The sequence below is a fragment of the Cyprinodon tularosa genome, unplaced genomic scaffold, assembly GCF_016077235.1.
Source record: "Cyprinodon tularosa strain WSP-4 unplaced genomic scaffold, ASM1607723v1 ctg127, whole genome shotgun sequence".
NCBI lineage: Eukaryota > Metazoa > Chordata > Actinopteri > Cyprinodontiformes > Cyprinodontidae > Cyprinodon > Cyprinodon tularosa.
In genome coordinates, this window is record NW_024038081.1 from 1,483,621 (window position 1) to 1,555,709 (window position 72,089).

Genomic DNA, 72,089 nt, shown 5'->3' on the forward strand with positions numbered 1-72,089 from the left:
ATAATTGCAATGATTTTGTTTTTTTCTTCTTTATGCATCTTATTTGTAGCCTAAGTACTTTACTTTTCCCTACTAAATGTTTTTGTTTTATACATAGTTATACTTCTTGGGATTTTTTATTTTTTTTTTACTGCTTTAAGGCTTAAAAATCTGCGCTTTCTATATGAGTCTTGTGTTTTTTCTATCTACTTGTTTTAGCCGTCATTCCCATTTCCACACTCTGGAATAGTAAAGAAATGTATCTTAATGTGTTTGCTTTAATATGTACGAACAGTTAAAACTAAAGCCAACCTTTACATCCCAGGGTTCTGGCCTGTGCTTGGGTTTATTTTCAGTTTCTTTGTTTTTTTGTGTCTTTGTAGTTCTGCCAGTGTTGAGTTCTTTAGTTCTTGTGTTGCTCGATCTCCACAGTTCACAAAGCCTCATGTGAACATGTCACCACCTACTGGTGGAGTGTAGAACTACAGTTAGTATAATCTGATTTTTTGCAATTGTTTTTCTTGTTTTTAACCCATATAAGTTCCTTTGAAATTGTTAATGATTGGTTTTCATATAAGTTTTTATTTGTAAAATATCTTAGAATAGAAAAAGTAATTTTTTTCTGCCATTTTAGTTAAATAAGCTCAAGCAGACAGTGAAAGTGCTTGGGCAAATTGGGCATCGATGAACAAAATGAAAGGTGTTAGTCATTTTATTCAAACCTAATAGTTTTTCCAGAGTTTTTGGTTTTAATCTGGTTGGAAGTTATGTGTTCAACCAATATGTTGGTCCAACCAACCAACTAAACTTTGGCAGTATTTTTACCCAATCTATATTTGTACTGGGGCAAACCAATACAAATTAGTCACATTAGCCAAAAAAAAAAAAAAAAACTTTCAGAAGTCTGATTTGGGTCTTGAACCATCAAGTTGAAGTACATCTCTTACAGCTGACACGACTAGCAAGACGACAATGGATTTGAAAGAAATATTATTTAAAACTTACAAAATACATTTGTAACCAGTGGCTCACACAGATTTTGATCATTACATGTTTAATCTAACCAAACTAGTTTTAACAAACTGGATCGGTTGTTTTTACAACCAATCTATTCTTAGAATCTATCCAAACTCTATCCAACAGGCAGCAACTGTCCTACAAACTCCTGTGTCTTGACTGAATACTGAGGCTGTTTAAATACCTGTTGAAGATCCAGGTGAGCTGAACCACTTCCTGAAGCGGTCACATGGTATTTTTTTCCTTTGGATTTTTGCCTGAGATAACTTATTAAATCTTCAGGACTCACTTCTGCCTCCTGATCTCTGCATTTGTGTCCTCAAAAACCTTCACTTAACCCTTGGCTTAAGAAGTTGCCAATATTTTGAAGAGTGTATCTGAGTTTTCCCCAAACAATTTATTTGGTATAATATACAGACATGGTGACTTTCTTACTACATTTGACAAGCATTCATATCGCTATAGGTTTCATGTCCAGCATGTGTTTATTATTGTGATCATGGCAAAGGGAAAGTGGTTGTATACGACAGCGTGTCAGTCACATGTACCCCTGTCCCACTGGCCAAAATAAAACCCAACTGCTAAAATTCAACTGCTTCCACAAGTACCAAGGCCTGGGTGGCCCTAAATTTTTTGAAACTCAATGAAGACGAGACAGAGGTAATGATCTTTGACAGATTCACTGCTGATTCCTTGACCAGTCTTGGCTTCTTGGCTCAGTACATTAAGCCGGTTATTTCTAACTTAGGGGTTAAGATGGATGCTGGTCTTAAGATGCAAGCACACATTGGAGCCGTTATAAAGTCCAGCTTTTTCCACTTAAGGCAGCTAGCCAAAGTAAAACCCATTCTATCAAAACAACATTTTGAAACAGTGATCCATGCATTTGTGACCACACGGCTGGATTACTGCAACTCACTTTATACAGGGGTCAGTGACTTGTATATTTCCCAACTTGAGAGGGTTCAAAATGCTGCTGCACGTCTTTTAACAGGTACATGAAAATTCCACCACATTTCCCCTGTTTTAGCTTCCTTACACTGGCTGCCAGTATATTTGAGGATTGATTTTAAAATTCTTTTATTTGTTTTTAAAACTCTTAATGGCCTTGCCCCTCCTTATCTAACTGAGCTGTTACATTCTTATACACCCTCCCGTTCCCTCAGGTCAGCTGATCAGTTGCTTCTGAGGGTCCCAAAGACAAAATGCAAGCTCAGAGGGGACCGTGCTTTTTCTGTGGCAGCTCCTAAGCTGTGGAATGATCTGCCTCTGAGCAGAAGACAGGCCTCTTCTCTTGCTGTTTTTAAGTCCCTTCTTAAGACTCATCTTTTTTCCTTTGCTTTTGGCACAATTTGAGAGGTTTTACTTTGTTTTATTATGTTTGTATACTAATATGTATTTTACACCCGTTTTTTTTTTCTATTTTATAATTTTATTGTATTTTATGATTGTGTACAGCACTTTGGTCCTGTCCGGTGCATAAAGTGCTTCATAAATAAAGTTGGTATGGTATGGTATGGTACCAGCTGAGTTGAAAAGGAGGTGCCTGGGATTTAGAACAGGCCCAAAGAAATGAAAAAGACGAAATTAAAACTCATGTTAAAAGAACTCCAAGTCCTAGCGAGGACCCAGTCAGAATACGATAATTTGTGTTTTACTGAAACGTGGCTTCAGGAACATATCTCAGAATCCAGTGTCTCTCTCTCCCAGGCTTTCAGGCCATATGCCCAGATAGAGAATTGGACTGAGACAGAGAATTTTCTAGAGGACTGGAAAGTTATGGGAGGTGTGTTGGCAGTAATTGTGAACAACATGTTGATGTTATTCACCACACATATATATGGGATGTCACTGCAGCCTATATATTGAACTGTTGGCAGATGGTTTTTTGGCCATATTATTTGCCCAGAGAGTTTACCAGTGTTCTGCTGGTAATCAATTACATTTCACCTTCTGCCTCGGCCGACACTGAATGGGACCTAATCAGTTCCATTGTTTATTAAGATCTGTATGTTCGATCACATGGCAGTAGCACAAACAACAGAAAGTGTTTCTTTTGTAAGAAGTGTATAATTAATTTATTTATTTTTTTGTGTATGTTAAAGTTCAGTCATCGACTGTCTCCATGGCATGAAGATTTTTACAGTAAACTCTCATTCTTTATGAAATAATCACTGCATTGATTCTTTAAAAAAAATATCAGAGTTTAGACAAAATACACAGAAGGTGCTGGAAACATCTATCTGAGAAATGTAGAGAAAAGGCATTATCTTAACAATAATTGTTTGCTGAAATCTTTCACAGTTAGTTAGTTAGTTAGTTAGTTAGTTAGGATTCTTTAACCAGGTTTATTAACATGCTTACCTTTTTGTCTAGACCAGGGGTCGGCAACCCCAACTGCTCAAAGAGCCATATTGGACCAAAAAAAACAAAAAATAAATCTGTCTTAAATATATAATAAGAATTCATGACTAAATGTTTATCCTCGAGCAAATGTCACATAGCAGCATGAGGTGAGAGACGAGCAGTCAACGCTCTCACTGCGCTGCTTCACCGCGCGCCGCTTCACCGCCCGCCGCTTAACTGCCCTTCACCACGCGATTTTGTTGCATTGATGAAATTATAGAAACAGGATCAAGGAATCTTTCTATGGTGGACGTGTTTCTGTTGGGAGGAGTTGATTGAGTCATGAGGAACCAAGCAGGAACTGACACCCATCAGAGCAGAGCTCTCTAACCCTGAAATCCCCCATCCCAGCGTTCCTTGGTGTGATTTATATTTTTAGGATTTGGGGAAAAAATGGAAGAAAGTTCCCATCCCTGCATCAGAGCTCTACCTGTTCCATCTGTGGACGGTTTTCCATCTTAGCAACCAAACTAGCACCAGTGGTGGAGTTTGGAGATGTAATTCACTTCTTAAATCTACATTTGCTCTCCTCTAATTTATCCAGAAGTTCTGCAATCACCATTTTTCTCTCCCTCCCAGCTTGGTTGGCTGCATATTTAGCTTGCCTTCCCTGGAAATGCCTTTCCAAATTTTTATTTTTATTTTTTGCCAAGCAAAAATGCAGGCAATCGTTCCGCATTGATAATGAAAGAAAATGATTCGCTCCATCCTTTGAATCCTCTTTTCTCATCAGCTTTCTTCCTTTTTTCCCATTTGGGATCCATGGTCCGAGACACTTCAGCAGTCTGGCACTGCGCAGCGCTGGTTGCAAGTTATGACCACTGATCTCTATGGCTATGACGCAAATTATTGTTTACATTTATTTATTATACAAATGTTTACAGCATTGGAAAACATAATTATTTTTTGTTTGACCTCCTGCACACCATATTAAAACAAAAGAAAAAAAAATTCGATTTCCAGAAATTTTTGAAAAAGCTCCAGGGAGCCGCAAGTGGAACGCTAAAGAGCCGCATGCGGCTCCGGAGCCGCGGGTTGCCGACCCCTGGCCTAGACAGTTGGGCCAGCTGTTAAAACCCAGGTTGTCTTCACCCCTCGTAAATGTTTATAATTCAGGTACATTTATTAAACAATAACCATACGGAAAATATTTGTCTCTGTCTTTTAAAATTGTTAACTCAAAGGTAGTTAATTAAACTTTTAGACACAATCAGTCACTGTTATAAAATAATCAGAAAACCACACTTAAAGTAATGGGCACTTTCATTAAACCTAATAATTCCTGTCAAAGTATCATTATGTTTAATAAACTATGCAGAGACCACAAGCACTGGAATAAACACAGAATACATGAAAGAGTCATTAAACATAAAAGGCGTTCAAATCAGTCCTTGAGATATTCAGTACATTCAATTAGCTGTTGCAATGCTATTTGGGATTGCCCATCAGATTAGCAGTATGGATGACAACCAGCAAAAACAGATGTGTAACAGTAATACTTGGTAATCATTCAAATCAACCAACTTTTACTCAATCCAATAATGAACAATCACTGATGAGCACAATGCATTTCATCGGCCAGCACTGAAATGTGTTTGGAAATGAAAGGTGGGGTGTGAATGCCAGGCTTTTGTTGTCAAGGCAACTAACTAACAACCAGGCCATAAACACGTTATGCAAGTCAGCATAGGCGGATCTACTGGGGTGGCTTCGGGTGGCAAATGCCACCCTAAATGACAGCCTTGCCACCCCTGCTGCCACCCCAGTTGGCTGTAGGGGTGGCGAGGCTTATAAATTATAGATAATTTGAGAATTACAACCGCTAATTTCCAATGTCAGACTGCATTGAATGCAGCAAGAGATGACGTGAGAGCGACTGAGAGTGATTAGTTTTGAAAATCGAATGGGGCAAAGCGAGGGAGCCAGGGGTCATGGGGAGAGGAGACACGGGATGAAACAGAGAAAAACTCTAATGTAATAACTATCTATCGAGAAATTAAATCATAATGAAATCACAATGTTGCTAGCATAGCTGCAATGCTGATTTTAAGATGATAAAAATCAGGTTGCAGAACGTTATTTCTCTAACTATGATGTTAGTTAGGCCTGACGTCTCAGCCTCATAAAGACATATTTGCGGTCAACTATGACAGAAAAGAGACGATCAAGTTTGGTTGAACTCAAATCAAAACGCACAAAGGCTTTGAATCTAAATACATTTGTGGAAAAAAGCGTTTTGCTGAGCAACATGGAAATCGCTGCATTCAGCTGTTATAGTCATGTCATCTTTATGTTATGCTCTCTGGTGAACCTTTACACATTTTGTTTTGGCACCTGAGAAAATCTGATATTTCCTTTAATAAAACCAAAAGTGTTAAAAGTTAAAAATGTGATACTGGTGTAAATTCTGCTTAATATGAAGCAGTCTTGTTGTTTATTTATTTATTTTTTTGTATATACAGAATGAAACTATCCAGAAATGAACTGTATGAACCTACTCACTAAATGTTTTGTACTTTTCAGACTGGAAACAAAATGTATTTTTATGTTGCTTCTTTTCAGATTAGTGGAGATTTTGATGTAAAATACAGTACCTGCCTTTTTTTTGATTTGTTGATACAGCAGCTCTATCTACAGCAGTCCATAGATCTCTGATGGGTAACTTTTTCTTTCTATAGTTTCTTCTTGTGCAAATGCTGCAAAGCTGCCTCTCTGACAGTCAATCTCACACATCTGCCACTCAGCACCTGTCCCTTACCTTAATACCTTTCCTGTCATAATGCCCCTCTAGAAGTAGTGTTATCATTCTTCTATCTCCCACTAGGTGAGATCACATTGTACGATGTATTTCTAATATGAACTCTTCCACATGAAACACTTACTCTACATACTATTCTCACCAAACTGATAACTGGGATTAAATTCAGTGTAAACAAATGCCATATGTTGCCACCCCTCAAAAATTCCTGCCCCCCTCGCCACCCGACAGATATTTTTCTAGATCTGCCCCTGCCCAGGGGGCTGTGTAGGCTAATATATTAGAGGTTAGAGCAGTGCGCTTGTGCTCTGAGGTTGCAAGTATCCGGTTTGATCCCAACAGCCTGCATTCTGTGCTGTGCTACAAGTGCTACAAGTTTGGTGACACTGCAATGATCTAAAATTTAATTATTGGCTTTTTTATGCTTATAATAACAATGAAAAATCAAAAAAAAAAAAATGTAATAGCCAATAATTACAATATAGATAATTGTAGTTCCACAAAACGTGTAGCACACATAGATAACCTCATCTAGTTCATACTACAACTCTTACTTTTGGAAAATGTGCTAAACTCTATTTTTTCTGATTTTTCACTGTTATTATAAGCATATAAAAGCCAATAATTACTTATGACTTGGATTTATTTCGTCATTTTTTATACGCAAGTATAAACAAAAAGAAATTTCATTTAGATCAGCTCTAGAGAATTTCATTTTTTAAAGTGCAGCTTTGAAAACAACAATACATAAAAAAAATAGTAATGCAAACATATGACTGTATATTTACAGTTCTAACATTCTTTTTTTTTTCTTACTTTGGGAAGATAGGCCAAACTGTATTTTTGGAGATTTTGTCTTTGTTATTATAAGCATATAATAGCCAATAATTACACTATAGATTATTGTAGTGCCACAAAACTTGTAGCACACATAGATAACCTCATCTAGTTCAGACTACAACTCTTACTTTTGGAATATGTGCTAAACTCTATTTTTTGAGATTTCTTAATTGTTTTTATAATTAAGCCAGGTGCACAATCTCTGCAACTGGAAGGACTCTCCTTGGGTTTGTAGTGCTTTTCCTTTGGTGAAATAAATGTTACTGCTATACTGAAATCCAGTGTTGGGACTAATGCGTTACTGTAACGGCGGTATTTTTTTCACTAACTAGTACGCTAACGCGTTAGTTTTTTAGTTCAGTGACTCCGTTAACATTACTACATGATGCGTTACTGCGTTATTTTATAGTGTCGGGATCAGCTGGAGACTTAAAAGCTGCAGTGCAGTATTGTCTTCCTGTGTTAGAGAGAGGGAGACAGGAAGGAAACATGCTGAGGGCGTGTTTGTGTTTACCAACACTAGTCATTATGGCAGCTGCTGCAGAGCCCAAGAGTTTCTTCACTTGGAGATATTCTCATGAATTTGCTTTTGTCGAGAAAAAAGAAAGGAACATTTTGGTTAAATATAATTTGTGCCTTGGATCTGTTTAAACACCTACAAAAGCAACATGCTACGACGAAGCTAGAAGCTACCGGTGTCGTGCCAAGGTAGTTATCCCTGGGAAAATTTGTATCCCCTCGTCGGGAGCGCGCACGGAGTAGGAAGAACAACCCGACTTAACTCCGCCTCAATTCCAACGTGCAGAACTTGAAATATGAAAGGTTTTACGTGTATGAAAGTTAAGCTTTACTGTTTTATTCTTTACTTCACATGTTATAGCAGAATATCGCCAGTGATATTGATCTAAAACTAATAATAAAACACAAACGTTTGCTTGAAAGCTGGTCGCTGACAGCAGTGTCTACTCCTCCCTCTGAAAGCAAACAGATCCTTGTTCTTTTCCATACGTTCCTTAAAAAAATCTCTCATTGTTTCACAGTGTCCAAATGTTCTCATCCCATTGCAAACTGTTGTAAACCAGATACTTGTAATAAAAATGAAATAGAAAATGCAGTGCACGAGTAATCATTAAAGACTATATGCAGAAGGAAAATAATTTTTTCCTGGTTGAAATTTAGTACTTAAATCTATATTTGTGTTTTATATTAACTTACAATTTATCTATGTTGTCCTATCCTTAATAAACAGTTTGTGTTCTAACATCAGCCGGTTTATTTCATGAAATAAAACCTGATGTAATCTGTTCCCCCTGTCTAAATCAGACAAAAAAAGTCCCAGCTTTTTCATTTTTGGCTTATACGCATCTTTTATGATGACAATTTATTGCTGAAACTTTGGATGTGATGGACCTTTATTTCTTAAAGTTATAAGGGGGGAACAAATTATAGCAGGCCACCTGCTATAATCTGTTCCCCCTGTCTAAATCAGGCAAAAAAGGTCCCAGCTTTTTCATTTTTGGCTTATAAGCATCTTTTATGATGACAATTTATTCCTGAAACTTTGGAGTTGATTGACCTTTGTTTCTTAAAGTTACAAGTGTCATGATGGGTAAACGGAGGCAAGCCCAAGATGCAGAACACACACGGAGGAGGCTGGAGACTGTGGGTTAGCAGAGTTCATGAAAGGCTAAGCATCTAGCTTCAGGCTTAGCAGGGCAGTACTAGATTTGAGCTTCTAGCTCACAGCAGAGATCAACAGGGGTTTAGCACAAAGGGATCTTCTGGCTGAGCTTCCAGCTCTTAGCAGGGAACAACGGGGAAAATCCACATATGATTCTTCAAGCTGATTCCACGTAGGTACCTCCCGGGAAACTCCACATAGAAGTCTTAGGTTAAATCCACGTAGGAATCTTCGGGTTGGCTCACCAGGGCAGATAGCAGGTTAAGCTCACCTAGAGCTTCTGGCTAGAGACAGGTTTCCTGTGATGCAGCTCTCCCAGAGCTGCAGGCCAGAGGCAGGTTACCAGTGAGGCAGCTCTTCCAGGGTTTCACGAGGAGACAGGAGGTTAGCTCATCCAGAGCTTCACGAGGAGACAGGAGGTTAAGCTCATCCAGAGCTTCACGAGGAGACAGGAGGTTAGCTCATCCAGAGCTTTACGAGGAGACAGGAGGTTAGCTCATCCAGAGCTTCACGAGGAGACAGGAGGTTAGCTCTTCCAGAGCTTCACGAGGAGACAGGAGGTTAAGCTCATCCAGAGCTTCACGAGGAGACAGGAGGTTAGCTCTTCCAGGGTTTCACGAGGAGACAGGAGGTTAGCTCATCCAGAGCTTTACGAGGAGACAGGAGGTTAAGCTCATCCAGAGCTTCACGAGGAGACAGGAGGTTAGCTCATCCAGAGCTTCACGAGGAGACGGGAGGTTAGCTCATCCAGAGCTTCACGAGGAGACAGGAGGTTAGCTCATCCAGAGCTTCACGAGGAGACAGGAGGTTAAGCTCAACCAGAGCTTCACGAGGAGACAGGAGGTTAAGCTCATCCAGAGCTTCACGAGGAGACAGGAGGTTAAGCTCATCCAGAGCTTCACGAGGAGACAGGAGGTTAGCTCATCCAGGGCTTCACGAGGAGACAGGAGGTTAGCTCTTCCAGAGCTTCACGAGGAGACAGGAGGTTAGCTCTTCCAGAGCTTCACGAGGAGACAGGAGGTTAGCTCTTCCAGGGTTTCACGAGGAGACAGGAGGTTAAGCTCATCCAGAGCTTCACGAGGAGACAGGAGGTTAGCTCTTCCAGGGTTTCACGAGGAGACAAGAGGTTAGCTCATCCAGGGTTTCACGAGGAGACAGGAGGTTAGCTCATCCAGAGCTTCACGAGGAGACAGGAGGTTAGCTCTTCCAGAGCTTCACGAGGAGACAGGAGGTTAGCTCTTCCAGAGCTTCACGAGGAGACAGGAGGTTAGCTCTTCCAGGGTTTCACGAGGAGACAGGAGGTTAAGCTCATCCAGAGCTTCACGAGGAGACAGGAGGTTAGCTCTTCCAGGGTTTCACGAGGAGACAAGAGGTTAGCTCATCCAGGGTTTCACGAGGAGACAGGAGGTTAGCTCATCCAGAGCTTCACCAGGAGACAGGAGGTTAAGCTCATCCAGAGCTTCACGAGGAGACAGGAGGTTAGCTCTTCCAGAGCTTCACGAGGAGACAGGAGGTTAGCTCTTCCAGAGCTTCACGAGGAGACAGGAGGTTAAGCTCATCCAGAGCTTCACGAGGAGACAGGAGGTTAGCTCTTCCAGGGTTTCACGAGGAGACAGGAGGTTAGCTCATCCAGAGCTTCACGAGGAGACAGGAGGTTAGCTCTTCCAGGGTTTCACGAGGAGACAGGAGGTTAGCTCATCCAGAGCTTCACGAGGAGACAGGAGGTTAAGCTCATCCAGAGCTTCACGAGGAGACAGGAGGTTAAGCTCATCCAGAGCTTCACGAGGAGACAGGAGGTTAGCTCATCCAGGGCTTCACGAGGAGACAGGAGGTTAAGCTCATCCAGAGCTTCACGAGGAGACAGGAGGTTAGCTCTTCCAGGGTTTCACGAGGAGACAGGAGGTTAGCTCATCCAGGGCTTCACGAGGAGACAGGAGGTTAAGCTCATCCAGAGCTTCACAAGGAGACAGGAGGTTAGCTCTTCCAGGGTTTCACGAGGAGACAAGAGGTTAGCTCATCCAGGGTTTCACGAGGAGACAGGAGGTTAGCTCATCCAGAGCTTCACCAGGAGACAGGAGGTTAAGCTCATCCAGAGCTTCACGAGGAGACAGGAGGTTAGCTCTTCCAGAGCTTCACGAGGAGACAGGAGGTTAAGCTCATCCAGAGCTTCACGAGGAGACAGGAGGTTAGCTCTTCCAGGGTTTCACGAGGAGACAGGAGGTTAGCTCTTCCAGAGCTTCACGAGGAGACAGGAGGTTAAGCTCATCCAGAGCTTCACGAGGAGACAGGAGGTTAGCTCTTCCAGGGTTTCACGAGGAGACAGGAGGTTAGCTCATCCAGAGCTTCACGAGGAGACAGGAGGTTAGCTCTTCCAGGGTTTCACGAGGAGACAGGAGGTTAGCTCATCCAGAGCTTCACAAGGAGACAGGAGGTTAAGCTCATCCAGAGCTTCACGAGGAGACAGGAGGTTAGCTCTTCCAGAGCTTCACGAGGAGACAGGAGGTTAGCTCATCCAGAGCTTCACGAGGAGACAGGAGGTTAGCTCATCCAGAGCTTCACAAGGAGACAGGAGGTTAGCTCTTCCAGAGCTTCACGAGGAGACAGGAGGTTAGCTCATCCAGAGCTTCACGAGGAGACAGGAGGTTAAGCTCATCCAGAGCTTCACGAGGAGACAGGAGGTTAAGCTCATCCAGAGCTTCACGAGGAGACAGGAGGTTAAGCTCATCCAGAGCTTCACGAGGAGACAGGAGGTTAGCTCTTCCAGGGTTTCACGAGGAGACAGGAGGTTAGCTCATCCAGAGCTTTACGAGGAGACAGGAGGTTAGCTCTTCCAGGGTTTCACGAGGAGACAGGAGGTTAGCTCATCCAGAGCTTCACGAGGAGACAGGAGGTTAAGCTCATCCAGAGCGTCACGAAGAGACAGGATTCCTGTGAGGCAGAAACAGGGAAGAGTTAGAATCTGATCTCACACTAGAAATAACCAAGATTCTTCCAGTAACAGAGGCTCAGGTTGCTAACCAACTAAGGTCTACACTGCGGCGTTGAGGCAAGATCTGAAGTCAGCTTATAAAGGAGAGGTCTTCTGATGGGAGGATTAGCAACAGGTGTGCAGGAAGGTTCCAGCTCCAGAAGACCCACGGCGCACTCTGCTGGAGACAGAGGGTAGTCTCCAGATCCCCACAGAAACTCAACCCTAAGGGAAAAACACAGAGCAGAAGAGGATCCTCAGCGCCCTCTGGAGGGCAAGCCTGAGGATCCTAACAACAAGGGGGGAACAAATTATAGCAGGCCACCTGCTGTAAAGGGCAATTTTGCAGGCAACTACCTACTATGTAGCATTGTCAGTTTGTTCTGCCCTGAAATAAATTGGCACTTTGAAACATATCTTTGTTGCTTGTATATAGAATTGCTTAGCAGAGTGTCATGATGCAAAGTTCTTCAACAGATGGTATTATTCTCCAGTGCAATAACATTTCTGAAATGAAGGCTATAAGGGCATAATGTGAACCTTTAAAAAAAAAAAGTAGCTAAATAGTTACTTTTCACAGTAACACATTACCTTATGGTGTAAGTAACTGAGTTAGTAACTAAGTTACTTTTTAAATGAAGTAACTAGTAACAGAAACTAGTTACTGCTTTTCAGTAACTAGCACAACACTGTTGAAATCATACTGTTTATCATTCTCTAAGCTGAAATGTTGAATGACGTGAAAAGGCGAGACAAGACAAAATACAATTATACTCTAAGTCGGAGGTTTTCAACAGGGGGTCCGACACCCCCAGGGGGTCCGCAGAGGTACTGCATGGGGGTCACGAAAGTTTGGGCTGATTAGACTTTTTTTTATATACCCCCCTGCAATTTTTTCCACTAATTGAAATGTCTTAAAATGGCTTTAAATACTTATGAACATGAATTCACCGTAGTAAGCCTCCAGATAAATGGAGGCAGAAGATGTCTTTCAGTCATCAATGCACACAGAAAGCCTTTAGCTATGCAGCTCCTTGTGCGTGGAATTTTTTACAAAGAAACTGGAAATTGAGGTTTTATCTTTAAATTCTTTTAAGTTTAAAGTACAAGAATTTGAAGCAGCCTCAATGATATGTAATTGTTTTCCTTGATATGTTTTTTTTTTTGTTTTTTTTTTATGTACCTGTCAGTTATTTTAATGTATCTATGTTGGTTTTGTAACTTTGCTGCCTCTTGGCTGGGACTCCCTTGAAAAAGAGGTTTTTAATCCCAATGGGATTTTTTTTCCTGGGTAAAAAAAATAATAATAATAAATAAATATATATATATATATATATATATATATATATATATATATATATATATATATATATATATATATATATATATATATATATCTCCATCTCGCCATCAGTTTGAGGGTCCTTGGCCTGGAAAACGTTGAAGATCCTTGCTCTAAGTTGTTCTTTCTTTCACATAGTGAGCTTTGCAATATAAATGAGTCTGTTGGTGAATTAACAATATAAATAGGCTCTGCCTTGCCTTGTTGGAAAATCATGGCTATGACCTGTTCTCAGCTCAGGAACTAGGACCCGTATGATATCAGGTTGTTCAATAGGTTTGCCTAAATAAAAGACTAAGATATGACTTATCAAGATATTCCTGCAAAAAGGTCTGATGTTGCAGGGGCAGGTAATGAAAGGTGCTTGGGGCATGCTCTGGTTCTGATGCCAGTTTGTTTCAGCCTCTTTCCAGTCTCATGTAGAAGGGCTGGTCATATCACAGGTTATTAGCATTACAATAAGGACAGTTAGCAAGGTAGAGTGAATACACAAACTTGAAGACGGGAGGGGGGCTTGCAGGAAAACTGGAATTCTCCAGGATTTCTAGTGCTAATGCATTTCGCCCATGGCTGGAGAAACGGACAGTAAAAACCTGACGTTATTCTTCCCCATAACACGCTTTGCATGTGTAGCGGCAGGGATGCGACAACTGTAATATAAATTATTTTACTGCGATTGGATCTGCTCTATATATATATATATATATATATATATATATATATATATATATATATATATATATATATATATATATATATATATATATGTATATATATATATATATATATATATATATATATATATATATATATATATATATATATATATATATATATATATACATATATATTCCTTCTGAGGAAGGTGGAGGATCTGGTGCAAACATGGGTTAAACTTGTGTGGTTTAAGGTAGTTTTCTGCCACTATAGTGTCTAAAAAGATTTACGAGTAGCTTCAAGGGTGAAACACACACATTCTAGATAGCATTGAAAACAGGAAATCCAACATTGCTGGTTCACAACCTACTGACTGAAAAAAAGAAGAATCTGTTTCCTACCTTGCTAAACCTTTTCCACATTTAAAGATACAATAACAAGGTGCTCGTTATTAGGTCAAAGTGGTGTATTTTTAGGGGGAAGACAGTTGGTTGTACTGTTAACTTTTGTGCCACAGGCTGAAAATTTCAGAAGGCCCTGTTTTACATGATGCTGTAACCCAAAGATGTGGTGTAGTGGGTAGCACTGCTGCCTTGCAGCAAGAAGCTTCTGCGTTCGATTCCTGGCCTGGGGTCTTCCTGAGCATGCCTGGGTTCTCTCTGGGTACTCCGACTTCCTCCCACAGTTCAAAAACATGACTGTTGTGTTGATTGTTTTCTCCAAATTCTCCTTAGGTGTGAGTGTGGATGGTTGTTTGTCTCTGTGTTGCCCTGCGATGGACTGGAGACCTGTCCAAAACCTCCTAGCAGAGATACAAAGTAGGTCTGGCACTTCTTCCCACCTCTTTGCCTCTGAAAACAGAGACCTCCACCCTATCTGAAGGTGCAGGGGTGCAATATCTTCATTTATTGCTCCATGGTAAAAATCACTAGAAAAAACAGTTTGTCATACATTTATCATAAGCAAAGGGGAGCAGGAAGAAAATCAAATCATGTTTTGTCTGCCCCAGTTGAAAAACTGAATAACCTTTGCAAAGCTGATTACAGTAGAAACAAAGCAATGAAATAACAAACTTTTTTTTCTTTTTTTTTATGTGCATATTAAAAGCTGTTGCCTTTATTTAGGCCAGAAAACACATTCAGCCTGGAGGCCTGTGTTTGTCTAATAGCCTCTGTAGGGAGGAAATCTTCTGTTGGCCTGCAGGCCTCTGGTCGGATGGTGGTTTCCATGTGTGGGGGGGCCTTGGTTCATGTACAGCCCTGCGTCTCCATGGTGGCTTGTATGCAGATGATGGCCAGCATTTATGTAGACGCTTGGGTTTGGGTTGAAGCCTCCGTTTGGATTCTGTCTCCTGTTTTCATGGTGGGGGCCTCTAACTGTGGAATCACATCTGTTTCTTTGGGGCCTGTTTTGCATGGGTGCCTCTTTTTGACTGGAAGCTTCAGTTTTCATGGACTCCTCTGTTTGTGAGGAAGCTTCATGATGTTCTTTTTTCAAAGGAAGTTTCAACTCTGCGGTCAACTGTGAGACTTGATTCTTCAGAGAGTTGATCAGTTCCTCCTGTTCCTTGAGTCTGGAGTCATTTTCAGTTTTAGTCTTCAGCTGTTCCTCATATTTGAGCCTCAGCTCTCGTTCTTCAACAAAAGCCTCTGCCAGCCTCCCTTCTCTACTGGCGTTTTTCTCAGCCTGCCTCTTCAGGAAGGCGAGCTCATGCAGGACACTGACGCACACTGTAACTGTGGGAATGCGTGGTAACTTTGACGCACCTGTAGGCTGGGTTACAGTGAATGTTTCCTGCTTCTTCTCTTTCTCTTCACTTTTGAGTCTCATGCTACGTTCACGTTCTAAACTTTTTTCCAGTTCTGCGATTTGTTCCTTCTGAGCTTTGCAGTCAACCTGAAACTCGATTCTTTGTTCTCTCTCCTCATGCAGATCACAAGTCCTCTCGTGCAGCTCTGTTTTTAGAGCAGTAACCTGCTGAGTGAGGTCGTTGATGTGTTTGAGAGCCTCTTCGATGCACATCGAGGGAGGTATCATCGTAACCACTGATGCATGGCGTGGCATCCTGTTGCTTTGATAGAACTTGGGGCGGTCAACATCAGTTTTTCTGTTGGCCCCGGTGTGCCATGGCTTTCTCTTGTTTTTATCTGGTTTGGAAGACACATAATGAACTGGGTTATCAAAATGTGGCCAATCTGCATGTTTGTATTGACCAACAAAATGCTTACCATGATGGTGTGAGTACGGTGCCTCAGAAGAAAGACCCGCACTGGGGTGAGTCTTTGGTTCTTCTAACCACGGAGATGGCTGACATGCTTGCTGGACCTCATCTGAGTTAAGAGACGTAGATTCAGCAGCGAGAGATGAATTCAGCTGAACCTCCATTAAGGGGGGATCCTCAATTGTACCAGAAGAAACGGTTTCCCCTTGGATCTCTGGACCATCTTCTGGTTTGCCGAGATGCAGCTCGCTGGTGACAGAGCTGTCATCTTCAGCTGGGAAAATAATGGCATCATAGTCGACCTGGATGGGGAGGTCCACCATGTCTTCCCATGAAAGTTTAGCTGGAGAGGTTTCATTTCCAAAAACAATCTGTTTTTGCTCCATGGCTAACTTTCTATCAATCAGAATATCGACCTAAAAGGCGTGTGATATCTGAGAACGATGTCTGGCTAGTTTCACTAAGATTCGAACGTGCTTCTCAAAAGCGATCTGTCTCGATGAAGGTCTGGAACAGATAAGAACACTGGGCTCAGATCCCTTCCAAAGTCTGTGATGTCATCAGCAGTCTCTTTGTGACATCACAAGCCAGGTGTTATCAAACATTCTAATCCCAACTGCTGAACACGGAATGCATTTTTTAAAATAGTTTAAAAAATGCTGTTTTTTAAACAATAACTTTCTTCTTTGTTCAATTTGGGTTATTCCTGGTTTTCTTTTACTGATCAGATAAAAAGTTATTCAAAGAAAAATATATGCTTTGAAATGTAATTGTCCCTAAATATTTTTTAAGATTTCTCATAGTTTTGTATTTCAGTTTTACAATCAAATACAGACATTTATAAACAGTATTTAACTAAAGTATTACTGTCTTCAAAGACCTCATTACCTACCTTATACCACCCAAGAAGATTCAACACCTTCTGGTAGCGATGTTGCTAGGCAACATAAGGTGGGTCAGGTATAGTTTCCGTACTACATTTACTACAACAGTAGCTTGCTAAGCCCAAAAGCTGTGAGCTTTTTGAATTTGGGTGAGACTGAGGCCAGTTTGTAATGATTCCTGAAGCAACCTGCACCAGAGTCCAAATGGAAGTGGATCAGACCATTTCAGCAAGTTAGACTCCATCCAGTTATTTGGTCTGGACCAGATTTTGCTGGGCTTAAATCAGACCTGCACAAAAGATCAGAACCAAGAGGAGGAAACAAACTCTGGTGGATTTAGCTAAATAGGGCTTATTCGTGCTTTTTATAAAGCTATGTGCCACAGAAAATGCTTTAGAAGAAATCAGCTGATTATAACAGACTATTTCCCTTCCTACCCACCAATAAAGAACATAGTCAACAACAACAAAAACAAACAGACCATAAATAGATTTATGGAGGAAGAAGACAGAAGAGATCTTACAACGGATTCAGAGGATAGCTATAATTTTTTCTATCTTGTTTGAGAAAATACTCAAGCATCATGTCAAACATAGAGGATTTTTTTAAAATAACAATGCCCATAACAGAACATTCTAGAATAAGTACGGAAACATCTTTTTAATATGTAATCCCTCAGGTTATCCTAAAAGATTCAAAAAATATAATAAAAATACATAGAATTGCAGGTTCTTTTCTTTTTAGAATTATAACTGAAAGTTTATTTATTTCAATAACTCAATTCAATAATGCTCACTTTAGTGCAGCTCAGTCCATAGATCTCTGATGGGGAACTTTTTCTTTCTATAGTTTCTTCTTGTGCAAATGCTGCAAAGCTGCCTCTCTGACAGTCAATCTCACACATCTGCCACTCAGCACCTGTGTCTTACCTTAATACCTTTCCTGTCATAAGGCCCCTCTAGAAGTAGTGTTATCATTCTTCTATCTCCTATTAAGTGAGATCACATTGTACGATGTATTTCTAATATGAACTGTTTCACATGAAACACTTACTGTACCTACTATTCTCACCAAACTGTGATAGCTGTGATTAAATTCAGTGTAAACAAATGCCATATGTTGCCACCCCTCAAATTTCCTGCCTCCCTCTCGCCACCCCATAAATATTTTTCTAGATCCGCCCTGCAAGTCAGGGCTAACTCTTTCAGCTACGGTGTTAACTCAGAGACCAGAGATCACAAAATGTCAGACCGGGTCCGGTGAAAAGAGCCTTTCACACTCCATATACTTACTTTTAAAGGACAGCAGTCCTGGATGTGATGTCAGAGGGGTGGCTGTGTTAAGAGAATATGTAACTTAATCCCTAACAATGAATTTTTAATCCCATCCACAACAAGATGATTTAATGTACAGCATAATCTAGATGTGTGTGTGTGTGTGTGTTTATATATATATATATATATATATATATATATATATATATATATATATATATATATATATATATATATATATATATATATATATTATATATATATATATATGTACATATATACACATATATATATATACACATATATATGTATATATATATATATATATATATATATATATATATATATATATATATATATATATATATATAATATATATATATATATATATATACATATATATGTATATATATATGTGTATATATACATATATATGTATATATATACACTATATTGCCAAAAGTATTTGCTCACCCATCCAAATTATTGGAATCAGGTGTTCCAATCACTTCCATGGCCACAGGTGTATAAATTCAAGCACCTAGGCATGCAGACTGTTTTTACAAACATTTGTGAAAGAATGGGTCGCTCTCAGGAGCTCAGTGAATTCCAGCGTGGAACTGTGATAGGATGCCACCTGTGCAACAAATCCAGTCGTGAAATTTCCTCGCTCCTAAATATTCCACAGTCAACTGTCAGCTGTATTATAAGAAAATGGAAGTGTTTGGGAACGACAGCAACTCAGCCACGAAGTGGTAGGCCACGTAAACTGACGGAGCGGGGTCAGCGGATGCTGACGCGCATAGTGCGAAGAGGTCGCCAACTTTCTGCAGAGTCAATCACTACAGACCTCCAAACTTCATGTGGCCTTCAGATTAGCTCAAGAACAGTGCGCAGAGAGCTTCATGGAATGGGTTTCCATGGTCGAGCAGCTGCATCCAAGCCATACATCACCAAGTGCAATGCAAAGCGTCGGATGCGGTGGTGTAAAGCACGCCGCCACTGGACTCTAGAGCAGTGGAGACGCGTTCTCTGGAGTGACGAATCGCGCTTCTCCATCTGGCAATCTGATGGACGGGTCTGGGTTTGGCGGTTGCCAGGAGAACGGTACTTGTCTGACTGCATTGTGCCAAGTGTAAAGTTTGGTGGAGGGGGGATTATGGTGTGGGGTTGTTTTTCAGGAGCTGGGCTTGGCCCCTTAGTTCCAGTGAAAGGAACTCTGAATGCTTCAGCATACCAAGACATTTTGGACAATTCCATGCTCCCAACTTTGTGGGAACAGTTTGGAGCTGGCCCCTTCCTCTTCCAACATGACTGTGCACCAGTGCACAAAGCAAGGTCCATAAAGACATGGATGACAGAGTCTGGTGTGGATGAACTTGACTGGCCTGCACAGAGTCCTGACCTCAACCCGATAGAACACCTTTGGGATGAATTAGAGCGGAGACTGAGAGCCAGGCCTTCTCGTCCAACATCAGTGTGCGACCTCACAAATGCGCTTCTGGAAGAATGGTCAAAAATTCCCATAAACACACTCCTAAACCTTGTGGACAGCCTTCCCAGAAGAGTTGAAGCTGTTCTAGCTGCAAAGGGTGGACCGACGTCATATTGAACCCTATGGATTAGGAACGGGATGTCACTTAAGCTCATATGTGAGTCAAGGCAGGTGAGCAAATACTTTTGGCAATATAGTGTATATATATATATATATATATATATATATATATATATATATATATATATATATATACATATATATGTATATATATATTTGTATATATACATATATATGTATATATATATATATATATATATATATATATATATATATATATATATATATATATATATATATATATATATATATATATATATATATATATATATATATATATATAAAAGAAAGAACATCCAGTGTGCGGCATTTCTGTGGGCGGAAATGCCTTGTTGATGCCAGAGGTCAGAGGAGAATGGCCAGACTGGTTGGAGCTGATAGAAGGGCAACAGTGACTCAAATAACCAACCGTTACAACCAAGGTGGGCAGAAGAGCATCTCTGAACGCACAGTACGTGGAACTTTGAGGCAGATGGGCTACAGCAGCAGAAGACCACACCGGGTGCCACTCCTTTCAGCTAAGAACAGGAAACTGAGGCTACAATTTGCACAAGCTCATGGAAATTGGACAATAGAAGATTGGAAAAACGTTGCCTGGTCTGATGAGTCTCGATTTCTGCTGCGACATTCGGATGGTAGGGTCAGAATTTGACGTCTACAACATGAAAGCATGGATCCATCCTGCCTTGTATCAACGGTTCAGGCTGGTGGTGGTGGTGTCATGGTGTGGGGAATATTTTCTTGGCACTCTTTGGGCCCCTTGGTACCAATTGAGCATCGTTGCAACGCCACAGCCTACCTGAGTATTGTTGCTGACCATGTCCGTCCCTTTATGACCACAATGTACCCAACTTCTAATGGCTACTTTCAGCAGGATAATGCGCCATGTCATAAAGCTGGAATCATCTCAGACTGGTTTCTTGAACATGACAATGAGTTCACTGTACTCAAATGGCCTCCACAGTCACCAGATCTCAATCCAATAGAGCATCTTTGGGATGTGGTTGAACGGGAGATTCGCATCATGGATGTGCAGCCGAAAAATCTGTGGCAACTGTGTGATGCCATCATGTCAATATGGACCAAACTCCCTGAGGAATGCTTCCAGCACCTTGTTGAATCTATGCCACCAAGAATTGAGGCAGTTCTGAAGGCAAGGGTTAGGGTTACATGAATGTTGTGTTGATTGTTTTCTCTAAAATCTCCTTAGGTGTGTGTGTGGATGGTTGTTTGTCTCTGTGTTGCCCTGCGATGGACTGGAGATAGACACCAGCACCCCTCACCATCCTGCTTGTAATATGCGTGACGGAAAATGGATGGATGTGCTCAACTTTACGTAAAAAAGAAAGGGGTATGTTTCCAAATAAATTTTAAAGAAGTTTCGGTGTGTTAACACTGAGCCCACACTGATTAATGCAGGGAAACCAAGGACCTAGTGGTGGACTTTCACAGAAGCAGATCCACCCCACTGCCACCGTTGAACATCCAGGGAACGTACATTGAGATAGTGGACTCTTAGAAGTACCTAGGTGTTCACCTGAATAAGAGCACCAGACTGGCCTTACAACACTGAGCCTTTCTTCAATAAAAGTCAGAGCAGACTCTCCCTGCTCTGGAGACTGAGGTATTTTGGAGTGCAGGGGGCGCTCTTAAACACCTTCTCTATGGAGCTGTCTGTTGGAGCAGTGGCTTATCTGTAGCTGAAAGAAAGTGGCTGGATCAGCTGATCAGGAAGGCCAGCTCTGTGATTGGATGCCTTCTGGACTCAGTGCAGGAGGTGGGAAACAAAAGGATCCTAACTAAATTAATATCTGTTGGATAATGTTTCCCCCCCATGCATGAAGCTGGTGCTGAACTGGAGATCTCCTTCAGTGACAGACTGCTGCACCTTAAATGCACCACGGAGTGTTATCACAGATCCTTCCTCCCAGCAGCTGGAAGACTCTAGAACCACCACTGTTCCCAACAACCTCAAGAAACTTAATTCATGTTGATTTTCTCATAGTTTCTGTCTTAGTTAAATAACATACTGCTGTCATTTCATTTTTTTTTTTTGCACACCTCTGGTGTTTCTTCTCTTTTTCACATATTCATTACTGTAAAAATAACCAAAACTGTTATTATTTATTCTTCAGATAGAGTATCAGAAAAACTGTACAATACAGTGTTTGTTTTATTAACTTATCTCTCAATTTTACACTTTTCTGAGGTGCACACTGTGTGACTTCTGCTGCTGTGGAAAAGTAGTACTTGGTAGCCTAATCATTCAAATCAACCATCATGGAAAATAAAGTGATTTTCTATTTTATTCTATCATTTCTCGTCTTCCCTCAGTTCCAGACCCGGGCCAAATACGTCATACCCCCTGCTCTATGCCCTCCAATCTCTTCTGATGTTAGCTTCCAGAGCTAGCCCAGGCCAACCGTTGCCTATCCTTTGCTCCAGCACCATCTGCTTAGCTTACCTTTATATTTGCAATTGTCCTCTTTTGATCTCCTGATGTTAGCTCCAGAGCTGGGCATAGCCAGAGGCCCATATTTTGTTCTGAGCCTCTCTTTGCCGGGCTTGCCGTAATCTTCTATTACTCCTTTTTAAGTTCCCAAACTCCTATTTGCCTTATTTATGGGTGATGTTTGCTCGGTGTAGATGGCATTATGCCACTTGCCATAGTATGAGACTGTGTTGAGGTAGAACCGGTACAATGTGATGATGCGGTAGAGCTTGTTTGCAATTCGTATTTTATGTATTTTATTTGTGCCCCTTTATCTTTTCAAATGGTTCACCAAATCTGGGACCATAGGCTCCAACTTATTCTTCTAACTTATAGAGAACTGTCTGTTTGTAATAATCAGATTTTGGACAAAGCCTTTAGGTCCACTTAGCTTTTGTTCATTCTAAGAGTGATATTTGCTGGCCTGCAGGGATTTCAAAACAATTTTCTAGCAAGTGTCGTGAGGGGCACTTGCTAGCACTTGCTCTTAGAGTTAGCAAAGAAAACCTGCTTGTGTCACATGCAACTCTGCTGATTAGTTTCTTTCTTTCCATTCTGTCATTTTGCGTCTGGCTCGCTTGTTTTTTGAACATCCTGTTTGTTTTGGTTCACTAATTTCTTTTCTCATTTTAGACTACTTCACTTCCTGGGATTCCCCTTTAATCAGCCTTCCTCATACTGCTCACCTGTGTCTTGTTGCTAATTGCCTCACCTATTTAAACCTCGTCCTCTGCAGCCTTCTTTGCCAGTTCATCTTTGTCACTTGTGTCGAACGTCGCAGCATTTATTCTACCTTGCCTAGCAGTTAAGCTAGTTGCTTTTCTTGTTTTCTTTGGCCAGTCTTGTTTTTTGAGATTTGTACCAATTGCTCCTCTCATTGTGCAGCAGCACATTAAATTACTTTTTGCCTTCATTTCCCTGAGTTTAGTTGTGCATTTGAGTCCTCTTTGGTTGCCTTTGACAGCTTGGATATATGGAGCTAGCCATAATATGGTTATTGGTTGACCAATAGCCACAATTAATTGGCTTGACGTGTCATGTTTTATATGACTAAACATGACAAAGGAGACGCAAACTGCTGGCTATTAAATAATAAGGCTGTTCTGTGCAAAACCTTTGGATAAATGTTTACTTCTTATTTTTGGTGTTGTTATTCATTAATTAATATTTTTATCTTTGTGATGGTGACAAATTCCAGCAGGATAAAGGTTTGCTTTACTGTAGACCAGTTTAAAATCTCTTTTGCTGTTATACTTCTTTATAAATGTTGGAGGCAGGTTTATTTACGTTATTTCTTTTGGTTCTTCCAATAGTATCTATTGCTAAACAGCACCAAAGTAAATTTGATATTTAAACTAAATCACAAGGATTACAGCAATATCAATGACTCCATACTATGAATTAGGCTTGCCTCATAGCACATTTTCACTAGTTTGAATTTGAACCTCTTAATATCCACCACCTCATATCGGTGTTTTTATGTCACGTTTTTTTTCAGCATCAAATATCACGTTCATATCAAAGTGAAACCCAGCATATTATACCTCTTTAAAATTAGGCAATCCTAAGGGAAATGACCGTCAACTGAAATGTAAGCCAATCATATACTACATAAACTGATAACTAACAACTCGTCATAAACTTAGAATTCATAATTTTCAGATCCCACCTTGTTTTTCTGGCAATCTGGAACACACCCAACATTGACAAAACAGGCTCATTTTGTCTCCAGCACTCCACAGAAAAGTAATATCCAGTTGTATTTCACCAAAAATGAACTCAAATTTTGTATTAATCCACCAAAGGTAATTTTTCCCCCAAAAATTGTAAAAACCTAAGGATGAAAACATATTATCCATCACCGTAATGATACTTGTCCACCATTTGAGATCATCTATGTTGCATGGATGTATTCCCCTACCTATTTACTATATCCATAGTATATCCACAATACTATGGAAAATCCCTCCATTTTTCCAGGAGTCATGTAGATTTGTTCAGCTAGTGCTCCACAATATAGGGATCCGTCAACCTTTATTTCATACATTTTGTTAGCCAATAAGATTTGCAATGATATATTCAAAGTGAATGAATTTTACTCTGTTATATTATTGCAACAAACACCTTAGCATGTCAATGATGTTGATCTGACACTATAAATGGATAATGAATGATTTATATGGTTATATATTTCTGAATATGAACTGGACATGTTTATCTTATGAATAGGATCTGTTTGTCTTCAAAAGTGTCTTGAAGTGATATTTGTATTGAATTGTTATTCATTTTAAAAGCAGTTTAATCATTTACTTTTGATTTTGAGCTAATTCATTGGCATTTTCAACTCATGTCGAATGAACAAAGCTTGGGCATAATAAATTTGATGTTCGGGAGCAATGAGTGTTTATATCTGTTATTGATGAATAACTATAGTTCTAGCTAAAGCCTTCTTTAGCAGTGCTTCAAGTCCAGGTAGAATTCTGTGGGGCTCATTTTCTCATAAAGTTTTTTTTGCTGTTTGGTAAAGATATGATCCAATTCCCAACTTGAAATTGGATCACAAACATGTGACTGCTAAATACCTTTCAATCTCCCTGTCCAATTTTTAACTATTGTAGTTAATATAATTCACACCCAATGAATGGTTAAGTCGAGATAAAAAAAAAATTTATTTATATATATATATATATATATATAGAGAGAGAGAGCGAGAGATCTTTTTATTTATGTTTTTTTAAGAACAATATTAACAGGTCGCTGATATATGCTGCTGAAACTATTTGGGCTGATTCTTGGAGCCCTTGCCCTGCATTTAACTGAGAAGATTTACACAATCTCTTTGTTTGGCATTCAATCCTAGCTAGTCAAGCCACTTCAAGTAAAGGCATTCCTCCTTCTAAATACACTGTAGACCATTTTAACAACTCAGATGTCTCACTATTTTATCTTCAGAAGATAAACTGTTTCAGACAAAAATCTGCTTCAGACGAGTATTTCCAAACCTAAATGTTCTCACAAAAACGTTTTCAAGGATTTGAGATTAGTTTTAATGCTTTTTTATCAGAGGGCAATGTATATATTGAAAACTGACAGGCAGCTCATAAGATAGAGAGTGCAGGGATGATACGCGAGAATGGTTGTGAGCCAGATTCATCATCCAATCATCTACTGACGTTGCAAGTGCCTGCTCTTTGCCATGGCCTAAGCTACCATACCTTTCCTGAGAGCTATTTGTTGTGTGTATGTGTGTGTTTACTGAGGTGTGATTTCTTGCATGTTTGAGGGAGCCCGGGGCTCATTGCACTTTGTGACTCAGGCTCCGCGCCCCTGTTAGCAGGGTTTTCTGAGACATGTCGGCCTAACGGGGGCTGAGCAGAGCGCAGCCCAACTGTGTGTGCAAATAATTTTGCTAAATATACAGTGTGTAGGCATGTATGTGTGTACAGAAAGTAACATTCAAACCTAATACTTGATGCACGGTTCAGTAGGGTGGTGTGCCACGTCATCAATTGACTTCTCTATACTAAATGTTTACTGCTGCACTGCAGTATTTTAGCATTCAAACACAAGGTTTTAGGTATGGTTAGGAACAGAGTATTTACATTTTCCACAGTTTTCAACAAAATTTGATTGTGTCTTATTGAGATTCTAAAACATTTCATAGGGTAGCAAATCATCAATCACAATCATATTGATACCTTGATATCCCAAAATAAAACATTTAATAAAATATATTATATAATGGTTGTAAATCTATGAAGGTAATATGGCACTTTCTTTTATTGTTACACAATAATATTGGAAAACAAAATCTACCTTTCAACTATTTTTCTCATTATTTTCCCAAAGTTGTTTTGCAACTGGTGCTTTTGTCCAATAAGAATTATGACCAAAAAAACCCTCTTTTCAGATGGTGATAGTTGAAATGTTGATGTGAAAACTGTGCCTACATATGCTTGGTAGTTCAGGGGAGTCATATTGTATTTAAAAAGACTGAGATTGTATAATAAAGAGAAGGGAGCAGAGTTTGATAAGACATTGGACTCTCTTTTTGGAGGGTAGAGTACCCAAATATTGCAAGTGTTATCATTGGGTACAACTCAAGTAAGAGTAGCACCTTTATCTATTTTTTAATATGAGTAAAAGTAAATAATAGCCATCCAAGACACTACTTAAGTAAGAGAAAAGGAGTTTATTAATAAATGGGCTGAGTAAAGTAATTAAGCAATTTACTGGCAAGTCAAGATTAGAAAATCTAATTAATTGGTTCAAAAAAGACATGAAGTTTAAGGGAAAATTCAATCTGCACATCCTGTGATGTCCCTTGTTGAGCACTGTCTCCGAAGCCAATTATCTTTAGAACAAACGAATGTTGATTTACAGCATCAAAGTCTTCTGCCAGGTCCGAGCACCAAAGAAGTCTTTTAATTTATGTTTTTATCTGCTTATATCTCCTTGAACCCCAGTCGGTCTCTGCAGATGGTCGCTTTCACTGAGCCTGGTTCTGCTGGAGGATGTTTCCTTTTAAAAGGGACCTCCTCTCCTCTGTCGCTACATGCATTCTCAGTCAAGGGATTGCATAGTCTCCGTGAGTCAGAAAAGTAATTGCATACTCTATACCTCGAATCATACACTAACATTGGTCTTTGACCTTCACTGAATTTCTGTGTGGAGTTTAGAGACTCACCTGAATTGACTAGATGCACAAAAATGGGATTACATTGATCTGGATTGAATTAAATTGATCTCAGATAATTAAGTAAAAATTCTTGGTGTTATTTTTGATCAGGACCTATCATTTAAATCCCATATCAAAGAGGTTTCTAGAATTTCCTTCTTTCATCCGTGGAATATTGCAAAAATAAGAAGTTTCCTGTTCAGGGGTGATGCTGAGAAACTTCTGTCTCCTTGAACCCCAGTCGGCCTCAGCAGATGGCCCCTCACACTGGGCCTGGTTCTGCTGGAGGTTTCTTCCTGTTAAAAGGGAGTTTTCCCTCTCCACTGTCGCTACAAGCATGCTTAGTGTGAAGGATTGCCTTTGATTCAATAAGTTGACGCAACTTTGACTTTGAATTAATGTGACTGGATGATCTGGTGAACTGTAAAGTGCCTTCAGATGACATGTGTTGTGAATTGGTGCTATATAAATGAATTAAATTTTTTTTATTTTTTTATCAAGCACCAACCTATCGGATAATTCCATTGTTGCAGCAAGTCATAACCACATGGGGAATGATTTTTCTTATATGGAAGAGTAGGATGTTGCTGTAGCAAACAGAAAGAGGTGGAAACTGACCACATGGTAGACACATACCATATTTAGATGCTATATCCTATTCCAGCTGCACTTTTTTAATGATTAGTGTTGTTTTTTAAATTTACAAAGCTACATTTGTTACCGTTTTTTTTTCAAGTGTTTTTAAATATATGTTTTATTAGACAAAGCTTTGTTTTAATCAAAGGCAGCAAAATGTTAATGAATTCAGGAATGCTATTCAGAGGTTTGCGGGGAGCATTTAAAGAAGCTGTTTCACTTACGCCCTTAAAAGGATTGTTAAATCATTCATCATTAGTCCTCCTCACATGGCTTCCAGAGTTGATCTCTACCCCACTCTACACTCTGCCTGGCATCAAACTCCCGGGTTAGCCTCCAGAGCTAGACCCAGCCACCTACCGCCTCTGCCTAGCTCTGGTGACATCTGCCAGGCATCAGGCTCAGATCTACTGATAAATTCTGGTAGAGAATACAACAGAACAAGATGGTTTGCTGACCGCACCACAACTGGAGCAAAGAGAGCTGACAACAGGAGATTTAGCAAAGTCCTGCTCCTTTAGTGATTAACTTATAACAAAATTCTCGCCCATGTTGTATACATTTTTGTGGTTAGCTGAAAATATTAGCTTATCCAACTGGTTTCAAATCATAGGTTGTTAAAAAATGCGTGTAAAAAATGCGTATTAAATCACATCAAATGGGTCTCTAAAGTCCACACACAAATGCAATGAGGTACAAAGACCGATAGTAGTTTATAAATCAAGATTCAATTGTGTATGCATCCAAAATTGTTTTGTGAATTATTTCTTGTGAATGTATACATTTCCTGTGCTTGTTTGGATCATTATGTGTTGAACTTGTCCTGTCAATGTGTGGATCACATATGTGAGTTAGTAAATATTTAGGCTCTTCTAGCTCCATAGACTGTCCTGACCGATTCTGTTATTCATCTGTGTACATTTTGATTATTACACATGGTATCATCAAAAATTGAATTTAGAAATTAGCAATGCTTTCTCTAAATTATTGTCCTCCATCCAGTTAATAGTATTAACGATAATTGATGTTGGGGAATATTGCTTTGGACGTTTTTCCTCGAAAAAACAGATCAGTGCGCATGCGCAGCCAGACAGACGAAAAAAGCAGATCCGCGGACGAACGTAAAACTGGGAAAAACAGTGTAATAATTACTTCTTGATGTCTCTCACTAGGTTGCTTGCTGTTTTGTATCTTAGGGTTAGGGTCAGGGTTAGGGCTAATTGTATGTTAAATTCTTTGTTATTGAATGGTGCGTAAGATGCGCAAGGATAAATTTCTTGAAATTTCCAGAATGCTTGAAATAGCTTTATTTTTCCTGTGTGAAAAGTCACAGATCTCAGTGTCCCATCGTGCATAGTGCCCTGCTGAACTGGGTGAGACGGGAAATCCGTAGCTAAACGCTGGATCTGCGGGGAGAGCGGGACGCCCTTACTTCATAGCCGTAAGTAACCTTCCTCGATTTTAAAAGCCCATCAATTTCCTCTGCTGTAGCATCAGACTGATCTAAAATTCTTTAGAGAACGAACCCAGAGTGAGACGGAGCGGCGCAGAGCTGAGGCCGATAATCTAGCTTACGTCACTAAATTGGTGGGGATACCTGGATTTTAACAGCCAATCCAGGAACCATCCAGAGGTGAAAGACACAAACTCTAGTAAGTAAGCAAATTAGAGCTACAATTATTCAACTAAGAACACTAAATTGATTTCACCTCCGATTTTGAAAAAGGTTAAATAATTAACTAAAACTCCAGCTCTACTTAATCATTTATTCAATATCTGCAGGATATCATTTTGCATAACATGTACTAGTGAAAACAGTCAAATTATGTTCTATAAAATACCTGTATCTATTACAGCAAAAGGAATTCAGACTTTACCATCCACCATTTTAGATAGAGATAGTAACAGATTTAAAGCTATAAACTTGTTTTAAAACTAGTTTTTGTATCATATGGTTTACCAAACCTTTAACTGTAGTTAAGACGGTGAATTTTTCCAGGATTCGTTCTCCTCATTCTGGAAAAAAAATCTGTCAAAACCTATTTTGCCTAAGTGTAAAAAGAAAGGTATTTCCACTTAAGCTAAGTTCTTGATGTAATATCTATCTGTCTGTCTATCTATATTCATCAGCTTGAAAAACATATTTATACCAACTGACAGATGTGCCTTCAGGATAATGTTGCCTCTAACACAGCAATACACCAAAGTTAGAAAAGTGCTTCACAAAACATGCAATCACAGGGAAAGTTGGGGAAAACCCTACAGCCTTGGAAAGTTACCAATGGATTTCCTCCTTGTTGTCCCCACTTCAACCCTAGAATTTCTGTCATGTTATCAAGTCCAAAGTAATTGAAAACGTGGAAAGCATGCTGAGATGTGAATGAGAAGGAAAGGGAAACCAAAGATGGGATGGAAGGGTTAAAGTTGGTGGGGGAAAAATGTTACAATGAGATGGTGATTTAGAGAAAATTGGGAAGCAAGAGTACATAGACAAGAGAAACAGAGGGAAAGGATAGAAAAAGGAGACAAGGAAACGGAAATGAGATTGGACAGGAGATGGGAGGAGTGAGGAAAGGGAGGAAGAAGGTAAGTTGCTGAAAATAATTTGAGAATAAAGAATAAAACACAAAAAGGAAGGAGGGTTGAAGGAGCAGGAAAACACTTAACTAGGAAAAATGAAGATGAAATAACAGAACCATAAGATGGTGGAAAGGAAAAAAAGTAAGTGAAGAAAGCAGGAACACAACTAGTGGAGGACAGAGGAAACATGATCAACGTGAATAAACAAAGATGAAGCAAGAGAACAAAAGCAGATCCAGCAATGGAATTGGAAATAACAATGGTAAGGAAAGAAAAAAGTAATGAGAGAAACATGATTAACAAGGTATATTTATGCATTTTGGTCCATCAAAAGGATTATGTGGTTGCCTTGGTTCATTCAGTCTGTGTGACAAGAAAACTACAGATAACAGCTGCGGGTTTGTCAGCACATGCGCCAACAAGCTACCATATCTGCCATCTTTACTAAACCACTAATTCAGGGGCAGGAGACAGGGTGCCTATATCGTCTTTAAGCAGGCTTAGTGATCTGACCACTGAGGCCTGGGTAATTATCTCCCAAATAAACTGATTTTCTCCTCCTGCCATGACTCAGGACGAAGAAGAGAAAAGGTTATAAGGGAAAAAAGAACCTAAGGCAGACAGAGAAAGCATTTACCTTGTTAAATATCTTGTAAAATCTCTCGTTAAATTTAGTTGAAGTTAAATTTCCTTATTTCACATAAAAAGATTTAAAAAAATATAGTTTTGTGAAGAACTAAAGGTATATTTTAAGATCAGCTATGGTAAGATGTTGAACATCATCTCTCTGTTATTTCCTAGTCTCTTGTTTAAATACACCTGGTCTACATATACATGTACAGGCGTCCATGTATGCGCATGTGAACAACAAAGTAAGGGCTTAAAAGGGTAGCATAGGAGAAAAATGGCAGACAGTGCATTCAGCAGACCAAAATGGTCACTGAAAGATACTTCGGAATCATTAATGCTACAGAAAATAAAACAAACAATAATGTTTGACAAGGAAGTTGTCAGATAATGAAAGGGACAAAGCAAGGGTTAACATTGACCTCAGGTTTCCAAACTGAGAGCGCCTTGAGAGTAGAAGCAGCTCCAGCTTCACACGAAGGTAGCTTCTCTACTAAGTCAAATGTTTGCTTTTCTTGGTGTACAGTATTGTGTTTCCCAACCCTCCACCTTTTTTTGGCTGAGTAATGCCTCACTACAACTTGCTGAACTATATTATCCCACGAGTACATCATCAAGCTGTCCAAACTTGGAGAGTGCAAACACCATAATTCTCAGCATTAATTTCCGATCTCTACACCAGGGGGCGCAGCAGTGCAAAAGCTGAGCATTGTAAAGATGCAGCTCTGGATGAGGTTCACTATCAATCACATGGTGAAGTTTGCAGACAATACGGGCCTCATCAGAGACAACAACGAAAAGGACTACAGACTCACTGTGTGGTGTGGAGGCTGCAGCACCTCAGACTGGAAGAACGTGAGAAGAGTGGTGAGAACAGCAGAGAGGATCATAGGGGCTCCTCTTCCCTCCATTAAGATTTAATTCAGTTTATTTATATAGCACTGATTCATAACACGTCATCTCAAGGTACTTTGCAGAGACAATTCAACCAGATAATACAGTCAAACTGATTCAAAGTTTTCTATCTAAGGAAAACCAGTTAATTGCATCGACTCATTGACTCGAAGGCAATCCCTCACACTAAGCATGCTTACAGTGACAGTCGAGAGGAAAAACTGTCTTTTAACAGAGAGACACCTCCAGCAGAACCAGACTCAGTGTGAGCGGCCATCTGCCAAGACCGACTGGGGTTCAAGGAGACAGAGGCAGATATACAGAAAGAAGTGGAGATACAAAAGGCAACTGTCAATCAGCTCCACAGGCGGCCCCGTCCTAGAAACGCACAGCCATGCAGATGAGCCAGCTGCCATGTCCGAGGATGAAGGAGAGCACATCCAGCCAGTCAAAGTCAGGGAAACAGGACTACACTGAAAAATAAGCAAAGCTCCAACCTCTGGAAACAAAGGTGTTGATGGCAGCAGCAAAGCTGATATTTCTCTCCAAATCAATCAAAGTCACAGCCAAACAGGAACAGACCAGATGAAGCTACTATGAGAAACAGCAGAGAGAGCAGAACGTTAGAGATTGAACTAACAGATTCTGCAGAGTGGGAGAATAGAGAGAGAATGAAGCAGAATGATGAAATGGGGGTCCCTATGTCCTCCAGCAGTCTAAGCCTATAGCAGCATAACTATAGAGATAGCTCAGGATAACCTGAGCCACCCTAACTATAAGCTTTATCAAAAAGGAAAGTTTTAAGCCTAGCCTTAAAAGTAGACAGGGTGTCTGCCTCACGGACTAAAACTGGTAGTTGGTTCCACAGGAGAGGAGCCTGATAACTAAAAGATCTGCCTCCCATTCTACTTTTAGAAATTCTAGGAACCACTAGTAAACCTGCAGATTGAGAGCGAAGTGCTCTGTTAGGAACATAAGGAACAATCAGATCTCTGATATCAGATGGAGCTTGGCCATTTAAGGCTTTATATGTGAGAAGGAGGATTTTAAATTCTATTCTGGTTTTAACAGGAAGCCAATGAAGAGAAGCCAGGATAGGCGAGATATGATCTCTCTTTTTAATTTTCATTAGAACTCTGGCTGCAGCATTTTGGATCAGCTGAAGGCTTTTAACTACAGTTTGTGGACTTCCTGATAGTAAAGAATTACAATAGTCCAGCCTTGAAGTAACAAATGCATGGACTAGTTTCTCAGCATCACCCTTAGAAAGGATATTTTAATTCTTGCAATATTGATGAACGAAAGAAAAATCTAGAAACCTCTTTATTATGTGATTTAAATGACAGGTCCTGATCAAAAATAACACCAAGATTTTTTACTTTATTATCTGAAATCAGTTTAATCCCATCCAAATGAAGTGACTGACTAATCAGCTTCTTTTTCAGAGACTCTGGTCCAAAGACTATAACTTCTGTTTTGTCTGCATTCAGAAGCAGAAAGTTAAGAGTCATTCAGGTTTGTATGTCTTCAAGACATGCCTGTAATCTATGTAATGGGTTAGCTTCATCTGGATTTATAGACAGATATAGCTGGGTATCATCAGCATAACAGTGAAAATTAATCCCATGCTGTCTAATAATTCTACCAATTGGGAGCATGTATAAAGTAAAGAGAATTGGTCCTAGCACCGATCCCTGTGGTACTCCACAGGTAACCCTGGAGCATGAGGAAGATTTGCTATTAACTTAAAAAAAACTGAAATCAATCAGATAGATAAGATTTAAACCAGTCTAGTGCTGTTCCTTTAATTCCAACAAAATATTCAAGTCTTTCTAAAAGAATATTATGGTCAACTGTATCAAATGCAGCACTGAGATCCAACAGGACGAGCACAGATACAAGTCCATTATCTGAGGCCATGAGAATATCATTAGTGACTTTCACCAGAGCCGTTTCAGTGCTATGATGAGCTCTAAAGCCAGACTGAAACAAAAGGTTCATTATGGTGTAAGTGATCGCACGCTTTTTTGGCAACTACTTTCACAAGAATTTTAGATACGAAAGGAAGATTGGATATAGGTCTATAATTGACCAAATCGTCTGGGTCAAGAGACGTCTCTTTGGTATATATGCCTGTAACAGAGATAGATTAATCACATCTAAAATGGATGAAGAGATCAAAGGGAATACCTCCTTAAATAACCTGGTTGGAACTGGACTTAACATACAAGTCGAAGGCTTAGATGAAGACAATAGTTTTGGGAACTCTGAAAGCTCAACTGGATCAAGACAGTTTAAACCCAGGTCAGATTCCACAGCCACCCAAAGTGATCCTTCCAGAGACAAACAAATCATTGTTAGAGAAATGCTAATTATCTTATTTTTAATAAAATAATTCTTATTTATGAGATCAGACAGGTGAACTGTTAAAAAAACTCAAAATCAATTCACAGACACTGCATCACACTGATAACACCAACCCAGAATACTCCATATTTACAACATATATATTTGTCTTGAAATGCTCTGAACTTCCATAACAATGCGTTTTTGCACCATGTTTTTTTTCTCCCACACTGTTTACATTTGAAGACTGCAGTACTTAATGGAATAAAAATGTTAATGTCACTGCTAAGCTGCTGCTTATTTACTGTTTGAAAACTGTACAAAATGGAATTACATTTTGTATACTGTACACTCTGTGTATACAAAATGACAAAAAAAGTTCTCTAAGTTTTATCCCACCGTCCAAATACTTCATATTTGCCCTAACTTGCTATAAAACTTTTCTGTCAAATATATTTCATATGTCTACCTGGACAGCAGCCAGTTTAAGTGACTGCAACATTACCTACTTATGAATCAGTCACAATAAATAAACACCCTCTAAAAGATTACTTTGAATCAAAACTAGACTTTAACACTGATCTATTTAAATAATAAAAAATTATTAGACATGATCATTTAGATTATTTATTATTTATAATAAGAATAACCTAAATGGTTACAGGGGTCAGCTCTAGGGACTTCCCAATTACTTGACTTCAGGTCTAAAAAACACGTTGATATTAAAGGCACACTGTGTAACGTTTTCGCCACTAGGGGTGCTAGACCTATAACTGCACATATTGTGCTTCTACAAAGCATCTGTCATGGTTCCTTGTTTTTTGACCCACATCCAGAACACACCAAGGAGACAGGTAGGGCGAATGGACTGTGAGGCACACTGCAACACATAGCAAGAACAAATGGAAGTACGCATGAGATGAGAATGAAAGCAATAAAAGGCTTATCATGTGAGACATGAACGATCCAATGGGGGGAGTGAGCGGGGCTGCTAAGATCTGTAAGTAAGAAATGTAGGATCTTGCAGTGGCGAAGGTGGCAGCCAATCTACTGGGGTATGCCAAGGGACAGTCAGCTGGGCATGGTTTTGATCGAGCGCTGGCATGGCGGTTTGAATCATTGAGAGGCTGTGGAGCAGACCAGAGGCTGATCGGCTCGGCAGAGATCTGTGACTCGCGGAAGGTGCTCCCAAATGGGTTTCGGAGCCGAACAACAATGCATGGCTAAAAGGAGAAAACAAAGATTGCGCTGGCACAGAAACCATCACAGCACCCTGAAAACATTGAAAATAATAACAAAGATATATGACTGTATACTGGGAGCAAAGTGTTACTTACCAGTCTAATAATAGAGTTGAGAAAAGACAATCAGTTTTAAATCCAGCCTCTTTCAGCCTGCGCCAACAAATAAAGTCCTCTCCACGATCGACTTTTGGCCGACGACGGTCCATCATCTCCCAACTTATATAGTCAGTATTTCAAGAGGGGAGCCCCACTTGTAACATTGATAGTGCCAAGTTCTTTACGGATATTGGCCTGAGGAATCGTTAAAAATAACTCATAAGTGTCAACTCTTCCGAGTCCGAGGCGCGCCTTTAGCAGACAGAACCACATGGAGTGCATTTTGTTTCTTCATCGTCACTAAACATTGTAAAAAATATGGAGGCTCTGGAGTGATTCATATTTCTGCTTTAGCAAGGCTTCACCCACTCTGGCAATACTTGTCTTGCAAATAACAGCTAGACTCCACTTAAGAATAGACACTAGCATTCCCCAATGGACAATTGTAACATTAAAACACTGAAAGAAGTGTGAATGGAACAAATTTCAAACTAACAAACCACTAATTAATCAAAAGTCAATTATTGTTTACATTCTTAGTGTGAGTGTATTTACTTATTAGAGTCTGTATGTGTTTTCTGACCCTGCCAGAATTAAAGAAAAATTTTCCTTTTTGATTTAGAGCTTATTTGACAAATAAACAAGCCATTTTTGCTGAGAACACCTGAAGGAAATGTATGATTTCCCCACAGATAGCCATCCGCCACTCTTGCCATGTGTTTCTTCCATGCTGAGAACTAAAGCAGAAGAGTATGTTCAAGGCCAAGTTTAATCACATTTGGAAGAGATGTGGAGGGGTGGCAAGGAAATAGCCAAATAAAACCGAATGTGCATCATTTCTATTAAAGCTTAATACACTATATTGCCAAAAGTATTTGCTCACCCATCCAAATTATTGGAATCAGGTGTTCCAATCACTTCCATGGCCACAGGTGTATAAATTCAAGCACCTAGGCATGCAGACTGTTTTTACAAACATTTGTGAAAGAATGGGTCGCTCTCAGGAGCTCAGTGAATTCCAGCGTGGAACTGTGATAGGATGCCACCTGTGCAACAAATCCAGTCGTGAAATTTCCTCGCTCCTAAATATTCCACAGTCAACTGTCAGCTGTATTATAAGAAAATGGAAGTGTTTGGGAATGACAGCAACTCAGCCACGAAGTGGTAGGCCACGTAAACTGACGGAGCGGGGTCAGCGGATGCTGACGCGCATAGTGCGAAGAGGTCGCCAACTTTCTGCAGAGTCAATCACTACAGACCTCCAAACTTCATGTGGCCTTCAGATTAGCTCAAGAACAGTGCGCAGAGAGCTTCATGGAATGGGTTTCCATGGTCGAGCAGCTGCATCCAAGCCATACATCACCAAGTGCAATGCAAAGCGTCGGATGCGGTGGTGTAAAGCACGCCGCCACTGGACTCTAGAGCAGTGGAGACGCGTTCTCTGGAGTGACGAATCGCGCTTCTCCATCTGGCAATCTGATGGACGGGTCTGGGTTTGGCGGTTGCCAGGAGAACGGTACTTGTCTGACTGCATTGTGCCAAGTGTAAAGTTTGGTGGAGGGGGGATTATGGTGTGGGGTTGTTTTTCAGGAGCTGGGCTTGGCCCCTTAGTTCCAGTGAAAGGAACTCTGAATGCTTCAGCATACCAAGACATTTTGGACAATTCCATGCTCCCAACTTTTTGGGAACAGTTTGGAGCTGGCCCCTTCCTCTTCCAACATGACTGTGCACCAGTGCACAAAGCAAGGTCCATAAAGACATGGATGACAGAGTCTGGTGTGGATGAACTTGACTGGCCTGCACAGAGTCCTGACCTCAACCCGATAGAACACCTTTGGGATGAATTAGAGCGGAGACTGAGAGCCAGGCCTTCTCGTCCAACATCAGTGTGCGACCTCACAAATGCGCTTCTGGAAGAATGGTCAAAAATTCCCATAAACACACTCCTAAACCTTGTGGACAGCCGTCCCAGAAGAGTTGAAGCTGTTCTAGCTGCAAAGGGTGGACCGACGTCATATTGAACCCTATGGATTAGGAACGGGATGTCACTTAAGCTCATATGTGAGTCAAGGCAGGTGAGCAAATACTTTTGGCAATATAGTGTAGCCTTGGCGAAGGACACTCTGAGTGCTCATCAAGTACATCTAACTGACACTGTTTTTCTTCTGAAAAGCAGATCCTGTGTTGATTCTAATCTGACAAGATGTTTCCTAAAGCAGTGAAAAGTTTTCTTTGCAATAAAGAGAAACAAATAAAGCTGCAGCTTTAAGATGGTCTCCAAGTAGCATTTTCCTTTAAGCATTTCCCCTTGCTTTCTGTTGTATTTTCATGGTGTCCATTACCCAGTCCATCCGCGTAATATTGTCTGCATTTTCTTTCCCCTCGCAGCTTGTTTCTGCCTTCCCACAGAGGGAGCCGATAAAGACCAGGCTTTCCACGGATGGCAAGGGAACACACTGCGGAGAATATCTCTTCACTGCTCAGACAAACACCAGCTCGCCTTTTTTTTTGGTCTACTCCCTCCTTTTCTTTTTCTTTTTAAACTTCTTTTTTGTGCACTTTCTATATGTCTCTCAAGTGTTCCCAGTGCAAGCCCTCCAACATAAATCACAGCCAACCTGGAGCTGTGTTTTGACTGTTCTTGGACTCCAAAGGCACACTAAAAGCTCCTGTGAGACAGAAAAAAGGGGAAATGTGCGAACGACAAAAAGCATTTAGCTAAAGAGAGCGAGAGAGAAAAAATCAGTATGTTCATTTTAGAACAGGAACAAACATCAAGTTCAAATCTGTTCTACTCGATCCAAACAATCATCCCTCAAAAAGAATCAAATTAAATCTTCCTTCCAACTTTTAACATTATTTGATTAGGACTTGTGAGCATCACAGCATGTTTTTTGTTGTAATTTTCGTCTGATGCTGTCTTGGCTGGAAGCAATTGCAGCCTCCCACTCAGCCAATCAGCCATGTCAGACGCTTATCTGTCAGTAGCTGCTGGCTTCCTTTTATCTGTAACGTTGGATACATTCAAACAGATATAATATTACATTAAAAGATCCCTCCAGCATGTAAAGACGTGTTAAACGTCAGAGAACAACCTTTAACCTTCATGGTGTTTTCATCACATGCTAAAACACAATCTGGCAGCTAAATTTCTCCAGTTAAATCAAGGTGCATGAATCATTGGCAGATGCTTTTATCCAGATTTGACAGGCCACCTCTTAAAGCATTTAAAACTTAAAGTCTGTGCTGGAGATCTCAAAGGTCGCAGCTGGAAAGTACTGACATACTTCCTACAAGCCTTGCGAGACCCCCTCAGAGAGCTACACAAAAGGAAAGCCCTGATACAGAAACTAAAGAGGTAAGCTAAGGATATGAAACAACGTCATTCAGTGAGAAAAAAGACTTTGCTATGAGTCAAAGCTCAGTATGATACGTTGTGTGTGCTGCATTCCAGAGGATTTGGACTGGTAGTTGTGGTTTTTTTTTTTTTTTTTTATATTCTATTTTGCAATCATACTCATCATTTTCCGCTTTATCCCTGTCGTGAGGACAGGAGTCGTAGCAGAACCTCCCAGGCTTCCTTGTGCCCAGACACCTCCTCCAACCCGATGAGAAGCCCGAGGTGCAGAGAGAAACATAGTTTCTGAATTTTCTGAATTGATAAGATTTTCACAATTCAAATTCCCTTATCGATTCTGTGAAACAATTCAATCGCTTATCAATTCTCTTATCAATTCTGTGAAACAATGAACTCGGTAAGTGCACGGTGATATTCTGTAGCTTCGCCTGGGACATTCTATTCTGCCTGCCTCTGCGAAAAAAGAAGGCAGTGAACGGGAGCTGCCAGCCTCTGATCCAGCCAGGATACCCGTCTGCTCACAGTCATCTAAATCTAACGGAGACGGCATTCGTTTAATGAAAAAAGCATTACTGTACAATTTCTGGAAATTGGTATATTTCCAGAAATGGCATAGGATTTACTAGTAACCACATTATGCACAGCCAGTTATATAAAACTAGCTACCTACCACCAGAGTTGCCTTCCATGCTGGTCGTAACTTTGGCTTCTGTCCGGAAGCAGCAAAAACACGACATTTGTTAAAATGTATGCTATGTTATGTGCACAGGTGTTTCTGAACGGATGTATTTGCCACTTTACATCCAAACTTTCCATTGGTTTACCCGATGGGACGCCATTTTTTCTGTTTTGCTTTTCTAGATTTACGCCTGGTCACTTCATACTTGCTTACTGAATGCCGTGTGCCTAAGTTGCATAAAAAACATGACGTAAGTCCTGCTGCCCAGCACTCTGGTGCCAAACGATGCCATGGAAATGGAACACATGGAACCGTTTCTGAACAGGAACCGGTTTTCGATTCCCATCCCTAGTCGTACCCTGGGACTCCTTCTAGAGGGTCATGCCTGGAACAACTCCTGAGGGAAGCATCCTGGGGGCATCCAAGGAAATGTCCAAGCCACCTCAGCTGACTCCTATCGATGTGGACCGCCTCCTTGAACCACCACCTTAACCTGGTGGAGGGGTTTTAGTGGCTGGGTCATCCCAGTGGCTATGTTGTTTGGGCCTTAAATGCCCCTGGTAGGGTCAGACAAATAGTGGTTCGAGAAACATGGCGTCATCCAGTATGGTGGAGCTGGGACCCCACACTGGAGCCAGGTCCGGGGTTTGGGTTTAGGGGCGAGTGTCTGGCAAGACCCGGCAGGGCCCTGCCAGAAGTTTTTTTGAGCGCGGGTGAAAAACTCAGAGCGGAAGTTACTATTGGTTTGCTCCCGCTCCCGTCTACTCCCGTTAATGTTTAATCCTGTACCGTCCCAATCCCGTGATCGTTACTAATACTGACTCCCATCCCACGGGAATCCCGTGACCCGTGGGATTCCCGAAAAAATGTCAGTCTCTAATGTACACAGAAAGTCCGTATTCACGAACAAACTGAGCAGAAACAAAGCTTTGAAATACAAAAATAACAAATACTATGAAAACACGATGGCAGAATTCATCATGATCAAACAAGGTCAAATAACATGACCATGTCCATTTAAAGGGGCCTTAAAATTTAAAATTTCTAGTTTCTGTAGTTTTGGGGGTAAAATATGATTTGTTGTGCACTGATGAAGCTGTGTGAATGTCAAGAGTTGGTATCAAAAGTTCTGCTCTTGGTCGGTCTGTTTTGTTTCTCTACTTAGACACAAATGAATCAGAAAACTTTTTATTGATCTACATAATTTATCTTTCTCTGTAATTAATGTCCAATTAGAGCTCCTCTTAAAGCAAACAGCCCTCCCCTTCCCTCTTCCTTCTTCACCCCAGGCTAATGTAATAGCATGAGTCATGCCAACTTCAGCTAGCTAGAGGTGCATACCACCATTTTCAGACTTGTTTTCCCCATGAAGCCATACATCTTTTATTTTTGTTGTTTGTCAATTTTTTTTGAAATACCAATAAAATACAAAGTATCAGGCAGCTCTCTTTTTTTTTTGAATCTTAAATTCACTATCCAAAATGACATAACCTTGGCCATGTCTGTTTCTTAAATCAGGTTTATGGGTTTTACTGAAAACAATGCTTTAAGGTCATTGTAGCAAGTGAAAAAGGAGGGATGAAGTGCTGTTAAGAGGAGGTCAAGTGACTGCAAGGCCAAGAGTGCCTGAGAGCAGAGCCGCTGTCAGCGGACTGTGACAGCAGCACCATGTTTATCTGAATCATTAACCTCCACGTCTGAGGTCACCCTTCCCCGAGCGAGGCTCTTCACTCCTGGGCAAGGATTAATAAATTCAATCCAAGGAATAACGGACAACCTGGAAGGGGAAGCGGGACGGTTGTAATGAAAGAGGGTGGAGTGCTGGGATTTCTCCAGGATTAGGTGTAACGTTTACAAGCTGTCTGTAAAGCCCTATTTCACAGGATAGGCATTAGCTTGAGATCTAAAGTGGTGCAAATGTTTACCCTTAACAACCCAAGCAGTGTTTAGCTAAAAGGAAAGTATCCATGGGTGTCTCTGGATTTACAACTCGATGCAAGACAAGTGTTCTTAACAGAAGCTGCCAGCTTTCTTTTCTTTGTTACATTTTATTTTCCTCCAAAAAACACCAGTTGTAAAGCTTGCTTCCAATGCCAGGCTCTATCTCTCCCCACAGAGGTGACTCGTAAAGAGTTGGCCTTCATGCACGAAGAGGGACTAAGGGATGTCTTTCTGTTGCTGTGAGGACAGAGAAGTAAAGCATCCGCTCACAAGTGGAGAAATGAGTAGAACCAGAGACATGCTGAATCCTAGACTTCACTGACAGATGGAAAAACCAGCAAGAGAGTTCCTCTCAAGTGGCAATGTTGAGAGAATAACCCTTCAATGAAACAAACCAGGCGGCCTAATATAAACTTTGTTTTATGATTTATTGGTTAACTTAAAAAAAAATCCTAATATTACTTTAAGAGGCAGGGGAATTTAGTTCTATTCATATCTGGAACAGTAATACTTATTATACTGGTATGTTAAATAATCCAAACATCTTTAGAAATGTATTAATTTCACTATTCTCATATATATAAACTTATTAAAATTCAGCCTTTATTAAATTCTTAACTTTTTTTTTTTTTCAAGTTATCTGTTAATTTTGGGAATCCCAAAATAAATGTCCTGAGAAATAAATAAGGGTAAAATGAAACAAGTAGATGTAACAATAATTTATTTATCTAATATGGCTTGAATATAAAATATTCCATCAAATTAGAAAAAGGAGTGATAAATCATTTAATTAATAAAGATAGACTGAAAATGATGGATGGAAATATTAAATGTAAAAACGTATTGATTTATATATAATTATTAAAAAATCTATATAATTAAACTCTTGCCAAATTATTCCTTGCAGCCCCCTTTTTATTAGATATTTTACTAAATGGAGTCCACTTAAAAACACTCTTGTGCAAGGTTACCAGAAAATGATGAATATATTAAATAACTAGAATTGAAAGTTATTGTTAATTAATAGGGAATTCAAATCAAGGGTAAAATGAATTAATTATTATAAGTTGAATAATTGTAACTTTATTTTGTATACTCACTAGGGTTCTTAGTCTCTTGCATAAAAGGTTGGACTCCTGGATTGGCTGTTTAAATCCAGTTACCTCCACCAATTTAATAATTAAGACTACGGCTATCAGCAGAGTTATGAATCATTACCAAATAAGTCTATCTCTTCTTGTTTCACCCTTTTATTACCCGGTTCAGATCAGTGGAGTAACTGTTTATTAAATAGTGTACACAAAGGAGGAAATATGGTTAAGCATTAACAAAATTTATTCCAGTCATGTTTAATAAAACCATTGATACAAGCACAAATTGCAGAGATCTAACCTTATATTAGACCCTTACGTCTAAGTAATTCAGAAATGGCAGAGAGCTTCTGCCGTCTTTCCCTTTTTATCTAAGGCTACGTTCACACTGCAGGCCTTGATGCTCAATTCAGATTTTTTTGTGAAATCCGATTTTTTTTTGTGTTGCCGTTCACATTTCCAAATATATACGACTTCAATTTAATTCAATTCAGTTTATTTCTATAGAACCAAATTCACAACACATGTCATCTCAAGGCACTTTACAGTTCAATCAGATCATACAGTCAAACTGATTCAAAGTTTTCTATCTAAGGAAAACCAGTTGATTGCATCGACTCACTGACTCTTCAGCAATCCCTCACACTAAGCATGCTTGTAGCGACAGTGGAGAGGAAAAACTCCCTTTTAACAGGAAGAAACCTCCAGCAGAACCAGGCTCAGTGTGAGCGGCCATCTGCCGAGGCCCACTGGGGTTCAAGGAGACAGAAGCAGAGATACAGAAAGCAGCTGTAAAAGGCGACCCCGTCCAGGAAACACACAGCCAGGGAGACGAGCTCCGAGCCAGTTCCCATGTCAGAAGACGAAGAGAGCACATCATGTATGTGACTGGCTGGATGTATGTGATCTCCTGTGTGAACTGCTATCATACAACACAAGTGTCCCGAATGCGCAGTAGAGGACGCAATGACCTCACAGGCCAGCGTGCTCTGTGTTTACGGAAGTAAACATGGACGGTAGTGACGGAGCGCCTTTAGCGATCTGTCCCAAATATTAAAACATTACCTTTTCAAGATGGTTAAACATAAATACTGCTCTCCGCATCATCATCTGCCATGGTTGTTTTTCTTGCCGCTTGTTCATAGCAAGACCCAGAATAGTGACCTTTGTCGGGTATTAATGGCGTTCAGGTTGGATGAATGCGACCTGGCCGTTCAGACACAGGTTGGATTTGAAAAGATCAGATTCGTTTCGGATTCAGGACCACATAGCCAAGTGGCCTGGGTCGGATTGGAAAAAATCGGATCTGTGATGTCCAGCCAGCCATGAAAGATCAGATCCAGGTCGCATATGGGCCAAGAAATCGGATTTGGGTCACTTCAGGCTGCAGTGTGAACGTAGCCTAAAAGTCAGCCAGGAAGTGTCTGTCCGTAAAGTCCCCAGTCAGCATCTAGGCCTACTCACAGCCTTCAGCGTTACATATAATGTGATGCTGGAGCCACTCTGGTCACCATATGCCAGCATTAGAATGTCCACTTTGGCTGACCCACAGAGAACAGATAAAGAAATGAACAGATGTAACACTACTTAAAACAGAAAATAGAATAAAAAATAAATTAATCTTCAACCCCCTTTTTTTATTTGGATGTTAATTAAAGGAAACCAGCCTGATTGATAAATCATTTAATGTATAAAATAAACACAAAAGACAAACACAAGGGTTAAAATGCAACAGTACCTTTATTAGTTAATCACACAGCATTCTTATTTCAAATAACTACGCAGACACTAATCACTACTAAAAAATAAGTAAAAGTAAATAAACAAATAAAAAGTGAAAAGGGGTTTAAAAGTCTCTCTGACGAATGTCCAAATTTTAAGGCTTTTTCAGAATCAAGTTTATTGCCAAGTAGATTTGCACATACAAGGAATTTGATATGGTGTTGATGGTGCAGACAAATTAATAATAATAATAATAATACATTTTATTTAGCAGCGCCTTTCTTGACACTCAAGGTCACTTTACAAATAATACAAATGATAAATAAAAAGAGATGAAAATACAAAATACAGATAAGTTAGATATATATAAAGAATCTATAGCTATATACAATATTTTTATTTTGTGGCACTAGTGGCTCACTTTTTTCGACAGGAGGCTGACAGTATGAGAGAGGGGGAGAGACTTGCAGCAAATGACCACAGGCCGGATTTGAAACCGGGTCACCTGTGCGCACTAACCACTGCGACACCTGCACGCCCAGCTATATACAATATAAAACATCAAATATACTATATACAATATATAGTATACAACTATATACACAGTGGACTGTGCATTAAAGTAACAGGAGATCTGGAGGTGCTACGTTGGTGTGGCTTGCCGGTCCTGAATGGGGGAGGGAGAGAAGCAGTGTCAGTGTCACGGGTCTCTGGGCCTTATTGATAAGGCTGGTAACGGATGGGAAGAAGCTAATGATGCAGATTCGTTGGAATGAAAACTGGATTTTTTCCCCCCCAGAATATAGTTATCTAGCCTCTTTCACAGCTGTGCTAAAATTGGTATTTTGCGTCTTTGAATCTGTATTTCCCCCCTGTTGAAGGGCTTTTCCTTTTCCAACCTTAATCTACTGAGTTTGGCCTTGAACCAGGGTTTGTCGTTATTGTAACTCACCCTTGTTTGTGATGGAACACAGCAGTCCTCACAGAAGCTGATGTATGATGTCCCAGCCTCTGTGTACTCATCTAGACTGTTGGTAGCAGCCCTGAATACATCCCAGTCAGTACAATCCAAAAACGCCTTAAGGTCCTCCACAGCCTCACTCGTCCACTCTTTTGATGTCCTCACTACAGGTTTAGTTTGTGCCTCTAAGCAGGAATCAGGTAAACCATGACTTGGTTGGATTGGCCCAGTACAGCATGGGGGACGGCCTGATAAGCATCCCTGACTGTGGTGTAGCAGTGATCCAGGATGTTATCCTATCTGGTTTGGCATTTAATAAACTGTCTATATTTAGGAACTTCGGGAATAAGATTTCCTTTGTTAAAGTCACCAAAGGCAATAATTAAAGAGTCCGGATGTTCCACTCCACGTTTTACATGTGGCACGGTGTTGGCTCCGGGTTGAATAAAGAGGCTTGCATTTTAGGATGAAGGATTCCAGGTCAGGAAAACAGTGCTGCTGGATCACTGCCACACCGTTGCAACAGCAGCTGGTAATGTAAAAACAGATTCCTCCACCTTTCGTTTTGCCAGTTGAGTGTCTCTTTTCGCTCTGGGGAGTTGGAAGCCTGCCAGCTGTAGAGCAGATTCGGTTTTAATCCACATAACTGTGAGTCCATGAAGCACAAAACAGCAGATGAAGAGAAGTCCCTATTTTGTCCCTACATCAGTTGTAAATTGTCCAGTTGGGCAAGGAACATACAGGACAAAAAAAAAAAAAAAGGGGGGGCGGGACCCAAAGAGGAAGAACTCAAGTGTTGCCCAGGTCTAGCTCCGAACACCACCCTCCCCCATGGTGCCAGCAATAGCCCCTCGCACCCAACACTAAGCTGCACACCTGCCCGCTGGGACACCAGAACAGGTAGCCACACTGCCGAATGGCCCAGCCTGCCCCGATCCTAGCGCCCCCCCAGCCCCCACACCCATTTGGACCTCTTATACCCATGGCAATCATAATCCGGACGATAGATACATGGACAGATGGATGGATGGATGGGCACACACAGATATCTGTGCTCTTTCAAGTATGTATAATACATTTTAAAATGAATTACATTTTTATGATATGCTTATTTATTAAAATGCTGCTGTACATGTCTGAAATACATCTTTAAGAAAAACGGATAAATTGAGCCATAATCTGCATTTTAACTGGTAGCACTTTAAGCATGAGGAATTAATTGAACAGTTAAAGCCATGGCCTTAAAGTGATCAGTTTCTTCAGTTACCAGATTTTCACTTCTTAATTCCAGTTTAATGTTAAAAATATTCATAGTTTTTTTTATATATGAAAACAATATGTTAAAAGAATCTTTTTTGTTTTAGGTTCATTGGTGTTTAAGTATTCTCCATTATGTCCTAACATATCATGGAATTCAATACTCATATTTGAAAATTTCATATTAATCTTTTATAGCTTTTTAAACTAAATTGTGGCAGGCCTCAAGTTATTTACAGAATATGTAATTTCACTGGGTTTTACCAGGAAATTTGCCCATCATAATGGCTTGCTACAGGCTGTCATATTCTCAAAAGTTTAAAAAGAAATAATTTGCTATTATAAATGATATAAATAAATTGTTGATAAATTATCCAAATTAATTTATATTAATAACTAATTAATATATACATAAAAACATTGTTAAATAACACTCATACATATTTTTTTCCCATTACTGTGGATCGATGTGATCTTATTCAGCCATTTAAGGTGCCTGGAATTGGAGAGGTCATCTTGTTTCCTCACATACATACGGCAAACTTTTGAATTTATTGAGTTATTTTACTGCCTGTGTTCCTCTTTCATGCTAAGCTTTAGATACCATCTAAGCATTTTTTTAGCTTTGCAACGCCCGCTCGATTCTTTGCACAATTATGGCTTTATCCATTCACACAAGAAAAAATTTATCTGTGGTCATTTCAAACTTGTTTAAAAACAAGACTGCATCCTTATAATAACTATAACAATGGTTTGAAAAGATGTTTCCAGTGTAGTCAAGCTGCTATTATGTCTTAACAAAAGGGCAATCACAGCAGATATGTAATTAGGGCTGCATGGCTGATCGGAGTGGAAAGGCAGACTAAAGATCTGGGATGATCTTCAGAGTTAGTTTTTTTAGTTTGTTTTGTTTTTTGGTACCTAGAGCTAGTAATGTTCTCTTTTGCAATGTAAAAGAGAAAATATTTAATTGCAAAAGACTAAGAATTTGGTTTCAAATATACATTTCTATATACGTTTTTTCAATGAGTACTGAAATGTGAACTACAATACTCAAAAGGAGAGGGTAAGAAAGATGTAAAAGAGAGATATCTCTTCTACTCATGGCCAAGGATGCTGTTGCTCCGCAGGGTAGACAGCTTATTGCCAAGGAGTGAATTCACTGCCACTTGTAGTTTGGATGAGGAGATAGACAAGAACAAGGAGGCATGAGTGGTGCTGATAAAGGTGGAAGAACAGACTGGAGAGTGAGATAGAATTTAAAAAAGAGCTGAAAAGAAAGATAAAAGCGAAAAATTGGGAAAATAAAAACCAAAGCAGACATCTGACAACACTGAAGTGTAAGGAAACCAAACTACAGAGTAAGATTTAAAGATATATTGATAGTGCAGTGTAGACAAACCACACAGTATCTCGGTAAAGTGGATCAAAGTCCTGTTTATGCTCATAATTTTGATATATCAGGAGACACTGAAACCATTTAATGCCAAATTTTTACGTATGCTTGTCTTGTAGGCCTTTTTGACGACGCAGGAGCTGGAGCTAGAGCCAGAGCCCAGGAACAATGTGCTTTGTATCTAAAACCTGAGTCAGTTTTAGATACAAGGAGCAACCTTGAAGCTAAGTCATAGCCATGCCACTGTGTTGACGTGTGCGTCAGAAATGTATTCAAATGTATTTAATTGGATATGGAAATCCATTAGAAATAATATAAAACCACCAGTCACCAGTCCAGTGGAAAAGGCCCCTTAACCTGGTCCTGGTTTAAAAATTACTTTTAACTTGATTTAAACATAAGTAGGGAAGTAAACAAATAACTGCTTTACGATGAACTGTTGATTAATTGTTCATTAGATTAAAATTTGTTCGATCAAATTAACTAATAATGTCCTCCTAAAAGGAACTTGTTTCTGTCAGTCTCAGAACAAGATGACCGAGTTTTAGAGTGGGAGGACATTTAGGTTTTACAAATTGTTTATTTAAGGAGGAACTGTAAAGAAAGGCGTTGGCTTCTAAGGCTGGAATCTCTGCAGGGGGAGAACACAAAACATTTCAATAAACCAAATATTACCCATCACATATCTAACTCAATAACCATTTAAAACAACTAGTATTTCAGATGATACTACTCACATACTTGCATTATATTAAACTGCAATTCCAATATTTACCACTGTTATGCACCAAGTACCTTTTTCCTCTGAGCAAGGAGTAGCCTGTTTTCTTGGACTTGCAATGAATCATGGGATATCCACGGCTAAGTAGGATAAACTGGACCCATCCTTCAAAATGGGAAGGAGAAGGAAGCATAACAAGGAGTCCTAACATCCAAGCAGACCTCAGCACCACGCTATGACTTAATCGGCCTTCAGAGGACCCAGCCCCTGAATTCAAACTCAGCAAACGTCTATCAGGTGGAGGGTAAAATGAACGTGGGGTCACTAACCTGGTCTTCAGTTCAGTCACTTCAGTGACTTCAGTTACTATCCTCCTCCACTAGAGGATCCATTTGTTCATTCTGCATTTGTTCATTCTTCATTTGTTCATTCTTCAGTCTGTAACCGCACAAGGACACAAAACTAACTTTATGCAGTTCTGTTTGTGTACCTTAGAAATTACATACGTGAAAAGTTTTTTAAGAAAAGAGGCCTTTTCTTTCAAGATGTTTCCAATTGTGACACTGCATCTGTAAAATGGCCCATCTATCAACATCTCCTTAAGATAAACTCAGACGCACAGATTTAACCATCTTTGTAAAGGTACACTACACTGTATCTCCCACCATTGAATGCTGGATAATGTTAAAAACAGAGATCTACATCACAATTACTGTCTCCCTCATTGAAAGAAAGGGGCAATTAGTTTGACAGCGGGTCAGGGCAGCATACCCTGTCTTTTAGTGATTAGATAAGGTAAAAACACAGTTTTTACATCTCTATTTAATGGAAATTATGTGTAAGATGTTTTTGGTTTTTGTTTTTCCAGTCAGTTTTTAATAAAGCAAGCAAAATAAATTGTTAAACAATATGATGATGTACGTTCTTGTTTTTATTTAGCATACTGTAAAACATGTATCTAGGCCAGGCAAAAGCAAAAGCCAGTAATATTCGTACTTGGCAAGTGAGGCAGAGCACTCGCTATGCTGTATTTGTCAAAAACGTGACTTCTGCCTCAGCAGAATTCGGATCGGGATAACATGAAATCAAATTATGAGGTGGATGGGAATAAGCATGGTGACCCTGACTCATCTGAGGCTACCCACTCCTATTTGGACCAATTTACAAAGCACTCTTCTGAAGCCTTTCTCTGCAATGTCAGCTAAACTAGGTTATCTATAAGTTTGTAAAGGTAAATGCATTCTATAACTATCTTTTTGTGCGGTATTATATAGCCACCATTCCTTAAGGTTTTGAATTTGAGCCAACTGCTCTGGTGGTTTATAAGAAGTAAGGTGAAACTATTAGCTTTCAACATTTATTTCTTAAAGAATATTTTGCTCTTGGTCTGCCTTTAAATGTACCATTAGGCATAAGAAGTCCACCGCATGAAAATGAAAATTGAAGACGGATAGAGATGCATTCAGGTTCATCAGAAAAAACACATCTTATCTCTTACTGAAACAGCAACCCCGAGTGGTCACACCACTGGTGCACATCTCCTGCTACTCACCTTCAGGTAAGAGATATCTTTATTTACTCAGCCTGAGTAATCACTCAGATAAAGCTGAGATGAGCAAGTGATAATAAGCACAGGTTGTGGGACAGGACAGGATTGTAATTGACTGTGGAAGCATATACTCTTTTATTATCTCTATCTCAGCTACTGCTCTAGTTTAGTCAATAGAGAGGAGAGAAATGTTTTCACACCATAAGTACAGAGTGAAAAACTTTACAGTTTTTAATTAATTCACAACATCAATGTTTACTTATTCTGACAAGTTTTACACAGAATGATCAGAGGTTATTATACAGTGCCTTAGAAAAAAGTATTATTAGACATGACAACGAAAAAAAACTAGAGCCTGAGGTTGAGGTCGGCATTCCAACATGACAGTGATCTTAACCATCCAACCAGAGCTAGAATTCATTTGTCTATCTATCTATCTGTCTATCTATCTATCTGTCTGTCTATCTATCTATCTATCTATCTATCTATCTATCTATCTATCTATCTATCTATCTATCTATCTATCTATCTATCTATCTATCTATCTATCTATCTATCTATCTATCTATCTATCTATCTATCTATCTATCTATCTATCATTCCTCAAAAACAAGGTCGCAGGGGTAGCAGCTTCAGTAGGGAGGCACAGAAGTCCCTCTCCCCAGCCACTTGTCCCAGCTCCCAGGCCACCCAAGAAACATAGTCCTCTCCAGATGACTGAGCTCCTCACCCTATCTCTAAGGGAGAGCCCAGACACACTATGGAGAAAACTTATTTCAGCCGCTTGTATCAGGGATCTCATTCTTTCAGTCATTACCCAATGCTTATGACCATAGATGAGGGTAGGAACGTAGATCAACCAGTAAATCGAGAGCTTTGCTTTTTGGCTCAGCTCTCTCTTCACCACAACAGAGTGGTACAGGGCTAGCTTCACAGCAGACAGCGTACCAGTCCGCGTATTGATTGCACGCTCCATCTTCCCCTCATTTGTGAACAAGACCCCAAGATACTTAAACTCCTCCACTAGGGGCAGTACATCCTCCCCAACCCAGAGAAGGCACTCTACCATTTTCTGGCTCAAGACCATGGTCTCGGATTTGTTTCCCAGGTTCAATTTAATTAGAAAATATTCAATAATTCCCAGACCAATACGCTGTTGCAAATGTTTGGATGAATTTGCCTGAGTATGAGATCTTAAATGTAGTTATCAACTGATTTTACAGCAGACAATACAAAAGCATGACTATGGTTGACAGATGAAGACAGTCTAACAGCAGACTTGTTTTCAGTGAGCTTTTTTAAAGTCTTTGAAATGTGTAGAGACTTCCTTGTGTACCTGTTGTCATGGCACCATGTGGCCAAGGCGATAGCTACAATGACTGGTGAAGTACTAGTAATTGGTTCCATTTATCCTCCTCAGACCTTCTGGGCATCCACACAACTGTACCGAGGTAGCCATAACAAACACACCCAGAAACAAACACATGCATTCCCAATTTATTCCACTAGCTAAGGGAGTCTCCTTTTAAATTTGCATGGTTTTGTAACCATGAGCTGAGCTGTTGGTGTTTCTGAATTGAGTGTTTTTGTTTTTTCTGCCAGGCAGGTATTTCTTTCCAACTCATCATCCAATCCTTGGTACACAGACAATCAATGTCTGAGAGCCAATTGGCTCCACGTTATTTCCTCTCATACTCAGAGAAAACCAAGAGTCAGGGACATTTAGAGAAAAAATAAAGTTGTTTTTGCTCCCTTATTTAAAGTCGTTTGCTGACATTAACCTAGCGCTCTCTGGCATGTGCTATTAAGCTCAGTGAGTCAGTGCGCAGTGAAGGTAATAGATTCAGAGCTGTGCTTGGCGCAGTGGAAATGGAACTAAGCAGCACAGAAGCTGATGGTGTAAGGCTGATGCTTTATCCAATGTGCTCAAAATCTGATAATGAGATGTCACCAGTCATAAGATGGGATTATTTGCCTGCTACTCTGAACACTGCTGTTATACATCACTCTGACATTAAATAACTGCAGAATCTACAAAGAAAAAAATGTGATTCATAAGAGCGTTTATGTTTACCGAAAAGGCAGACCCTAACTGAGCTCAACATATGTATTGCCTTGGATAGCTATAAAGATTGATTTTTTGAGATTTGTGTTTTAATTTTTATTAGAAATGCAAGTCAAGAAGATTCTTTAGAGCATGGCATAGTTAAGTTATATTCCAAGGAAAAACCTGTCCAATATTTACTTACCAGTTTTCTGGTGGAAAAAAAGAGAAGTATATCCTGGACAAGGTCGCCACTATAAGGGAAACACACAGACTAAGAGCCATACACACCTGTCTCCATTTTCCTATATGTTGGAAACTCAATTGACATATTCACTTTAAACCTTACAGTTAGCAAAATACTGTAGCTGTGGACTGGCAAAATGTCGTAACTGTACAAAAATCAGCCCTTAAAGCAATGGTGAAAATGGAAAAATGTCTAGACAAGAGATTTACACACACATGAAAAACCTACTGTAGTAGTCAGGTCTTTGAACTGTGAGAGGAAGCTGACTCCAAGCACTGTCACCCGTCGGTATTTGATGAGTCTGCTGCTCCAACCAACAGCAAAATATTAAAGTGGGATGATACTCCTCGAGAACTGAAAGGTGATGTTTTAATTGGGATATTATTGCTTAAATAATGGCAAAACTATATACAGGAAAATTACATGCAAAATATCAGGACAAATCTACATTTATTTGTTTTTTTCTTAGCTTGCATGCATCTCTGGCCTCATTTAATTTCTGCGCCATCTGATGGATCCAGACTGAGTCTGGTATATAGAAGATTATAAAATGTGTATTCTGTGAGATCCATGCATGTTGAAAAAAATCCCAAAACATTTAAACACTGCTTGCTCACAGTTACTCTGATGTAAGTAGGTTGGTTAGATTATCCATACATAAACTTACTACTTTTACCATTATGAGGGCTGGAACTTATATATGTGTTACTGTGGGAATGTTATTATTAGCAGCTACATTTTTCCAAGCTCAAAATGTGGCCAACTGGACACAGAGGCTTGCCAGATTTTAAATGACCTTCTTTCTCGTAGAGTAGATATATGTAATGATTAATCCTCTGAGAATAAATTCTAAACATATATTCAAGTTAATGATGTTGGAAACCACTGAGGAAAAAAAACTCAGTTAAACAGTGGTAAGAAAAAATGGACTAAACTGTTTAATATATTGACTGAAAAAAACATGCAGAGATCCACTCAGAGACCAAGAGTAAAAGTTAACTGGTTTATTGAGGGTTAGCAAAACACAGATGGAGAGAGATATTCTGCTGGGTAATACTGTTGGACCTCAGCGGACTGGTGAACCGGAACCGGAAACTCTGAAGGGGAGATCACAATGATCAGTTCAGGGACCGTGGGAAAAAAGACAAAGCTTGTATATTGCTTGAGAAGCACTCACATTTTGGGGGGCTCGTGGTAATTCCTTGGATCCAGGGAAGAATGAACTCCTTGGAGAGCGGACAGGCAGACTAACTTTGGACCCAGAGGACTAAAGGAGCGGACTGTCACTTGGTTTTCGAGAAGTGGACTTGAACGGATCATGTGGAGGTTTCCCCTTACTCAGTGTGACTCGTTAATCCTTCCAGGGGGGTAGAAGGTCCAGGCTTATCCAGTGATACAGGAAGGCTTCCTGCCGAAGAACAAAGACAAAGCAAGTGTAGACTCAGAGAGGCAATGCTAAGGTTAGACCCTGCTAATCTCAGTTTGGCTAGAGTACCCAATACTGTCAAACACTCTGGGATCGAGGTAGTGACAGCCTACTACTCAAATAATCCTCTGGTAATGACCCAATGAGTCGCAGCTGTGCAAGGAGGCCCAACGAGAACAGGACACCATCTGGTGGTGGAGAGAAGGAAAACACAAAAACAACCCACACAAACTGGAATCCTAACAATATCGAAGTAGCTGCCTGTTAAAATTCACTGAGTGCTGCGGTGTCACTCCTCCAACCATGTAGCTACTCTTTACACACGAATAGCGAACCCAAATAATATTATGTCCCAAAATGACAGATCGAATGATATTTAAAGAGGTGGGACTTGCTAGCAGCGGGAGAGTGAGGAAAAAACAGACTCAAAACGCTCTGAACACCGACAGCTGCACCTAACCCCAGTTACTGTTGGCTAATGTATATCAGCGGAAAGGGGGAAAGAAAGCGGAAATTATTGACGTGGACTGTCCCCTCCATACCAAAGTTGGTGGGTATGTCCACACCAGTTCATCAGAAAGTTACACCAGTGCTATACATTACTTTACAAAAAAAAATCAAAGGATCTTAATTCCCCATTTGAGTTTTAGCCCAAAACAACATTTCTTTTAATTAAGAGATCCATTTTGTATTGTTGATATAATGGCAATGACAAACTGGTATCAACCAGATATAAGACGACTATTAATTCGCACAACATTTACAACTATTTATGTAAGAACAGATATGTAATATGACAAAAAGTGTATTTCTTACTCAAGTTGCAAGGTTGTTCTTCAAACGATACTGACTTTATTCTTTGTACAACATTTTCAGCCCTGTCACATATAATAGGTTGTAATTTCATATAAACACAAGGGTGGGAAATTTTAATTAAGTCAGAAATACTAACTGACATTAAGGATTGAAGGTTGTCTCAGGCTGGGCAAGTCCAAAAACATCATAATGCCAAATTAGAGGGAAATTTTAATTAGAATATACATTAGTCAACAGATTTTTGTTCTTGCAAAACACTTGTCTGCTTTGTTTAGCAAATTTTTATGGAAGACTATTAGGGCCAATAAAGAAAGAAAAAATGTTGTACTTATTTTTAAATATTGTTTCAGTTAAATATGGGTAAAAAGTCAGAATTCTGAGATTAAAGTCAGAATTCTGAAAAAAGGCAGGATGGAACTTAATTAATGCCCTTAAACCTCCTCTGTGAAAAAGCGATTTAATCGTCGATTGCTCAATATGGAAAATGTTATAAAAGCCTGATGTTTTTTATTCTGCTGTGTAGTTTCTATTAAAACAATGACGTTTAATAAACTACTTTATGCATATGTGTTTTCAGAAACAACTAAAAAAGAAATGACATTGTTTATGTGATCAGAACCAAATACAGAGGGTGGCTTCCTTGATCACTCAAGCAAAATTCCGACCACAATATTAGACATGGAGCTCGATAAGCGATAAATTGCTAACAGGATTTTGAGCATGTTATGAATTTTTAGAGAACCGTTTCATTCAAAATTAAATAAACAAATACTGTTATCAATAAATTATTGATAAATACTCTCTCAAATCAACATAATCTACCTGTAAAAGAAAACAAAATACAAATTATAAATTTTATCGATTTTCTTCTAATTCAGATTTCTTTTTCTTTAGGTATTTATTTCAAGATTTATTTGTTAATAATCATATTAATATTTTGTCAAGTAATTTTATTTTTCATATCAATCTAAAGAAACAAAATAAAAGATAAATGAATTTATTTTAAAATTAATAAATCTTGAATTAAATATTTATATATTTTATGTAAATAACTACTTCTTATTAAATAAACAGAACAAAAAACCTATCTTTATAGGCAGGCACTGAAAATAGATGAAACTTAACAAATAAATCTTGAAGTAAAAGGATGACAAAATAAACTAAGAAACACATTTTTCATAATTTAATGTAGAAATTTATTAATTTTGTGGAATATTTCATATTAACCTATATAGAGCTGTAGTTTTTTATTTATGTAATGTTGAACATTACAGAAAAAGTGTTTCTTCCTCTTTACTGAGACACTGAAATGTTCATGTATTTCTTTGCAGACAGGATAACAAAAACGTCTGTGATTTCCAGTCTGACGGCCAATGGCAGTGAAAGAAAAAGTCTTCTTTAACAGTAGCTCATAAAAAAACAATCTGAGTACAGAGGCAGTCTGGCTTAGTAGAAAGCCCATTGCATCTACATTTTTTTTACTTCACATTTACTTATTTTTTTTTTTACATTCTTAAAAAAACATAATTATTTACATAAACATACAATACATTAATTTATCTAAGCATTCTAGAATACAGGGTTGCATGTAAGGTGTGGGTCTGATTACCCCGGGCCATCAGTTGTGTGCATTTTACATTTCAAAATGACAATATTACAAAATTTCATGTCAGTCAGAAGTTATTGTAAATCACATCAATATTTTAGCAAACTGTACCACTGTGCAGCTCTGTGTAGATTCCTTTAATGCTAAATAATTAGTAGTTGTCAGTTTGCACTGATCAGGCTAGGTCAAGCCTGTCTTTATCTCTTATCATATATTTCTAACTTCAGTTTTTGTGAAAAAGGCCTTGTGTTTAACTAATGGGTATTTAGATCAGATCAACCTCATGAAAGTAAACAATATCTGTGTCCTCCTTTGGCACGGCTCTTCCCTCTTGGTGACACAGAAAACAGGATTGGTTTAATTAGTTTCCTGATTCCAGGTAGAGGAAACCTACAGTTTTGCAGAGGGGACATTTTCTTCACTGATGTTTCTTTCAGTCATTGAAGAGTTTTCTTATATTCTTTACCCATTTTTCTTGGTTCAGAGTGAGCCTCTGTGTTTGTTTGTTTTTATTGGGGTTGGCTCTGTGGTCCAAGTAGAACCCAATATCTTTCTCGCCTTGGTTTCAAGAGGCAAGCTTGGTGTCTGCTTCACTTGGGAAACTCTTGGAGGTAGTAGGTTGTTGGGGGGATTGGTTATACGTGGGGTTTTGTCCACACCTTAAATTTTTTCACAGGCAGTTTTGGGTCAGTATGACTGCATGTGAAAGGCTACGTTGTTTTCACCTGATTAAAGGACAGGTTTTAAGTCTGCTTCATGGAGAACTGTTGGAGGTAGTAGATTGTTGGTGGGACTCTTTGGTTTGTTTGGTTTAGCCGATTGTCTGTAGGAGGCTGGGTTGTCTTCATGTGATCAAGGACAGATTTGATGTTCTCTCCACTGGCGAACTTTTGTAGTGAGAAGATTCCTCTGAGGACTCTTCCTGGCCAGAGCGTTTTAAATGGCTTAAATATTTTACAGCTCGTGTTTGGTTTTGACGATTGTCTGTAGGAGGTTGGGTTGCTCTCACACATTTCCAGGATTTCTGCAATGTCTGCTGCTTGGAGGAACTCTTGGAGCTGATGGGTGGCAGCATTGGCTTGGTTGGGGAGTGTACAGCAACATCTTGACTTGCCATCTTTGGCTGCTTTGAAAAACTCTAACATCAGAATCATCAAAAGCTGATTTTTCATTACATTTTTCTGAAATCCTTGGGCACTTTGTTGGTGACACTGGCTCTGCAAGAGAGACTTCAGCAAGCTGACTACCCATTCTCTCAGGTAAATGTGACACTTGCTGCTCAAATCCACTCAAGGACGACTTTTCTTTGGGCTTAAATTGTAATTCTGGGCCTTTTGGTAATGTAGTCATCCAAGTTTGAGAAGTTGTAGCACCAACCTGACTGAGTATTTTCGGTTTTGCGGGGAGCCTATTTGGCTGCTGGCTGGGGAAATTCTGACAAACATTTGAGCTACTGAAACTGTTTTTTTTCATTTGAATTTTTTGAAATACTTGGGCGCTTTTTGGTGGCAATGGCTCTGCAGCAAGCGGGCTGGCTGGTCTCCTTTTCACAGATAAAGGTGGTACTAGCTGACTTGAGCACTTGCTTATAATTGACTCTTCCCAGGCCTTTAACTGTAAGTCCCATTGATTGGGTGATGTAGTTAGCTGAGTTTGAGTAGTTGTAGCACCAACCTGACAGAGAGTATTTTTTTTTCACACAGAAGCTTCCTGTCTGCTGCTCAGAGAAACCTTCATTGACATCAGATGTATTAGAACATGCCTTTTCAGTGGAATTTACAGGAATCTTTGATTTCTGGGTTTCCTAAGCTGGGTTCCAAAACTGGGTTCCAGGGTAACAGCAAAGGCAAAAAAGGAGCACACTCAATCGCAGCAACGATGTAGGATAAATCTAACTTTGGATATGCAATATGCAAAAATTGGGTCCTGAGGCCCCTTCAGACCCCAATCTTGAATGCTTGTCACAGTGTACCAGTCATCATGAAAGAAACAGAACAAATTGTGAAAGTTTGTGGTTCTGGTACCTTTCCAAATTCAGACCTTGAGCTTTTGGAACCAGTTCAATTCAATTCAGTTTATTTATATAGCGCCAAATTCACAACACATGTCATCTCAAGGCACTTTACAGTTCAACCAGATCATACAGTCAAATTGATACAAAGTTTTCTATCTAAGGAAAACCAGTTGATTGCATTGACTCATTGACTCAAATACAATCCCCCACACTAAGCATGCTTGTAGCGACAGTGGAGAGGAAAAACTCCCTTTTAACAGGAAGAAACCTCCAGCAGAACCAGGCTCAGTGTGAGCGGCCATCTGCCGAGGCCGACTGGGGTTCAAGGAGACAGAAGCAGAGATACAAAAAGCAGCTGTAAAAGGCGGCCCCGTCCAGGAAACACACAGCCAGGCAGACGAGCTCCAAGGCAGCTCCCATGCCAGAGGACGAAGAGAGCACATCCACTCAGTCACGGTCAGAGAAACAGGACCACACTGGAAAACAGGCCGATCTCCAACATCTATAAACAAGGGTGTTGATAGAAGCAGCACAGCTGATGTTTTTTTCCAGGATGACGTCACAGCCAAACAGGAACAGACGAGGCAAAGCTACTCTGAGGAAAAGCAGAGAGAGCAGAAGGTTAGAGATTGAACTAACAGATTCTGCAGAATAGGAGAACAGAGAGAGAATGAAGCAGAATGATGAAATTCCAGTTGGAACTGGAACAGCGGTTTTGGCCAAAGCAGAGCGTGTGGCATTATAGTAACAAGGGCGTTTGGTAAATGAAGGGGTTTTATCTAAAGGCACAGTTCTTAACTCAAGCAATAAACATTTTTCATTTGGATCATTTTGGATCACAGCCATACCGTATCTTTGTGCAATGTAGACACAATTGCACAAACAGCAAACCTTTTTTATGCAAAAGTTCTCAGTTTGGGCTTCAGGAGGGCTGGGATCAGTTGCTGAACCTTCAACCGAGTCTTGGTTCTTAGAAGATAAATTAAGTTCTTGTTTGATAGACATTGTACAAATTTCTTTTTCACACAAATTTTACCCGCTCTAAACTGTAGGGTTTAAATTACTAAAGCTGATTAAACTGCTTTTTTTTATTGCAAAAGTAGTATTCCTACCTCTTACCTAACATTAATATATGCAAGCAGCTCAAACTCAAGCTCTAAAACATACACTAGCCTAGTAAACTAGCCCCACCCGCCAGCGGCCAAAATAATTTTTGCCGGCAATTGGTCTAGCCTCGATCAATACCCCAAGCCCTAGAACTGGTGGGCCAATCACAACGCAGAGATGTGTTTTGAATTTTTGGATGCAAAGCGAGAGGGGTGTTGAGGGTGTGACGACAAAGCTGTGCGACGCTGGAGAAAGCACAACAAGGAAGATGGCAACAACTATTGAACAGTTTTGGTTTGACTCAGCTTTGAAATCAGTTTTGGAAGGATTAGACTTTGGGATTTCATCGAAACCCGAGCTGGAAGAGGTTCTACGATCATTCATTTTTAAGAAGGACGTATTCACCATTTTACCAACAGGCTGTATGTTTACACTCCCTGACCAGATTTCCGTCACGCTTCCTACATCACAGTCAGTTGCTCTCATTAGTTGGAGCATTTGCCAATAGGCACAGACGTGGTTTGAAAGACAACGGGTTGTTCTCATCAACAATCTTTCAATGTCTTATTCATCCGGGTCAGACTAAATTACACATTTAATCTCACATTTAGTCTGGTTTATCAGGCTAAGACTACACCGTTAAAGACAAAAAACAGCCTTTTTCCGTGCCAAAGCAGTTTCCCTGTTATTAACAAGTTTAGGGATGAGATAACTAATAAAACCAAATGAAGAGGTGCTCCTTCTGCTAGTAAATGAGAAATGAACATCTGTTCTACTTTGATAGTGATGAATGAAACGATGATTCACTCAGGATAATGGCGCATCAGTTACTAATCTCCTTTTTTGAAGAGAGTTTGAGTCGGAGATCATCCGTTTTGTTGTGCAGTAAAAGCAGTAAAAGTTGGAGGGCAAGATTGATGGCATCTGTATTCTGTGGTAATTTCTTCTTAGCGTCACCGTTAGCATCACCTAGCACACCACTTCCTCCAGCCCTGTCTTCGGTGTGGCCTGCTCCGTGAGCCTGCTGCTTGGTTTACATCCATCGGGAATCAGGTGTATCGTATTGGTGGTGATGAACAAGCCCGGGCAAGTCCCGACTTTGATGCAGTCAATGAGTAGGTGGGGTCAAAACACTTGCATTTCTCTCTCTCTCGCGCTCTTTTTTGTAACGAGTAACTAAACCAAACATTGAAAATGAATAACAGTATGCAATCAAGTTAGGAAATTTGGGAAGTAAAAGTGAAATTTACCAAAAAAATGTTATACTATAAGAAAGTATAAAGTACTCCAAAATATACTTAGGTATATTATTTTTACTTCGTTACTATACAACACTGTCTGTTTTAGGCCAAAGGTTTAACAAAATTACTTTCTAAAAGTCCTTGGCCATAACACGTGTAACCAGAATAAATTTTCCATATTAGATTCAGTTTAAATTTATTTTACATTTTGTTAAACTTAGTTTTATTTATTTTATTTAAAGATTTAATTAAAAATCCTCATTTTCTTAATTTATCCTATACAAACCAAGCGAGAAAAACATTGTTCTCGTGTGGTTTTGAAGTCATGTGACCGCTGCATGTCAGATCCCCAAATTAACAGCTACCGCATATATGGCTGCTTATCGGCACCTTAGGTAGGAGACGCTGTCTGACTCTGGTATGCAGGTAGGCTTCTGGTCTGTTTCCAAAGCCGTTATGAAATGTCTATTGTGCATCCTTCAATCGTATGAATCTGTTAATTTGCAGACGTGTGAGCATTCGACCAAGCGTTGTAGCGATCACGGTTTGTCAAGAGGGAACTGGTGAGTGTTATATTCGGGAGCTAGCATGCTAGCGCTAGCCTTCCCGGCTTGTTAAGTTGATTACACTCCGGTCTCATTTTTTTCCAACATTGAGATTGAATTGTATGAAACACCACTGTTGTGTAAAAGAATTTAATTTACATAAGTTGCCTAATTATGTAAATTTAATCATAAGAAATTACATGTACATGTTAACTGATTATTTATGCCTGTTTACACAGGCCAGGTGTGTTACAGATTCCCAATCAAAGGAATTTGGTGCTGGGGTAAATCATGGATTGTCTGGTATCATGCTGACCAGACAGGCGAGGTAACCAATAAGCAGATCCTGAAATACTACACCTTCTATCAAACATAAGTCTTCTAATAAGTTGGAGACATCCAGCCATAGAATCTTCACTTTGGACTGACCTGCTCCAGAAAGAACTAGATTATTTTATTTGATTTTTTTTCCTTTCTTCACCTGAAGCATGAACTCTTAAATTCCTTGGATTAAGGAACCATTCTGGACTTCATCAACTGTTGATAACCTGTATATATTGTAAATATTAATACAATTCACCTAGTTTGCACCATCTGATTGTCTCTTGTGTTTTACAATTTTCCACTTCCTCTAGCAGACGAACCTAATTTAAGAATTATTTGATTTTACTCTAACTTCGATTATTTATTCAATAATCCTAATATTTCTAAAATGTATTATAGCTTACACACATTACAAGTATTGTCTACTGCTGCTATATAATTAAATTCAATTCAGTTTATTTCTATAGCGCAAATTCACAACACATGTCATCTCAAGGCACTTTCCAGTTCATACAGATCATCCAGTCAGATTGATTTAAAGTTTTCTATCTAAGGAAAACCAGTTGATTGCATCGACTCATTGACTCAAATACAATCCCTCACACTAAGCATGCTTGTAGCGACAGTGGAGAGGAAAAACTCCCTTTTAACAGGAAGAAACCTCCAGCAGAACCAGGCTCAGTGTGAGCGGCCATCTGCTGAGGCCGACTGGGGTTCAAGGAGACAGAAGCATAGATACAAAAAGCAGCTGTAAAAGGCGGCGCCGTCCAGGCTCACTTCTGTCAGAGCGCCACAGGGCAGCTGTGGCTCCAATGCGAACGTAAATTTGTGTATGAATGGTGAATTAGTGAAGTTTTTTTAAAGCCCTCTGCAGTCACTTGACTTTAAAAGGTACTATATAAATACATCCCATTTATGATTAAATCTATGCAACACCTTAGGGACAAGACAAACTGAATAAAGAAGAAAAAGAAACACATGATTTACTTTTACTGCTTCACAGTTTAACTCAGTTGAATTCTGTGACAGCTGAAATCTGGCAAAATTCTCCCAAAAGAATGGCATGCAAATACTGCTCATGTTAGTAACCTTACGAACTGGAACTAAGAGGAAAACAGTTCTTTCTAGATGCAGGATTTCCCGAAAAAGTAGGTAATCACAGTCAGTTTACTTTCTCTGGTTGGTTTCACCCCGAAAGTGCCAAAGGTTTATATGAGGACACAGAAACAGGTTTACACATAGGCAGAAGAGTGCAGAGGAGAATGAACTCCTGCCTGTGTCTTATTGGGGGGCCTCATGGAAGGGGATCTACATAAAACATGTGCATGTAGAGATTACTGTAGTTTACTTGGGTGTATTTTCTATAAGACTTATTAAGTGTTATTACAATTGTGCACTTTTGGCAGAATTCTGATTTCTTAAACAACACTATATTGAATCGCTTCTAGTACCCAAGAATCCCCCTCTAAAATATCCCTGGCACTCTTTAGGAGATTGAACAGCAGCTCAACTCTATAGCCTCTATATATCCTGAGTATACAGTAAATGTTGCAGTGTAATACTCAAGAGTACATTTGGTCCCACTCTGAATTACTTTGGGACAAAATGTACTTTTAAAGTGTTACTTTAACACTCAAAGTGTTACTTTAACACTGCAACATTTACTGTGATAGTGTTTACACTTTGTCACACAAAGCACTATTTGTGAAAACACTGATCGTGGAGACAAGGATAACTTGGTTTATAAAGTTGATAGTGACAAAAAAGCAAAGCAAAAAAAGATAGAACAACAAATAAAAAGAATGAAAAAACAAAACATCCTTTACTCTGTTTTCAGAATTTATTGTAATTCAATGCATGTTAGGGTTTCATAAAAAAAAAAAAAAGTGTCACTACAGTTTGGCTGATATTAATCAAAACGTATAGTCCAGCATCTCAGTTTTATATAAGTTGTTTCAAGATACATTTGTGTACATTTGATACATTTGTTATTTTATTGCATTCCGCTGAGGATTAAAGCCATTCATTAATTAATAGACTGGGCTGCAAGCAACGCTTCTGTCAAGGTAAAAAACGTATCTTCTTATATATATATATTTTTTTTTGCAAAGATTTTGGTCAAAATGGAGAAACTGCTATACAACTGAAAATCGTTAGTAGGCTTATAGAAGGAATTAGGATGTTGAAAGAAGCAAAGCATACAGTATCAGGTCAGATAATGGCTTCCACATACTGATAAGCTTTTATCCTGTCTGTTTCATTGAACGCATCCACTCACACATACAGTTTGTTTGCATGCTAATACTCAAACAAATTAATGCTAATATATGTGCATTCCTTATCTTTTCCTTACACTTCCCTCCTGCTACATTTACTTGCACTCAAGGTGCTCTCACTTAATACCACAAACAAGCTTCAGGTCTTTCTGTGTTTTGTTATCATCATTAAGCTGCTTCCAACAAACGATACAAGCATCAGCTAACAAGAGAAGTGTTTGCATACTGGTTTTTACAGTCAATTAAAAACATATCTGTCTGTTTGCGTTATTTCATGGGGATCTGCACACCAACACAACTGTACCTGAGGTCTGCATGAGTGTGTTATATTGTGCCATATCCCCTCATAAACAAACAGGAAGCAGGTTTGCTTTAATGATACAGCAGGAAAAGTAAAAATCCTACTTGTGGAAAACATGTCGGATGGCTAACAGAGAAAGGCTCGGCCTCTGAGTGTTTTTGTGTCCGATGGAGTGACCAATGTGGAGTCAAAGGAGCTGAAATACTTTGTGGAAAAAAAATACCTGAAGATGAAGTCTGCCATAAGCTGCTGCACAACTTGTTTCAGGAGGAGACTTTTACTTCATTTCATAGATGGTTACAACTGACTGTTGAATAAGCCATAGTCATAAGCCATTTACAGGGATTTTTTCTTAGGTAGATTTTGCTCTTTAGACTTTAAAGTTCCAGGAGAGAAGAAAAGGATTTCTAAAGCTACCCTTTCCCGGCTCCTTGCCCTATCTTGGAGGCAGTGCTCAACCGCACTGTAGACAAAGCTTATTTTAGTCACTTGTATCCAGGATTTCATTCTTTCTGTCATGATCATCAAGGAGACTATAAACTTCGACAAATCAGTAAATCAAGGGCTATGCCATTTACCTCAGCTCTCTCAACATCACAACAGAGAGAACTATTTAGGTTCAAAAAGGATCAAAACACTATCAAGACAGATGCTTAGAGTATAAAGCGTTATTTTATCATGATTAACTTGATTTTGGTCTTTTTGGCATATAGGTATATAATATGACTATTTACCTTTAATTGTTAAAAGACCATGTAAAAATAATTCTCCAATGTTCTTCTAAACAAAATATACACTCACCGGCCACTTTATTAGGTACACCTGTCCAACATTTAATCTCTAAGCAGCCAATCACATGACGGCAACTCAGTATATTTAGGCATGTAGACATGGTCAAGACAATCTCCTGCAGTTCAAACCGAGCATCAGTATGGGGAAGAAAGGTGATTTGAGTGACTTTGAACGTGGCATGATTGTTGGTGCCAGAAGGGCTGGTCTGAGTATTTCAGAAACTGCTGATCTACTGGGATTTTCACGCACAACCATCTCTAGGGTTTACAGAGAATGGTCCGAAAAAGAAAAAACATCCAGTGAGCGGCAGTTCTGTGGGCGGAAATGCCTTGTTGATGCCAGAGGTCAGAGGAGAATGGCCAGACTGGTTCGAGCTGATAGAAGGGCAACAGTGACTCAAATAACCAACCGTTACAACCAAGGTGGGCAGAAGAGCATATCTGAACGCACAGTACGTCGAACTTCGTCGAACTACGTCGAAAGAAAAAACGTTCCTGTAGTGTTTTATTTAGCATTTTGTAAATCCCATTGAGTTCTGTTGGAATAGTCAATATCCCTCCGCCACCAGAAACGGAAAGGGGGCCTGTTTACGCTTAGTTGTAGTCCTTTCGCAAGGCCCAAGTGTTTCTGCTTCACTCTTTGTACTCCGACGTCAAGGTGCTAACGTCTCTGTTAAACACTTTAAAAAACTCTGAAAATTTGTTTGCTTGTCCTACACAGTGGTCCTACATTCCCAAAGTATAGAGACATTGTCGCCAACTGGTGGTCTGGAGTGTGCAACGCTTCAGATTCGAACGGGAAGCGGAAGTTTATAAGCGGTTGTGATGTATCGGAAAAAATAGTTCTGGGATTTACAAAATGCTAAATAAAACAAGACAGGAACGGTTTTTCTTCACGAAACTTTTTTTGGAACGTCATTGAACAGCGCTGACGACCCGGTGAGTAGCATATTTTAAAAAAAGAACGTTTAAGGTTGTTTTAAGGACATTATCTGACATGCACTATGCAAGGCATTCTGAAGCAGCCAGGGGGGATTCTACATGAGCCAAATAGCCGAGACAGGACCAATCATCAAAATTTTGGTGTCGATCATTCGATTTCATCCTGGACACTACAGAAAAGGGGCTAAAAGTGTTAAAAACCAGAATTTTCCTTTAAAAAGGCCTGAACACACCGTCAGTGTACGACTTTTTAATCTACTATCCAGTTATTTTCCATGTCTCTGTAATGACTCAGAACAGAAGGACCCTGTGGGATAACTTCAAAGCGTTTATTTAAAAACATGTTGCGGATCTGCTGTAGCAGCGGCTGGGGCGTCTAAGACAGGAACGTCTAAAGGAGAGAAACACAGGTTGTGATGATAATCGACCATAATCTGATGTTGAAGGATTATGAACGTGCGGGTCACTAACCTGTTTTGACAGTTCAATCCATGCCCATATAACAAGGATGATTCAAGACACAGAAACCTAGAAGGCTGCAGAACTGACAGATCTGAAGATCGGAGGAATGCAGGATAATCCACAAGGCGAGTTCAAGAGGCAGATCCAGGTTGAGTTAACAGAAGAATCCAAAAGGAGTCCAAAGACAGGTTAGGCAGACAGGTCAGACAGGGGCACGAAGGCTCAAAAGTTAGAATACAAAAACAGGTCATGATCAGGCAAACAGAACATTATTAGTAACGCTTCAAAACTTTTATTTTCAGAATTTATGATTTGAATCTTTTAGAGAGGAGACTATAGAGCATCTTTTTTCCATACTCAGACTTTTAAAATAATTAAAATACATTTCTAATTTTCTCATATCTTTGCAAATCCAAGAATTAATCATTTTTTGTCCCAAAGTCCTCAGTTACATTTTAACATATTTAGCATATTTACATTCATATAGATTTTTGTTATCATCATCATTCTTATATCATCATCAGAATGGAAAGCTTTTTAATAAGAACTGCTCTGTCCAGCCTTTAACAATAATTCACAGAAATGAACCTTTCCTTCTAAAAGAAGACAGAAGTTTCTTTAATTCTTAGCAGGCCTCTTTAATGCATGATTCTCTTCAGGTCTACCTTAGTTTCACTTGTTACAAACAACTGTTTTTGTCTTGTTTTTGTTTTTTGCTTACAAAATGAAGACCTATCAGCCAGTTGAATTAAACAACAGTAATACAACACTGACTGTCTTGAAAATAAAACCTTTTTGGCAATAACCTTTCCTAATCATTATGAAATAAGACCAAAGTAATTTGGCATTTATAATATAATCCTTCCTCTTAGTTCAATTGATATTTATTATCCTTCAGCAACTCATATTAACTTTGCTGTTGATGATGTCTTTCTCAACAGCTCTCTTAATCTGGGTAAACGGTTAAGACCAGTTATTAAATCTGATCATTTAATATGGATTATCAATGTGAAGCTTTTTTTCTCTTTCACCTATTTCATATTCCTATCACAGAGCATTTCATGTTCTTGAAACCAAACAACCAGCCCACCTCCAACACCAAACTCCTCTTTACAGTCAAACACTACCCAAAAGCTGTCCTGGTGGTCAATTTATCAGACTTGATCCTCTCGAGTAAAAGGTTGGGCCCCCACAGATAGACAGATGTAAAATCTCCATTTTATATTTTGCAGAAAGAACAGACCTAAAAGGATAATCAGTAGTAAAATATGCAAATTGAAAACTCTACAATGTGGAAGCAACATGTTTAAACTGGCTTTATTTAAAGGTATAGTGGAGGATTTTCAAGAATTTTTGAAAAGACCCACCATCTCCACTTAAAAAAAAAAAAAATGCACATACACAACCCTGTATCAGCTCCAGAGAGGAAAGGCTTATTAACTAGGGGTGGAACGGTTCACAAAATCCACGGTTCGGTTCGATTCACAGTTTCTGGTCACGGTTTTCGGTTCGATTCGATACATGTTGATTGTTACACCGAAATTCCATAAAAAATTATGAAATTAATGAAAAAATCCCCCCAAAAATAATGGATTGTAATTATTTTAAATGATCCGCGGAAACCTTGGATCATTTCCGTATGTTTTGCTGCTTTGAATTTAATCATCTGGCGCATGCTCTCTAACCTGACAACAGCCAGATGCATGTCTTGCTCCGCCTAGAAAACGTGTTACACAATGCTTGCACACTGTTGCACTTTTATCCACAACTTTCTTTCCACCGTCATCGTAAGTCACTCTAAATGCAAAGCGGTCCCATACAGCAGACCTATAAAGTGCTGCTGGCGCGTCATCCAACTCCTGTTCTTTCCCACTCGCCAGTCCGACACAATTCTCCACAACAACTGATTTTTTCCCCTGCTACACCTGGCTACGCTGCTTCGCTTCTTCTTCTTCTTCTTGTTTACTACTGGCGGTTGGCTTTGGTCGCAGTACCGCCACCTTCTGCTCTAGAGTGTAAACGCTTCCTCTATGAGAAAAAGGAGCAGCGCATGAACCGAACGAAACACACGCGAACCGAACCGAGACAGTCGAACCGAACGTTTCTGACGGTTTTCACAAATCGTCCCATCCCTATTATTAACTATTAACGATTTCTCCTTTCCACCCAGAAAAAGAACATCCACCAATATGCCTTTAGCATTAGATCTCTGCAAGGAAAATGATTTATAATTAATAACTTAATTAGTCAGCAAAATCCCGATATGTCCTGTCATAACAATTGCTCAAGAAAGACAGTAGACACTGTTCTATAAAAAAAAAAAAAAAAGATTAATCTCTGTCTTTGTAGGGAGTGTTGGCCTAGTGGTTAAAGCAGAGAGCTTGTGTTCTGAGAAAGTTAGTTAGTTAGTACTCGGTTCCAACCCACAGCCTGCACTCTGGATCCCTGGGGAGGACCTTTAACCCCACTCTGCTCCCCGGGCTCCGCACAGTGGCAGCCCAATGTTCCCCAAGGGGTTAAATGCAGAGGTAAATTTCTCCAATGTGAAAACTTCAATTATTTTTAGTATTATTTTTGTAGTTCTATTCTAAAGTATATATTTACCTAATATATTTCTAGGGCCCTGTCAGTCTGAACAATTAGAGAAGCACAGCTCAGAAACATGATCTTTTATACACTTTCTTTATCTAACCACATCTGTTTTCTGTAAAAAAAAAAAAAAAAAACACAACTCCTATCCACAGCAGAAAGACTGAATGTATAGAAAAACAAGTCGTCACATTTTCACCCTGCTGTCTGACCTTTCAATATTACTGGATTGACAATATGGGCTCAACTTCTGCAGGTATGCAGGGCTTACAAGGGAAATGATGCTGACATGTTTACAAAATAATACACATTATTAACATATTCGTATAAGAAATACATATCTATATATTACCATTTTCCAATATATTCCTCTGTTACAAAAATCCCTTAAAACATATACTAAAAAAGAACTCAAAGAACAGGGTGATGAAATTTTTTTATTTTTGTTTTGTTTTATCAAGACACAGACCTCCCTGTTTATAGCAAAGACGAAAAATAGGACCAACCCTCTAGATAAGGACAGTCGCTTAAGTGATATACTAGTTGAGAAAAATAGCAAAAACATATATAAACTTAAGTTAAATTTAATAAAAATGAGAAGTGATTGGAGCAATAACAATAAAAATGAATTAAAGAAAAATAATCCTAGTTAAATATCAATCTTGGCCTTCCTATTAGAGTTTTAGGCCAACACATGATACGCCTGGACCTCCTTCTTCCAGTTCAACAGTCTGTTAGTCCCCTTTGACATTAAACTGTGTTGGAGCAGCATAATAAGGTGAGGATTTACTGATTTTAGAGAGAGTAGTGGAGAGGAAAAAAAAATGAAAAATAAGAATTCCTATTTTTTCGCTAACAAAGCAGTCCAGCAACCAGAAGTAAATCACTGCCAATGTTTCCAACTTGATCCTGTGTTTCCTGTTTCTGTCCGTTCAGCAGGGATTGTAGCTGAGTGTGTATGTTACCCATCTCGTCAGAAACATCAGTAATAAATTTACAACACTGCTCCCCTCTTCTACTAGTACAAAACCAACAGATATTCTATTCTGCAAAGACAAGGTTCTCATGCTTGCATTTCAGTTGTAACAAAGGAAAATCCTCCCCTTGTGAGATGTGTGAAACTTTCTAATTCAACAGAGACGTTGTTAATCCTGTAGATAGCATTAGCATCACTGTAAAAGGTGATACAACTTCTGATAATACCTGCACCACCTGAAATGCGCTGTCTGTTCCTTCTGCAAATATCATTGTGTGAAGGTATAGAAGTTACAAATAAACTGATGTTGCAAGCAACGAATAAATATCAGTTTCTGGGTAACCTCACACACACACACACACACACACAGGCTCCTCAGACAAACCTTTCTGAATACTTTTTACCATATTTGGCTGCAGTAAGGCGCCTAGTCTTAATTACGTTACACTGAGCAGCAACTTCCGGGTTTAGACTGGATGGTGAAGCGGGAGCGGGTGCTGAAAATGAGCATGTGCCGCATGCTACTAATGACAAATAAAAAAGACAAATACGCCCGGCCGATGTCCCGCCCCCGAGAGCAATATACTCCATCGTGATTTGTAGGTTCGTTCAGCTTCGCACACAACACTGCAAAGTGCCAATCATATCAAACTCGCGGGCCGCACTAATATTAAAGTTTCATATTAAGGCGGGGGCCACAAACTATCGTCCCAAGGGCCGCCGAGGGCCGCCGTTGGCCCGTGAGTCTGGGACCCCTGTTCTAGAGGCTTTCATCCACACCTGTTCCTTGTCAGTTTATTAGTCCAGTCTTTGTGCTGTCTCCCATATATACTCTCCCTGTGCTGGCTCCTCGTCTTTCCCTGGCTCCTCATGTGTGTTTTCCCTGATGTCCCCTAGATCCTGGCTTTCTGTATTTGTTATGTTGGATTTTTGCCTCATTAAACCTGCAAGACTCACCTCTGCCTCCTGATCTTTGCATTTGGGTCCTCAAAAACCTCCACCAACCGTGACAATGCATGACTTTGTCAGAAATAAAACAAAGAAACTAGTTCCAGAAAGACACGGTTGCTTTATTTGAATGATAATCTACTACAGGAACAAGGTGATGGGTATTTCTACTAAATAAGAAAATTAAAAGAAGTAGTGCAAGTAAAGCATAATGATAGCTTGCTTTTAATCTGACAAAACAGTTGGTTTATGATAGCGAACCATCTGTGGAATTCCCCCCTAGTACCATGTTTAACAGGTGGTAGTATGAGCAATCTATCACCATCACTGGTAAACTTCAAGCAATATGGAATCAGTGAAGCCAGTAAGTGAATAGCTGTCATCACTGTTTCATATCGCCACGCTTGAACACGATCAGGCAAACACCTTTTGTGTGGCAGATGCTTAAATGTTTAAGAAAGGAGCAATATAGAAATATTCTGTGAAGGATTGACCAATATAAATCAAACTACGTCATGTTGAATTAAAAAGAGAACAAAATACAGTTATATTCTTTAAGCTTAATTTGCAGTAAAAGAAATATCTCTTTACAGGATTTCTTTTTTTTCTGACACTTAAATGTTTAATATGAACAACTTAAGTCCAAGACTATGGTATCTGAGAATGAGTAGATTTTTTTCCCTATATTGTTTAGTCTAACCATTTCTATAAATATTACAACAACCAAAAACAAAAACCCAAGAAGCTGAATTTAGGTCAAACAACCTCCACAAAATGCTGTTCAAGCAAAACTCGTTCTCAGCTCTTCATCAGGGGGCTTTGACACAAAAAAAATCCTTGTCTAATGAGACCAGAAAACTTACAGATTCTAAAAACACAAGGTTTGTCTAAATGTACGCAGGTTTTTCTCAGCCACAAGGCAGGAGCTACCTTTCATTTTCCCAGGATTCACTCAGCCTTAGGTATTCTACCAAAAAACAAAACAAGGAGAAAAACCTATGCAACTTACATTAGTTGCACATGTCTTTCCTCATGCAATTTTCACATGATGATCTAGTGTTCCAAAAGTTTAAACCTTCATTAATATTTCTAAAAGGTTTGTTAAATATATAGTACAAATTAATTTTGGCAATGTTAAAAAGAAAAACCCTTCTTTGATCCTTCTCCTTCTTCAGGATAGCCCCGTTGGGTTTATATGGTTTAACAAACATAACCACCAGGGTGTCATGAAGCGGTGTTTGTATGGAGGACCCAAACGCAGAGACCAGTAGGCAGAGGTGAATTAAAGTCTGTTTATTTTGGTTCACAGATCCAGAAACAGGAATCAGAGTCCAACTGAAAAATAACCACGTACCAGAACCGAGGAGACATCAGGGGTAAACCAAAACTAGGAGCCAGGGAGAGACGAGACAAGGCAGGCTGATGATAGACGGGAAGTAAGACGAGGATCCAGCAAACGGGAACTGAAGAGGGAGGGCTTTTAAAGGGGAGAGAGACAAAGAGAGAGCTGACGAGGGAATTGATA